This window comes from Callorhinus ursinus, unplaced genomic scaffold (assembly GCF_003265705.2).
Source record: "Callorhinus ursinus isolate GAN/ISIS: 27379988/994484 unplaced genomic scaffold, GSC_fseal_2.0 scaffold1, whole genome shotgun sequence".
In the NCBI taxonomy this organism is placed as follows: domain Eukaryota; kingdom Metazoa; phylum Chordata; class Mammalia; order Carnivora; family Otariidae; genus Callorhinus; species Callorhinus ursinus.
The window spans coordinates 139434797-139506394 of NW_027397063.1; the positions used below are offsets into that span (position 1 = coordinate 139434797).

A 71598-nucleotide genomic window follows, 5' to 3' on the forward strand; every position below is an offset into this window, starting at 1 on the left:
GTTTTATACAGAAGTATAGAATGAGGCCCATTCCAAAAATGGTCTTGAGGGCCTTGTAACACTCAGGTATCTGAGGTAAGACTTCGTGGTACTTGTCAGGGATGGTAATCTTCAAGACATCTATTTGAAGGACTGGCAAGAATATACCTTTGAAAGAAGTTGCAGTGTTATCCATTAAAACATCTCAGGATCTATTATTTTTCTGGGACTAACTTTACCTACTGAGGTAGAGTGCTATTTTATTATGAGAGAAGCTGTCTACATGATCATCTGCATAAATAATCCATTAGGGGTGCCTGGCTGGCTAGGTCAGTAGATCATGCAACTCTTGATCTCAGGGTTGTGAGTTCGAGTCCCACATTGGGCATAGAGATTACTTTTAAAAAAGTCAATAAAAATCCAAGAAAACCAACTAAAAAAAAATCTATTAGAACTAGTAAGGTCAGCAGTGTGGACACATAAAAAACTCATAGCCCTTTTATATCCACTAATGCCCAATTTAGAAAGGTTCTAGTTCAAAATTATGAGGAAAAACTGAGATATATACAAACTCTGAAAAGCATATAAGACCTGAGTAATTGGAGATATACCATGTTCTTGGATGGAAGTAAGTATTGCAAAGATGTGGCATGCCCCCACCCCCAACAGATCTATAAATGCAATGCAATCCTAAAATCACAATAGGACTTAAATAACTCGACAAGCAAATTCTAAAATTTATCTGAAAGTGAGGGGCATCTGGGTGGCTCAGTGGGTTGAGCTTCCAACTCTTGATTTCGGCTCAGGTCATGATCTCATGGGTCATGGAACCGAGCCCTGCAGTGGCTCTGCGCTCAACAGGGAGTCTGCTTGAGATTCTTTCCCTCTGCCCCTCACCCCACTTGCATGCACGCTCTCCCTCTCTCTCTAAAATGAATGGATAAATCTTTAAAAAAAAAAAAAAGATAAAATTTATCTGAAAGTGAAACTGAAAATGTGTAAGGTTACCAAAGGAAAAAAATTTAAGATAACTCTAAGAAAGGACCTGCCTTAATGGCTAAACATAATGTAAAGCTAGGATACTCAGTGTTATATTGGACCAGGAAAGTGCAAATTAAAATAACATACTACTTTTCTCACATTGGATTGGCAGAAATATAAGATATAAGGAGTTCATGACTGTGAGGCAGGAATGTCCTCATTCAATGCTGATAGAAGTAAATTGATAGAGCAAGGTTACTAGATTGGTAGAACCTACCAAAGGAGTGATTAAAAACACACGCAATCTTCAACCCAGCAAGTGCACTGACTGGTAATGTGCCTCAAATAAACAATGACTCGTACAGAAGGAGGAATGTGCAAGGATATTCAGAGAAGTAGTTTATGACAGACGAAAACTGGCACTATCCTTAAAGTCTATCAGTAGAGTTCAAACAAACCTCCACAATGAACTTCAGTAGGTCATTCGAACATTCACACTGGGATTATTATGCAGAAGATAATTAGGTAGATTGATAGGGGCTGACTAGATAAGATCTCCAGATGTATTAAAAGAAATAAGTTGCAGAATACACACAATGTAAGATTTGTGTTTAAAACAAGCAAACTCTATAATGTCTATTGTAAATGCAAGAAAAATGTCTGCAAGGACGTACACAGTGGTTTCCTTTGCAAGACACCATAACTGTAGTAGAGATTATCAAGGGGCCCTTTAATCCCAATTCCAGTATTTTATTACAATGTAGATGTATTCATGATTTATTCTGGATAAATAAAAATCAGCTAGCTGACAGACCTAGAGGTAACTTTAATAACTTAGGTACTAAAAGGTACCAACAGATGAGGGGTAAAGAAACGTGAAGTAGAGAAAATGGAATTCAAGACAAATTCTTGTGGGGTGTCACAGTTGGGAGATACTGATTACCTGGAAATTGGAGGCTGCTGGAGGGGCAAAGGCTCTCTGAAAAGCACACTATCCAACAGCCTACTTTTGCCTAGAGGACAAGTTTACCTCAACATAATCGAACCCAGAGTATCTAATGTGTGAAAAGAACTGTTAGGTGTCGGGGATATGGACTTTGTCCTCACTCTATCCCATTTGATCCTTGCCACAAGGTAAGGCACATCAGGGTCCCTGTTCTTTAGATGAGGCGTATGTTAAGTAGAAGAGGGAGCTAGAGCTGCATGACAGGATTGAAGTTGAGCTCTGACTCTGAAATCAATATGCTCTCCTATTTCCCCCACACTGGACAAGTGTGCAGTCCTCTATAATCAGAGTGGACTATTATGTGCCTTTGTATTTTGTTTTCTTGTACCTGTGTATTTTAACAACTTCCTGATCTCCTCTTCCATCCCCAGTCCAATCTAGACTATGCTGCCAGATGGATTTTCCTGAGGACTACAACCCAGCTCAAAAATCTTTATTCTCTGGCCCCACCCATTGTATTTCCTACTCCTTTTTCAAGGACCTCCTCTTTTCGGGTCACTTCCCTGCAGGTCCGCTAGACTGGGATTTCCAATTTCTGCTGTTTCATATTGCAGTACTGACTAGGTGCAGCGTAAAGGCAGCTTCCACGCTGAAGCTTTCTCATCCTCTGAGCAGACTGCACAGATTGGAGGTTAAGGGCCTTTCAGATCAGTGGCAATCTGACTGGCAGCACTCTCCCCTCTCCTCCATGAGCAATTTCAAACCTGCATTCTCTGCAACTCTACGTTCCCTCATCCCCCTTTCTCAGCATGTGACCTTGTTTTCTAACTGGAGAAATTCAGAGATCAGAGACCTCTGATACAAGAAGGCTGGTATGAAGGTTGGGAATGTGGTGGACTGGCTAGAGAGACACCAGAACAAGGCGGCAGGTTAGTGTTAAGATTCATGAGTGTAACAAGCCATTGAGTGATCTTCTGACAGCTCAACTACAAATTGAGCTTCTAAACCCACTTTTTTCCTCCTCATGCAAATGTTATCAATCCCTCTTCTCTAGGCTCCATTCTGTCCTTTCCTCAAAAACTGAATTCCTTTCCTCCAATTAGTTGCTTTTCCAGAAGCATCCAAATGTACCCATCACTCCTTTACAAAATTAAGACCTCCAAACTCCGTGTAACACTTCTTCCCTCACTGCCCTCTAACCCTCACACCTTGACAATAACCAACATACTTTCCGTGGCTTCCATGTCCACCTCCTGGTCTCCCCTCTGATCACTCCTTCCCAATCTTTGTCTCTGTCCCTGGGCAATCTTGAGTGACTGCTTACATACCATGAACCCCAAATCTGTCTTTAAGAGCTGTGTCACAACTATCCTGGATACTGCTATGAACCAGTCACTGGGCTGTCCAATCATGATTTACTTCCCTACTCCACAAAATTACACCACATAGGAGGAAACCAGGCTTGAAGATAGGAACATGCTTAAACCACACAGCATTTCAGCAGCAGAGCCAGCACCTGAATGCAGGTTGTCAGCACCTGTTATCTACCAGACTGGGAAGTCTGTGTGGTGCCTTAAAACTTGTATCCCTGGAGTAAACTTGCTCCAGCTCTCTTCTTCCACAATGAGCCCAAAGTACGAACCAGAAACTGTTAGCACATTTGGCTTTCTTACTTTCCTTCCAGCCCAAACCATGAAGGCCTACTTAACAGTGGCACTATTGCTTCTTGGTTTGGACCACTGTCAAGGTGAGGAATACTGCCAAACCTGTACCACCTTTGACCTTTCCTTAAGATTCAGTCCCAACAGTACGACCTAAATCTGAGGGATCACCATTTGGAAATGCTCAATGGCTCGTTACACTCATATATCTAACACTAACCTGACACCTTGTTCTGGGGTCTCTCTAGCCAAGCCCACCACATCCCCAACCTACATACCTGCCTTCTTGTAGCTTAAAACCCCCATTTACCTAGACAACTCCCCACCCTTCAGGAAAGGCTGGGTAACCCCAAACTGCCTGCATTTCCCCTATCCACACTGCATCACTTGCTTATTAGTATCACTAAGCAAAATGAGTTTTGTCCCCATGAATCCCAGTGAGGCTCAGAAGCCAGCTTTTGGTTAGCAATAATAGGGAATAGTAACAGAAAAACTTTATCATACCATAGTGTTATTTTGTTTACTTGTCTTGGTTTCCTAGAAAATTTACTAACCTCTTAAGCATCAAAAGCTGCTGGGACTTTATAGGAAATATATTTGTACAAGGGGAAAAACTCACCCAGTGCTATAAACGATCAATTTCCCACGAGCATGCTAGTTATGACTTTGTGATGGCTTTATACTGAATCTGGACAGACCTGGGCTAAAAAAAACAATTCTCTAACGGTAACATTAACAATCCTATCAATCTGCTCCATAATCCCAACCCTAGCAATAGACTTTACGCCACAGATCAAGTACACTTGCCAGCATGTCAAAAAGAACCTTTATTACTTGTTTTTAATAGCCTCTTATACTCTTTATGCTTTCTTGCCAGATGCCTTTGGAGCAGGTGCTTTCTGAGCTGGAGCTTTCGGACCCTTCTGAGCCTTTGGAGGTGCTGCCTTCTGGCCTGCAGCTTTCGGGGCAGGAACCTTCTGGGCTGGAGCCTTCTTGCCTGCAGCGGCCATCTTTTTAGCTGGAACCTTAGCAGCAGCTGCTGCAGCCGCACCCTTAGCAGCAGGTGCTTTTTTAGGAGACGCTTTCAGGAGAGCTGCTTTTTGTAGCTTCCTAACTTCAAGCTTGATTATTCTGTTCCTCTGAAAAATTTCAATATAAGTTATTTATCATGTATGCACAAAAAAACTATTTTGTTGTTCATCCTATATGTAGAGAATATACATGCAAGAAAACAAACCTTATGTCTAAAATCCCTATGAGTTCAACTTTGATCTACCAAGCTTGGGCAAGCAGAATTACAAGTTTAGGGTTAGACTATAAAAATCCTGTATTAATTTCAAAACTTACCATTTTCTTTGCCTTCATGACTTTATAACGATCAAAATCTGTCATCTTGGCTTTCTGTTAAAAAATAAATAATCACTTATGCCACCTATCACCCCTCCAAAAAAGAAAAGGTCACAATTCAAATGACCCTAAGCCATTACCCTTTCTCTGGCTTCAATCTTCTTGGCCCATCTTGTGGCTGCCCATTTTGTATTGATATCTGCCTTCTGCCAGGCTTGTCGGACATACTTCTGGCGGGCACTAGGGACGAACCAAGATCAGATTAAGACATCAGTTTTGAAGCCACACAGATCCAAGGAGAGCTTTGAGCCCTCTGAGAGCACAATTTATACTCCTTTAAGTTAAAAAGCGTAAGCAAATGATGTCAAAAGCACCTTTCTCATCCATGATACCTCCAGCCCTAGGTGACACCATATGCCACATACCACTTAGCACACTATGTCTTACCTGAATGTTGTTCACTAAACCAGGATGTCTTAAAATCTCAAACACATGATTTTATTTATTTTTAAAGTGAGCTCTAGGTCCAACATGGGGCTTAAACTCACAGCCCCAAGATCAAGAGTCACATGCTCTATGGACTAAGTCAGTCAGGAGCCCCTCAAACACACCATTTTAATAAAAAATGCAAACCAGCTCATTTTTTGTATTTAAAAATTACCTCTGATCTTGCATATAACATCACTCTACTGTAGTGGATGTACACAAAGCAATTTCCTTTTCATAAAGAATGAGGTAAAGCTAATCCTCAGGCCTTCTGTATAATAATGCTTAAAGAGATGTGGCCATGGCCAAACGCCACAAAATCTAATTATAACCATTTTGAAGTTTCTTTCAAATATTTCAAGTATCAACACCCTGCACGCTTAAGAAATAAATCAGTAGGACATGTTACAACACACGTTCCACTGCGACCGTCTGCGACGGTCCTGAGAGTAACCACCACGGCGTTTTAACTTCCATAATCTACATCACATCAAGAAAGAATCACTACTGACTTCCTCAATTGCCTATAAGGAGTCGGGAATAGAACTTCCTTAATAGCTATCAAAACAAGATGACGTACATCAAATACTTAATAACTGACACACACTAAAAGCTCAACTAACGACAACTAGTATTGTGAGAGAAAAGAATTAGTATTTTTGTTTTGAAGCTAAAGGTGACTAAAATATGTATGGGGGACCAGAATTCCTTAGGGAGATCTTTGTTGTGAAAATCCTGAAAGGGGGCAAGAAAAAGGACGGCAAATCTGGACAAAGACAAAGCCAGACAACTGACAGGGTGGAAAGATAATCACAGGACATTTAAAAAGTAAACAATGGCCACCTACTTTTATACTGAAAATCCCTCTTCTGAATTGCTCTTACTCTTCAACACTGTATACTACGTTCTCAAGAAACAAACAAGATAGCAAAACTTTTTTGAATTAATCTAAGCAAATTTTTTATATTTTTTTAACTTTTTTTTTTTTAAAGATTTTATTTATTTGAGAGAGAGAGAGAATGAGAGATAGAGAGCACGAGAGGGAAGAGGGTCAGAGGGAGAAGCAGACTCCCTGCTGAGCAGGGAGCCCGATGCGGGACTCGATCCCAGGACTCCAGGATCATGACCTGAGCCGAAGGCAGTCGCTTAACCAACTGAGCCACCCAGGCGCCCCAATCTAAGCAAATTTTTACCAGTATATAGGCAAAGCTGGGGGAGGGGTATTGGGTGTTGGGTAGTTACCTGTGAGGGAATTTGAGGATGAAGTCGGTGAGCTGCATGCACTTGAAAGGCATGGCCTGTCTCCTTACCTGAGTGCAAGGTCCATCAACCAAAGCCTAGAACAAGATAACAAATCTCAGTGCAGAACATAATAGCAACCCAAGCAGATTTTCTATATATATGTCTTTTCAGAATCACCAAATCTCTACCACTTAAATGCTTTTGAGAAAGATAAAACTACTATTAGTAGTGTACCCTATAACCTAACTACATGTAACTTACTGGACAAAAGTTTTTAAGTCTTTAATCCTTATGTTTCCAACAATCAACGTTATGTTCATTCACAATCTTTGGTCAATCCCTTAGTTTGTGGTCCTCAAATACCAACAATAGCATACAAGGGCATAGAATGCTATGTACCTGGCTTTGTTCTAAACACGCTTTACACAGAGTAACTCATTTAAACCTCACCAATGTTTCAACCCATAATTTGTTAAAAGGTCTGCCTTAAGTGACAGAGGTAATACTCAAACTCAGTAATATTGGCCAACCTCTCGTCTGTGCTTGAAATCCTCATTTCGCACTGCCTGTCTCAATGGTAAAATAAACCCACCACCCGCAATATTCCTACCTTAGAGGGCCGTTGGGAAAATTACCATCTATACTGCGTATCAGTCATAGCATGTGAAATTGACACTTTCCCTTACACTTACCCTGTTCTGATCAATAACATCTACAATTGCGACCAGCTTCCCAGCATGAGGCCCAAAGGAGACGTAGGCCACCCGGCCAACCTCCACGAAACGCCTGAACACCTAAAATCGAGGGGAAAGGAGAGAATGAGACTTATTAAAAATACTCGTTTGTTTATAAGGTTTTGCTGTTCAAAGGCAGCGTAACTAAGTATACCGAAAAAGAACGTTGGGGGAACACGCCCAAGTGCCACGGCACGACCTGATGGATGGACGAAATACGCAAAGCCGGCAGCGGCAAAAGCCGTGTTCCCGCTGGCCTCCAGGCGTATGGGGCCTCCAAAGCCCCAGTCCGGCTGGGCTCCGGTACGCCCCGGGCCGCTCCAGCTTTCTAGCTCTGGCGGCCACGGCGCGCACGCGAGGCCCAAGGCTTCCCGGGCCTGCACAGCCCTCCACGCGCTCGTCGGCCGCGCGCCCGGGAAGCTCCTAAACTCCGTGGTCCCCCCCGCCCAGGGACCCTCACCGCACGCTAACTAAGATCCGATGGGGGTCGTCCCAAGCTTTCGTTTTCCCTACCACGCGGAAGTGGAGCGGCATGAACACCCTACCAGGAGACCCACACACCAACACTCACCATGTTGGCGGCGCTCGGCGAGAAGAAAGAAAGCCCGCTCGGCCGTGCGCATGTGTAGAAGGCCGCCCCGCCCCTGCGATTAACGAGTCGTCGACGTGAGCACCGATTGGTTGGGGTCGTACGTGCATACGCGCACGCATGTTCACTGGGAAAACATGGCGGGAGCCTGTCGGAGGTTTGCTAGCTTTTTCGCCGTAGCAAGCAGTGAGGTTAGCGTTGGTGGCACGGCCTGTCTAGCAGAAGGCAGGTCATCTCTTAGGACTTTAGGGTGAAGAAGCGCACAGAAGCTATGCCTTTCATTATAACTGTATCCACATTTCATTTTACTTCTTGTAACGTTCTTCCGTTTTTCCTTCCATTACTCATAAGTATTTCAGATTTCGGTCTAAATGTTGTTACTCATGGCTTAGTACTAGATTTTTTTCTCTAAGTGATCCCAGCAATTCTGTTAACATTTTATTTTTTTTATTTCTTTTTTTTTTTTAAAGATTTTATTTATTTATTTGACAGAGCGAGAGAGCACAAGTAGAGGGAATGGGAGAGGGAGAGGGAGAAGCAGGCTCCGCGCCCAGCAGGGAGCCTGATGTGGGGCTCGATCCCAGGACCCTGGGATCATGACCTGAGCTGAAGGCAGACGCTTAACCATCTGAGCCACCCGGGTGCCCCAACATTTTATTTTAAAGTAGTTAAGACTTAAAAGAAAAGTTGCGAAACTAGTACAAATAATTCTCATAAATGCTTCTTAGATTCCCCAAATATATACATATTTATGTATGTGTATATGTATGTATTTATTGAAAGAGAGAGAGACGCAGAGGGAATTTATTTATTGAGAGAGACGCAGAGGGAGAAAGAGAATCCTAAGCAGGCTCCACACCCAATGCAGAGCCCGACCTGGGGCTTGATCTCACAGCCCTGAAATCATGAACTGAGCAGAAATCCAAGTCTGATGCTTAACGACTAAACCACCCAGGCACCTCTCCCCAGATGTTAACATTTTATGTTTGCTTTATTGTTCTATCATTTTTTAAAAAGATTTTTATTTATTTACTGAGAGAGAGAATGATAGAGAGCATGAGAGTGGGTAGGGTCAGAGGAAGAAGCTGACTACCTGCCGAGCAGGGAGCCCAATGCAGGACTCCATCCTGGGACTCCAGGATCATGACCTGAGCAGAAGGCAGTTGCTTAACCAACTGAGCCACCCAGGTGCCCCTGTTCTATCATTTTTTTTCTGAATCATTTGAGAGGATGTTAGACATAATGTTCCTTTATCTCTTAACAGCCATTTCCTAAAAAATGAGGACATTATCTTACATAATCAGTACAGTGATCAAAATCAGGAAAATTATACTACCATAATCTATCATTTATTCTGTAGTTTTATTCACATGTTATCAGTTGTCCCACTTATGTCCTTTAGTGCAAATAAAGAAAAATTTTGTTTCCTGGTTCATAATCTAATGGAGGGTTACAAGTTGGAAGCTGTCATGTCTAGTCTTAATATCTATAATAGTTCCTACATCTTTGTCTTTCATAATACTGACATTTTAAAATACAGGCAAATTGGCTTATAGACTTTTTTTTTAAACTTTTTTTTTAAGATTTATTTATTTATTTATTTGAGAGAACGAGAAAGAGAGAGAGAGAGTACATGAGAGGGGGGAGGGTCAGAGGGAGAAGCAGACTCCCTGCCGAGCAGGGAGCCCAATGTGGGACCCGATCCCAGGACTCCAGGATCATGACCTGAGCTGAAGGCAGTCGCTTAACCAACTGAGCCACACAGGCGCCCTAGACTTTTTTTTTTTAAAGATTTTTAAAATTTATTTATTTGACAGAGACAGCGAGAGCAGGAACACAAGCAGGGGCAGTGGGAGAGGGAGAAGCAGGCCTCCCGTTAAGCAGGGAGCCTGTCAAGCGGAGAGCCCAACGCGGTGCTCGATCCCAGGACCCTGGGATCAGGGCCCGAGCCGAAGGCTGATGCTTAACGACTGAGCCACCCAGGTGCCCCTATAGACTGTCTTTCAATATGGCCTTGTAGTTTCCCCCGTGATCAGATCCAGATTATGCATTTTTGGTAGAAATGCTGTGCCCTTGATGCAAAACATAAGAATACACCCATAGGATATCTCTTTGCCTAAATATACAGTGTTACCTTTCATCGCTGGATTAAGGAGATCGTTGTACTGGTAATTCCCAAATGTCTTTCAGTCCTTTCTTCTGAACTCTATGCCAGTATTTTCCAGGACTGTTCTACCAGCCTCTTAAATGACCTGCTTTCCCCACTGCTTCCCTTAATCTATTCTCTGCTCATCAGACATAGGGATCTTTAAAAAAAAAAATAAATCAGATAACATCACTTCATTGTTAAAACACTTCAGTGGTTTTCTACAGTATTTTCAAATAAAATCTGGGGGTGCTCAGATCATGATCCTGCAGTCGTGGGAAAGAGCCCCACGTTGGACTCCCTGCTAGGCAGGGGAGTCTGTCTCTCCCTCTGCCCCTCCTCCTGCTTGTGCTCTCTCTCTCTCAAATAAATAAAATCTTAAAAAAAAATAATAAAATCTAAACTTCTTACTCTAGCCTATAAGGCCCTGCATCATATGCTCCTATATTCAAACACACCTGTGCCATCTCTCCTTTCCCATTCTTATTGTGCCTCAGCTACATTGGTCTTGAACAGGCCAAGTTCTTTCCTTGTCTATGAGTTTTTCACATGGTGACTCGTCCTGCCAGGAATGCTCTCACCTCTGTTCATACTCAATGCATGGCAGTGCCAACCATCTCTTGTATTTTTTTCCAGATATCTCTTCTAAGAGACTTAACCTATCACATAAAAAAATAGGTTAGTCCCCTTCCTCCTGTCTTAGCTCAATTTCTTTATTTCCTCAGAGTTATTATCACAATTGCAATTGTTTGACTTATTTTTCTGTTCACAGATAATAGTTTTGTACCAGTTGGAATAAGTTCCATGAGGGCAGGACCTTGGCCATTTTTTTCCTTTGTACAGTAGCCTCAATAAGCAGGTAGTGAATGAATTATTATTTAGGCCTTGGGATCTTGCTTTATAATTTTCAAAGCAAAAAGCATGAATAAGAAAGTTCATAGCAGCACTTTTTTTCTGCTAATAGCCCCAAACTGGAAACTACTCAAAGGCCACTAGTAAAACAATGGATAAAAGTTGTTAGGAATGGAGTCAACAGCAACTATAAGGAACGATACTGATGAATTTACACATAACACCGAAATAAGCCAGATACAAAGAGTATATGCTGTATGATTTCATTTATATAAAATTCAAAACAGGCAATCTATGATTGTTAGAAGTAATGATCATGTTTAACCTTGGTGCAGGCAGCAGTGGCTGGGGAGTAAGAGGCTTCTGAGCTGTTGGTGATGTCTCAATCTAGGTGTTGGTTACACCAGTGTGTTCAGCTTGTGACAATTCAAATCTTTACTCTCAGATTTGCGCATAATCTGATTTGCAGGTCTAGGGAGGGGCAAGAATCTGCATTTAAAAACAAGCTCCCCAACTGGTTCACTTAAACACACTTGAAGAAATACCTTGGGATTCTCCAGTTACAGAATTATTTTTCTAAATTTCACTATCTGGGGCCGCCTGGGTGGCTCAGTTTTGAGTGTCTGCCTTCGGCTCAGGTCAGGGTCTCAGGGTCCTGGGATCGAGACCCGCATTGGGCTCCCTGCTCGGCGGGAGGCCTGCTTCTCCCTCTTCCACTCCCCCTGCTTATGTTCCCTCTCTCACTGTGTCTCTGTCAAATAAATAAAATCTTAAAAAATAAAAATAAATTTCACTATCTTATCATGTCACCCCTGTTTAAAGTTCTCCAAATGTTCATTTTTATCCCCTATTCTACAGGATAAAGTCCAAACTCCCTAGCTGGGCATTCAAGGACCCCCAAATCTCACCCCAACACCTTCCTAGGTACCCCCCCCCCCGGCAATTCTGCATCCCTCACTCCTAATCCCGTTGTAGCTGTAAGTCTCGCGGCTACTCATGCAGTTGTGTCCCCTCTTCCGAGGATATGATCCCCACTCTCCCTGAAGAATGACACCACGTCCATGAAGAAGCATCTAAAGACCCCTCCCCAAGCAACTCCAAGGAGGTTTTCAGATTTCTTCGAAGCTCCATTAAAATGGGTAGGTAAGTCCACCTAAAACTTATGTACCTCGCGAGGTGGCGGGCGTCCAGGAATGAGCAAGAAAACCTGCTCAGCGGGGAGTCTGCTTCTCCCTCTGACCCTCTTCCCTCTCGTGCTCTCTATCTCTCATTCTCTCTCTCTCAAATAAATAAATAAAAGAAAATAAAAAAAAGAAAATCACCAGCTACAGACTTCAGAAACCAGATGACCAGACCAAGCACCCAGCTCAGGTTGGCTGGGTACGCCCCTTCCGGGACCCCCAACGGGCTCGTCCAATCACCGGGAGGAAGGGCAACTTCAGGACCACGCCAGGACCCAAGATGGCGTCATGGACACGCCCAGTAATTTATCCGGCTCCTCCCTCCCTTCCCGCCCTACGCCGTCCCTGCTCGTCCAATCACCGAGAGGAAGGGCTAGCCGGGGTCCGTCCCTGTTAACAAACGTGGCAGCCTGCGGGCACTCTTAGGCTTGGATCCTTCGCTGGTCATTCGCGTGGGCTGTTTTGGAAGCTATGTCCGTCTGAACCTGGGTCCCCCTGCGCTTGCTTGTGGCAAGAGGTGGATGTGAGGGGCAAGGCGGGCGCCCCGCTTTGGTTTTCTGCCAGGGAGCACCGAGCAGAGAGGTAGCGCTGGTCCCGGGTCCCGGGTCCCGGCTGGGGGACGCGGAGGACGGCAGCAACACGCCCAGTTCCCCTTAGAGTCCCTGCGGGTGTCAGCGTGTCCAGAGTTGTACTCCTGTAATCAGCTGGATCCCAGAGTGCCTGTCAGCTTCAGCTGAGTAGGTGTGTCTCCTTTGTTTCTTTCAGTCACGGGGGATGGAAGCGTCAGTTTAGCAGACAAAATGTTTGTCGAGTTCCCAAAAGAGAAACCTAAGCCTGTTCAAGAAGTGAACCGAAAGCTACCTAGAACCCTGACTTCTTTCTTGTTTCTGTAACCTTTCCGAGATGTGAACACATCCCAGTAATGACCAAACTGGCATGGTAGTCATAAGCCTACCTGGCACGATATATTTAGAGTGGAAAAAAGTGCATGTTACATCTACTTTCAAAATTTTCATCTTAGGAGCCCCAAAGCCGAGCAAGACAGTGTCTCAGCCCAAGTAACATAAAGCCATCAGGAATAAACCTGTAGTCCTGCAAAATCAGGTGCGTTGATTCATTGTAATGAGGGAGACTGCACACCAGAGACACCATGGGTCATTTAACCAAACGAAGGAAAAGACTGAGCTACAGAATTGTGGACAGATGTAAAGTTTAGATGAAATTTAAATGAAACACTGTTTTGATAGGCTCGATGCAAAGCAGGACTGTGTAAAGGGGTCCACATCAGTCCTAGATAGCAAAATGGACCCATGGTCCTGTGTCTGAGAATTTTGTGTAGAAACCCCTTTTCTGAAGCTTTGCATCTGAGTGGTTAATTGAAACTGTTTCATTCTTGGGGCGTCTGGTGGCTCATTCGGTTATGCGGCTGCCTTCTGCTCAGATCATGATCTCAGGGTCCTGGGATGGAGCCCTGCATCTGGCTCCCTGCTCAGCAGGGAGTCTGTTTCTCCCTCTCCCTCTGCCCCTCCTCCCCCTCGTGCTCTCTCTCTCTCAAATAAAATCTTACAAAAAGAAACTGTTTCATTCTGAGAGTCCTTGATTTTATTTATTTTTTTTAAAGATTTTATGTATTTATTTGACAGAGAGAGACAGTGAGAGCAGGAACACAAGCAGGGGGAGTGGGAGAGGGAGAAGCAGGCCTCCCGCTGAGCAGGGAGCCTGATGCGGGACTCAATCCCAGGATCCTGGGATCATGACCTGAGCCGAAGGCAGACGCCCAACGATTGAGCCACCCAGGCGCCCTGAGAGTCCTTGATTTTAGAGAACAAAGAATAAGAAAGCAGTAGTGCTCAAAGAAGGTTATTATGACACTTTACAGATGTAGTATTGGTTGGCAGACATAATGTTTCTTTTTAACTTTATAATGGTCTTTATTTGTATCTTTTTTTTTCTGCCTGAAGGAAGAGCCATGCAGATTTTACTTTTCTCAGGGCTAATGTTTAGGTCACAGACATGCTGATGAGACATATAGAAGGAAAGAACTCTGAAGGTTTTATCAATGGCGAAGTTTTAGATCTTTTATGTTGTGGAGCAGGAGGTCAAGTCACAAACCACAGGTGATAGAATATTCTGTGATGAGAAAGATGCCCATCTTGAGGAAGACATTGGCCTATTAAATCATGGGGACCTTAGTAAGAGCAAATGAAGGGTTTTGTTGTTGTTGTTGTTGTTGTTGTTGTTGTTTTAGCAACACATTGCTTGCCTCATTTCCAGCTACCAGTTCCCAAAGAGGTGATGGACTCTGACATGGGTCAGGACTCCTGGGATGTAGCACCCAGCTCTTCAGCAGTACAAGTTTGTCCAGTACTCCAAATGCCTGGATGGGGTGTTTTGTGGTCTGTTTTTTGTGTTTAGCAACCAAAGAGGTAGTGTTGGGTTCTGTGCTTTCAAACGATTGGTCCAGTGTCAAGAAAATACTTGGGAAATATAGCAGATCTAAGGAACATGGTAAGGCCACAGCAAATGTGAAGGCTTCCGTTGCCTTTAAGTATAAGAAGGAGTTGACAGAAAGAAATCATCATGCCCTAAAATAAATCATTAAACTCCTTATTCTCCGTGGAAGATAGAATATTCCATTGCATGGAAAACTCACTAAGATTAGATATACATTCTCACATTATATTACAGAACTGGACCCACTGTTAAAAGAAAATGTTAGCTATGTGCTCTGGAAACAGCTGAACAATTGTAAAATGAGCCGGTCAAGCTAATGGGCCCCTCAATCCAGAACAAGCTCCAGGAACAGGTAAAAGCAGATACATTCTTTAGTGTAATCATAGGTAGGAGCACTGGTATCTCTCCCAAAGGAAGTTTCCCCATCTTTGTGTGCTGTTTTCACCAGAGTGCAGAAGGCAAGGTGGAACTTTGTTAAGATCTGATTGATTTTGTAGAGGCTGTTGACATGACTGAGAATCTCTTCCAGAGAACAGCAGCCTGGGGTTTACCAGAGGAGCTCCTGCAGGGTTTCATTTTTCCATCAATGACCAGCTGGCAGGGATTTCTGACAGCTTTCCCGAGGTCTTGTTCTTGACCTCTAAGATGTGGGAGATGGCTTCAGCTGTTATTTGGTCCTATGCAGTGGAGCCAGTTACCAAGCTTCTAGATACTGTGGGCAAAGTCATGGACTTCCAAAGGCACTCTCAGAGCACTTAACCACTCTGCTGGGTTTGCTGCCTGAATGAGGAGGGGAAATCCTGGGAGGAGGAAGAGGAGTGGGAGAAAAGCATCAGAGAAAAATGCCAGGTGGGGCAGACTCTCAGAGTCTGAGCGTTTTCACAGTGAAGTATACAATCACCATCAAAGTTTTCCAGGAAATAGGCACCTACAGGGGTGCTGAAAGGCCGTTTTTATTCTATCAGCAAGTTTGACTTTACGGTGATGACGCTGTGTGTTGAGTACATCTTCATGTACTAAATCCTTACCTCAGGCTGGATAGGCTGAGGCAGGCTGATACTGACTCCATTCACTTGTCTAACGAAGCCAATCTTGTCATCCAGAGGTTCCTGAAGATGAGGGGCAGGGGGACCCAGGCTTTGTGCCCAGGTGCAATGAAGTAAAGCACGAGAATTGAAGAATATCCTCACACTTTCACTTTCCCCATGATGTGTGGCCAGCAAGTTCCCCATAATGTCTTCATAGCCACAGGCCTCCAAGAGAACCACAGAAAGTCCTTGTTCATTCCCCCTTCTGAACCATGTCATTTCTGAGGTGCAGGAGCAGCTGTTGAAATGCTTGCTGGGATTCATTGCTCAGTACCTCATCCCACACCATCTGCATCTGCTGGAGAATGATGAGCCTGAGGTGGCGCTGTATGAGGCATTCAAGGGAAATAGTCCCTACCTGGACCGGGTGTAGAGCAGAGCTGTAGAGGTGGATGGCTGAATGGATGGATGTTCCTAGGCAGGGGCAGCCATATAATATCCTTGCTGCCATACACTTGAACTTCATTTCCTACCCCAGCATCAGTACAGCCACTATGCTGGCCAGTATGCCTATTCATGTCCAATCGGCAGCAGGAGAGAATCTGAATCTGATGAGGCACTCTGGAAGGACAAAAGTCTTGTCTGGCCTGGCCCTGACAGGAATTCTTCAGGACATCTGATAGGCATCAGGTCTTGGGTGACCTTGACCCAGAGTGGCTGGCAGGCTCTCGGGATTGCTGAGCTTATAGTTGGTACTTGGAACTTGCCCCAGGGCTCATGTGTCTGCTGAACTTATTTCTGAGTTTTGCTACTTGATTTATATGATTGTTTTAAAAAGGCTTTCCAGTGTAAATGGAGCTTGCTCTTTTCCTAGGGGAGGTAAATCTTGAGAACTTTTAATGCGGTCAGGTTGAAGGACAGTCGCATAAAAAGCAATCAGGGGTGCTCAATATATTTAAAATTCAGTCACCGTGGTTCAGTAAAGAAAATAAAATTACGTGTGGAGTTCTTAAATGCAAGTGGCCTTGTATGTTTTCTTTACCTACTGTTATTAGACTAAAATTTTGCAGAGAAACCCTGGGTAGAAACCCAAGCATAGTTTTTTTTTTTTAAAGCAACAATATTTAATCATTAGTACAGTCAAGGAATCCTTTTTTTTATGGGACCTGAGACAAGGGAGAGGGAAGAAAAAGGGGACCTTAGAGAGAAGGGAAGAGATAGAGAAAGATAGCAAAAAAAAAGACATGTACATAGTGAGGAGGCCATCTGGGTTCTGGCAGAGAGAAGCAGTGTGGTTTTGCTGGAAGAAACACAGGCTGTTGAATCAGCCCTGGGTTCACATCTTCCCTCTGTCCCTTTCTGGTTGTGTGATGTTGATTGAGTTACTTAACCTTTTAATGGCCTTTCCTCTCTGAAATTGAGGTTTGAGAGCTCTCTGTATTTCCCTAAACATTGCTGGAAGGGTGCACTGGGGTAGAAGATGTGAAAAATACTTTGTAGATTATAAGTTTGTAGATGTGGTTAACTATCCTGGTGCTAAGAGATTTGTTGTGAGACCATCAGTCATTGATTCATTTATTTAGCAAACTCATATGCACACATAATGATTATAGCTCTCATTTGTTGCTTACAAGTGCCAAGCCCTGCCCTAAATAAGGCCCTGTGGTCAATAAGACAGCCTCCGCCCTCAAAGAGCTCTAGTTGTGGAATAGGTCTTCTCTGAGAAGACTGCTCTATAGCTCAGCGCTGCAGCCTGGGATGAATTCACCTGATAGGAGGGGGCTCCATAGCCTGGGCAGCCTCTCCCTCAGAAGCGTTGGATTTGGTTTATTCTCACCTTTGTGCTCATTTGAGCCTGGGAACAGGGGAGGGCTTTTCCTCCGGCCTCGAGGGCTGGCAGAGCTCTGGAAGTGTGGGACAGGCACACCCTCTGTGATGGCTGTGTTGGAACTCAGTGATATTCCCTATTCAACTGTAGAATGAGTTTATCTCAGAAAGGTCAGGCTGTCTGCTTGGGGAAAGGGTGGCAGAGATGTAGGAGGTTTGTGGGGAGAGCTGGAGGCTTGGTTGGGATCCTACGGTGAGGCTGGTACTCTTGCTCCAATGGACAGAGTCATTTCTGAAAAAGTAAAGAGATAGAGACTCATAGAATGGCCGTTAGCTCCAGGAAAAGTACTTATGATGTCTTAGCTGGCTTGACACTTCAATACTTTGGATTTCTTTGACCTACGGTATCTCCTCATTGAGGGTCCTGGAAGGTGGGGAAATGACTGTGATGGGAGACCATATGCTATTGTCAACAGACACTTTGATGATGTTACCAATATTTCTATGACTCTGAGCAAGTTACATGCTTTCTCTCAACCTCAGCTTCCTTCGTGATAAAACAAGGATGACAGATGTCAACCTCAAGGGCTATTAGGACTAAATGAGACCATCTGTATCAGGGCTCTACAAACACTTCTTGCAGAGGGCCTAATAGTGGATATTTTAGTCATTACTGGCCATACAGTCTCAGCCACAGCTATTCAACTCTGCTGTTTTAGTGCAAAAGCAGCCAGAGATACTATGACGGTGTGATGGAGCCCATTTCACACCAGAAGTGTATTTTTATCCCTGACCGTGGTTCTGAAATGCAGAGAAAGGCAATGAGACTCCCCCTACTGAGAGGTCAAGTTCTAAGATGATTCAGAAGTGAGTTTTAGATAGACAAGAGCAAAGCAACAAAATCAGAGCCTCTTGGAACACCACTATTTTTTAGGAAGGAAGAGGGCAGGTGGCAAAAGGTAGGGGAGGTAAGAAAACAACATGCAGACAGACTCTTGGTAAAGGTGTCTGATAAAGAATACAAATATCTAGTTGCATTCCTTCTTTTTTTTTTTTAATTTTTTTATTGTTATGTTAATCACCATATATTACATCATTAGTTTTTGATGCAGTGTTCCATGATTCATTGTTTGTTCATAACACCCAGTGCACCATGCAAAACGTGCCCTCCTCAATACCCATCCCCAGGCTAACCCATCCCCCCACCCCCCTACCCTCTAGAACCCTCAGTTTTTCAGAGTCCATCATCTCTCATGGTTCGTCTCCCCCTCTGACATACTCCCCTTTTCTTCCTCTCCTGTTATCTTCTTCTTTTCCTTTTTTCTTAAAATATGTTGCGTTATTTGTTTCAGAAGTACAGATCTGTGATTCAACAGTCTTGCACAATTCACAGCGCTCACCGTAGCACATACCCTCCCCAATGTCTATCACCCAGCCACCCCATCCCTCCCACCCCCCACCACTCCAGCAACACTGTTTGTTTCCTGAGATTAAGAATTCCTCGTATCAGTGAGGTCATGTGATACATGTCTTTCTCTGATAGTTGCATTCCTTCTTAACACTCCACTGTAAAACTGTGATGAGACTCCTTAGACACTGGGCAATCCTTGTTTATCTTCTCATATTTAAGGTAGGGGATGAAGTAAAAATGGAGGTTGTCAGTAGTTGACTCAAGCTTCACTATAGGATAATTTTCCTGGGGAACTCCAAATGCCAACAACACTTTTTTTTTTAAGAGAGTGGGGGAGGGACAGAGGGAGAGAGAGAGAGAGAGAGAGAGAGAGAGAGAGAGAATCTTAAGCAGGTTTCATGCCCAGCATGAGCCCGACATGGGGCTCAATCTCAGAACCTTGAGATCATGACCTGAGCTGAAAACAAGAGTCGGATGCTTAACCTTCTGAGCCACCCAGGCACCCCACCAGCAACACATTTTGTCCTTCATGGGCTGCTTGGATTCCCCATAAAAGAAGGCTTTTCCAAAGTTCTGCCTGGAGAGCAGGGGTAGCCTAGAGCCCCCAGGGTTAATGGGGGTAGAGGGCTTGAAGTCTAAACACTAAATACACCCCAGTTCCCTTAATCCTGCTGTTTGGGGGTATGATGCCTCCACCCTCAACTGATTTGTGGCTTTCAGTTCCTCTGCCTGCGCTAGGGCAAGGTAGTCTCTCATCAGCAAAGAGCAGGAGAAGGGATCCAGGGAGCTCCTACTTCTCAAACAGCTTTAAACTAATCATGTTTATTTTATGCCCACCAACCCAACTTCCAGCCGTACCTAATCCACAAATTCCTGAGATTTTTGAGGATGCTACTATTTAATTGGTTGATTCTTAATTTCCTCATTGATTTAGGTTAGGATTTCTTGGGTCTGCTAAGTCAATTACCCCTGGCTGGTCAGCATTTCAGGTGCAAAATGTTGTTGCTGCCTTCTTTTCTCCTGTTCTCCCCATGCATGTGGATTTGTGCTGGTATGGACAGCCTTCTTCAAAAGCAGTCTGGATCCTAATCTTCTCCCTACTAAACCCCTTTCCTCTGCTGTTTTCAAATCTGTTAATGGCCACCCTGTACTTTCAGTTGTTGAGGCAAAATTTTAGAATAATTCTCAAATCCTTCTGTCTCTCACTCCACATACACCAGCAAATCTTGTGGGCTTTATTTTCAAATATATGCAGGATCTGGACATTGCTTACAGCCTCCACTGCTACCACTCGGTCCAAGCTACCAGCACCTCTCATCTGGATGATTCTAATTGCCTACCAATTGATTTTCCTGTTTTTGCCCTTGTACCCTTCACTTTATTTTTCTCACTGCAGCTAGAGAGTAGACCCTTTAAAACAGAAGCCAGGTGCCCTTCCTTTGTCCAGACCCTCCAGTGGTTTCCTCTTGTCCTGTCTACTTCCTGTTAACTCTTTGACTTTATTTCCTACATCTTCTAGTTCCTTCTGCTCCAACCACACTGGCCTCCTCTCTGTATCTTGAACATGTTCCTACCCCAGGGCCTTTGCACATACTGTGTCCTTTGCTTAGAATGCTCTTCCACCAGATATTCAAACAGCTGATTCCTTCACTTTCTTCAAGTGTCATCTCATCAGAAAGGACTTTCCTGGCCTATTTACATGAAGTAGCAAACCCCATCTCCTGCTTCTGGCACTCTTTATCCCCCATACCCTGCTTTATTTTTCTCTGGATTAGTTACAAACCCCTGTACATTATGTACTTAGTTTCTTAGTATCTGTTTCCCCCACTAGAATGTCAGCTCCGTAAAGGCAAGGATTTTGTCTGCTTTGTTCATTGGTATAGCCACAGCACCTAGAACAGGATCTGACTTCAGAGGACACACTCCATTAATATGAATGAATGAATGAATTGAATAATTCTATTAAAAGAAACTGAGTCACAGGGAGCCTAGGAAGTTTAGATCAAGGTCACTCAGCAATGAACAGCAGAACTGGGATTTGAACCAGGTTTGTGTGGTGCCAGAGCTTGAGTTCCTAATAATTTTGATATTTGGGAAGAATTTTTAATGAGGTGTGAAGGTGCTAATGGTGTAACACTGAAAGAGGTAAGATATAGTAACTCCCGCATGATATTAGCTATGTAAGAATGTGTGGAGAAAAAGATCCAGAAAGAAAAATATCAAATATAAAGCAGTGAGTTTCTGAGTGTTTTTAAAAGTATATTTAAAACATTTTTATTGTAGATGATTGTGAAGTACAGGCAGACAGAAGTACAAAGCAGATAGAATAGTATAATGAACCTCCCCTGTACCTATCACCCCAGGCTCAAGCACTATCAAACCATGTGCCAGCCCTGTTCCATTTACTCACAGATGCGATGGTCAATTTTATGTGTGAACTTGGCTAGACTACAGACCCTAGTTATTCATTAATCTAGGTGTTGCTGTGAAGGTTTGTAGATGTGATTAAAACCCATCATTAGATGTTTTTAAGTAAAGGAGATTATTCTAGATAATCTTGGTGAACCTGACTAAATCAGTTGAAAGACCCTAGGAGCAGAGCCAAGGCTTCCCTGAGCAAGAATAATTCCACGTGTAGTCTTTGCACATACTGTGTCGGTTGCTTAGAATGCTCTCCCAGCAGGTGTTCAAATGGCCGACTTCTTCACTTGTGGACGGAAGCGTTAGCTCAAGCCCTTCCTGACAGCCTGCCCTGTGGTTTTCAGACTTGCCTTCAGCCCCCATGATCACATGAATCAATTTCTTGCAAAACCAGTACCTTCACATATATCTCCTACTGGTTCTCTTTCTCTGGCTAAACCCTGACTGATACACCAGATACATCATTTCATCTGGAAATAGTTTAGCAAGTATCTAAATGGTAAGGATTCTTGAAAAACAAACAAAAAACAACCCACAATTCCATCATTCCCCCTAAACAAAAATTAAAAGCAGTTCCTTGATATCATCAAATGTTCAGGCCTCCAGTTATCACATTATTTTATAATACTAAAAATATTTCTCAGCTACTGATTTTTTTTTAGCATCTTTAGTGAGGGGGAGAAAAAGAAATCGCAGTGGGGGAAGGAATTTCTCCTTGGCGCCAGCAGAGGGCCTCACGTCTCCTGCGTTTTCAGAGGAAAGACGTTTGTCTGGTTTCTCCTATAACCTCAGTCCCTCAGCCCAGCGTTTAGCACATAGTAGACTTCTGGAAAATGTATGGTGAGTGAATGAATGAATAAGTAAATGGGTGAAATACTTTTTAACTTGTATTCGTAGGCTATACTCTGTGTCAGACACTGGCTATGTGCTATGTTTTCTCTTTTCTTATAACCATCCCATGAGGTAGGTATTATCCTTATTTTATTTATGAGGAAATCAGGGCTCAAAGAAATTGAAAGGCTTTCTGAAGATCATAGAGGTAGAAAATCTTTGAGTTAACCTAGATCTATGATTTTATTTTTTACTTTATTTTATTATTTATTTTTTTATAAAGATTTTATTTATTTATTTGACAGAGAGAGACACAGCGAGAGAGGAAACACAAGCAGGGGGAGTGAGAGAGGGAGAAGCAGGCTTCCTGCTGAGCAGGGAGCCCGATGTGGGGCTCGATCCCAGGACCCCGGGATCATGAGCTGAGCCGAAGGCAGACGCTTAATGACTGAGCCACCCAGGCACCCCTATTTTTTATTTTATTAAAAAATGTTTTTTAAAGATTTTATTTATTTATTTGAGAGAGTGAGTGAGAAAGCATGAGCAGGATCAGAGGGAGAGGGAGAAGAAGATTCCCCACTGAGCAGGGAGCCCGACGTGGGGCTCAGTCCTAGGACTCTGGGATCGTGACCTGAGTTGAAGGCAGATGCTTAACTGATGGAGCCACCCAGGCGCCCCTATAATTTTATTTTTTAAATGTCATACAAGACATATACAAAGTGTATACATGGTTGGAAAAAGGGAACACCTGTGACTGCTGGCTAGTTATAGAACATTCCTGTCACCCCGGAAGCCCTGTTGTTGGGGACCAAATGTTTGTATCCCCCAGTATTCATATATTCAAGCCCTAACCCTCACTGTGATGGTATTTGGAAATGGGTCTTTAGGAGGTAATTAGGGTGAGATGAGGCCATGAGGGTCAGACCCTCCTGATGGGATTGGTGCCCTTAGGAGATACCAGAGAGCTCACTGTCTTTCTCCCCACACAAGCACAGAAGAAAGGCCAAGGGGAACCTCAGTAAGAAGGCGGGCTGTCTACAAGCCAGAAAGAAGCCTCTCACCAGGAACTGAATTGGCTGGCACCTTGGTCTCAGGCTTCCTGGCTTCTAGAACTATGAGAAAATGAATGTGTGTTGTTTAAGCCAGCTGGTCTATGGTACTTTGTCATGGCAGCCCTTTTACACTAAGACATTCATGTATCTGTTTCCAAACACTACCTCCATCTTCCCTCAAATTTAAGAGTAATAATTTCCTTGCTTTCTTTGAGAGTTGACTTTCTGTATTTAGTTTTACCTGTTTTTGAACTTCATATAAATGGAATTATATATATATATGGCTTTTTTTTGGTGACTTGCTTTTTATCCTCAATGTCACCTTGGTAAGATCTACCCATTTGAGCACAGATTTGCAGTTCTTTTGTTTTCATACTGTATGGTGCTTTCTAGTACAGATATATCACTATATACCCTTCCATTTTATGGGATAGGCATCTTGGCTGCTGGTAAAAACATTCTTAGGCATGTAGCCTGTTGTGCATTTGAACATGTATGTCTAAGGTATATACCTCCGACTGGAATTTTTGAGTCATTTGGTATGCATATCTTCAACTTTATTAGATAATATCAGTTTCCCAGAATGGTTACATTAAATTACATCCCCACCACAGTGCATGAGAGTTCTAGTTTTTCCGCACTCACCAACATTTAGTGTTGTCAGAGTTTTTAATTTTGTCAAGCAATGGGTGTGTTATGTTAACTCATCGTAGTTTTAATATGCATTGCCCCCATCCATGAATGAGGTTGAGCACCTTTTCATATTTATTGGACAGTTTGATTTCTTTTTGTAAAACGGCTCTTCACAGCTTTTGCCCACTTAGGAAAATTATATCATTTGCCTTTTTTCTCACTGATTTGTAGGAAATCTCTGTATAATCTAGAAACCAGTCCTTTATCAGTTATATATATTGCAAATACCTTCTTCCACTCTGTGGCTTGTCTTTTCACTCTTATAATGGTGTCTTTTGAGGAACAGATGTTCTTAATTTTAATGTAATAGAATGTATCACATATTCTCTTATTGTTAATGCATTTTGTGTAATGCTTAAGAAACCCTTCCCTTACTCAAGATCTTAAAAATTTTCTCTTTTCTGTTCCAAAACCTTTGTACACTTATCTTTCACACTTAGGTCTTTGACCTGCAAGTAATTTTTGAAAATGGTGTGAGGAAGCGGTCGAATTTCCTTTTCTTCCATATGGAAATCCAGTGGTCCCACATCTATTTTGCTGCTCTGACATGACACCTCTGTCATAAATCAAGTGTCTGTATGTGAATGAGTATGTTGGTCTACCACATTCTAAAGCCAAACTCCTATCTGCCATGTGATACTGCCTTTTTCTGTGAAGGAAATGTGACAGACATAATGGGCTTTAGATTCAACCAGAGCAGAATCTCAACTCACAGTCTCCACCTCCAAAAATGCTTACTAGCTGGGTGGTGTTGGCAAGTTATTTTATCTCTGAGCCTATGCCTTTCCTGCATGGTCATTGTAAGGAATAGACACAACTTGTGATACCTAATTACCTTTATCTTTACTCATATTTCAAAGGTAAGCACTTGTTTTGGTTGGAGTCTTGGGGCCTGGGTTCTGTAGTATTAATTTTCTATTGCTGTATAACAAATTGCCATAAACTTAGTGGCCTCAAACCACACCCATGTATTACGTTCCAGTTCTATAGGTCAGAAGTCTGGGTGGGCTCAACTGGGTTCTCTGCTTAGGGTCTCAAAAGGCTGAAATCGATGTGCTAAATCTGGTGGAGCTCTTAACTGGAAGTTTATGCAAGTTTATTTTAAGTTTATGCAAGCTTCTGTAAGTTGCTGGCAGAACATAGTTGCTTGCAGTTGTAGGACTGAGGCCCCTGCTTTCTTGCAGGCTGTCAGCCAAGGGTTGCTCTTAGTTCCTAGAGGATGCTCTTGGGTTCTTTCATGCCTGGCCTCCTCCATCTTCAAGTTAGCAACAGCACATCAAACCCATCTCATGCTTTGAATCTCTCTGACTTCTTGAGCAAACACTCTGCCTTTAAAGAGTTCACGTGAGGAGAAAAAGCCTACCTGGATAATCTCTCCCTTTTAAGGTCAACTGATTGGTGATTACATCGGCAAATCCCTTTTGCCATCTAACAACGTAATCTCCCAAGTAACAGTAGGGGGCAAGGCGATGGGGACCATGTTAGACTCCTGCTTACCATAGTCTTACTAGATATGTTACTTGGACTGCAGATTTCATGATGGTCCATTTGGTAAGAATTTTTTGATATATGTTAGAAAACCCAAAATACTTCATCAGCTTATTCCAAGTTCCTGAATCAGCTAGAAACGTTGACTATGACCTGCCTTCATGGAATGTTGGCCCTCTTCCCTGCAGACATATCTGTTTTTTCATGCAAACTCTTGGTGATTTGGATGCTATTTTTATCTGATATCTCCATACTTTATTGCCCACCCTTCTGTCCTTTATGGCAATAACATCAATCAACAAATATGTTGAGTATATTACATTCATAGCATTTATCCAAATCCAAGATCACACCTGATAAGGTGTTAGGCCTGTAGTAGGTATTTCTTAGAATTTTGTTGAATGAATGAGTGATGAATGGGATTCAAAAGGGATTTGCCCTTAAGTAGACTACTGTCTATTTTAGAAATAAGCCATATACACACACAAGATAAATAATATAAGAATTTACCTAACTAGTATGTATGTCTGTATGTATGTATTCCCAACTAGTTTTTAAAAAGTGGTCCAGTAGATCATTTTGTGTGTGTGTGTGTAAGGAAAGCTTTGTGGAGGAAGCAGAGCCAAATTAGGCCTTGAGAAATATGCATTGTTTGGATGTTTGGGAGGATGACCCACAGGCGGGGTAGGGAGAATTGTGTGAGCAAAGGTGCATTTTGGGAAGGGAGCAACCATTCTGGGTGGGAATCAAGATCTGAGTGGCAGGTTGTAGTCTCACAGAAGTTTTGAATGTCAAATAAGATAGAGAAGTGTTTGACTCAGTTATCTCAAGGAGCCAAAGGTTTATCAAAGTAAAGTACTTCTACTTCTCTGGAATAAAGGTGATATTAATGCATAATTTTCTTAGTATACTAGGAAAGATTTCCTAAGGAATTTTTCCTCATTTTAAGAACTTCCTCTCATAAATACCACCTTGGGTCCTTAGGAGGAAAAGTACTGTTTGCAAGGTAACAAACACACACATTTCAAGTCAAAACAAAATAAGAGTCCTTTATTCCATATTCAGCTAACCAACAACAATCTGAACTAATGTTGATTTTTAGTTCGTCACCATTAGACTTGCTGGAGTTCTTTCTCATCCTTTGTAGGAAAGTGGTAAGCAAGGCTATCTGAGGACAGCATCAAGTACACTTGTGGGAACAGTGGGTGAAACACACACACCACACTGTCAGTGGAGAAACAGCCCTAAGCAAACGCCTAGCAAAGGCAAAAAGATCTGTTACGTGGTAGCCTCACTAGGAGTCAATGTTTTATGAGAAGACCCAACCATGGGAAGGACAGGTGAGAATGAAGACATACACACAGGCTGCACTTGACTGACCAGTGCCCTGAGCGGGAATCCCACTCTGGAAATGGACTGCAGTTTCCAGGGAGATTTTCTGTGTGTCTCTGTCCTTCAAGTTCTGCCGTATGACAGAGCCTGGCCATAGCCACTGTCCTTGGGGTAAAGGAGCTTTCTCCCCCAGATACTCTATTCTACTAGTCTGAGGCAGCTCAATGTTTATGGGATTGCCAAATCTTAGTTAAGAATCAATGGGAGGAAGCCACAATGCAACATATTTAACTATGTTAAATGCTTCATGGGCGCCTGCCAGCTTCCAAACTTGCCAGGAGGTGTTTCTGAGGAAGGAAAAATGCAAACTGAGCCCCAAGGTCAATTCTTCAACATCAAACTGTCATATTCTCAACTTACTCTTCCTCTAGGGCACTTGGATTAAAGAGCCTGACCTTGATGGCCTGTCTCTCCTCAGTTCCCCAATAGGTCAGTGAGTGGGTGGTAGGGTTTTTGGAGGAACAACGTATCCAGAACAGTTGGGGGACTCCCCAAGAGGTGCTTTGGTGTAAATCAGTCTTGGAGAGGCACATGATCTAGGTATTTGACTTTAGGTGCACTTCCTGAAGATGGACATTTCGCTTGCATTGTCTGGTGCTACCCAGGCTGGTTCCGGGCAGCCCTCAGGCTCCAGGAGCTGCTTCACAAGGCTCACTCAAAATCCACTGTGTGGTCGAAGGCATGCTGGGAGCGCCTCTGCTTCCTGGACGAAGCATACAGGTACGCCAGAAACACCAGACACAGCAAGGCCACTGCTGTGAAGAAGGCAAGGATGCCCATAAAGGCAGGTGGGTCCATGGGCAGATGGATCAGGGGGCTTTCGGCTGGGATCTGGTTGGTCAGGCTGAGCATGTAGCCCAAAGACCAGGCTATGCTGCTGTTCCCCACCTGTATGGTAGAAAGATGGATTAGTTATCAGGGTAGGGCTCGAGGTGGGAATTACACACATACACCACTGTCATCCTTATGAAACACGCACCAGAAACTGTGGCCTAATCTCAAAGGACTTGCCCAAGTTCAGACACTGCAGAGACTGGGCTAGAATCTAGGTCACTGAGACCCTACCCTCAGCACTGTGGAGAAATCGTCAGAGTCCTCACAACCTCGTCACAGCCAAGTGGGATGATGGCTCAGTTAATAACAGTGGGAGTTTCTCTACTGTCCGGTACAGAAGTGTCTGTGGCTAAAGAAAGAGGGTAATGAGCAGTTTACTGAAGCCAGGACCAGTTTCTAAGCACAGGGGGTCAGTCTAAATAGGAAAGAGACTTTGTCAATTTCTTATGTTAGTTCCATCAGTTTTTGTTTCTGTGTTTTTATTAGGCTGTTTTACTAGATGCAAAAAAGTTTCAAATTTGCAATCTTTAGAAGGAACTCTATATCACTATGTTGTATTCCTTTGTATCTTGAATGATCCTCCTTATTTTAAAGATTATTTGGTCAGCTATTAAATAGCTATACTGAAATTTTTAAAAATTAGCTATACTGTTTTCTTTTGGGTAGCGTGTTTGCCTGATAGTTAAATTTTTTTTATTTTTTAATTTTTAATTTTAATTTTATTTTACTTTTAGATTTTATTTATTTATTTGACAGAGAAAGAGACAGTGAGAGAGGGAACACAAGCAGGGGAGTGGGAGAGGGAGACGCAGGCTTCCCGCTGAGCAGGGAGCCCGATGCGGGGCTCGATCCCAGGACCCTGGGATCATGACCCCAGCAGAAGGCAGACGTTTAACGACTGAGCCACCCAGGTGCCCCTAAATTTTTTTTTTAAATTTTCAAACTTCCATGGCCTTTTGCTTAACACCTAAGGGTTTCTCTTACAAACAATATATACTTGATTTTTAACAATCTAATCTGACAATATCTGTCTTCTAACTGGTAGGCTTAGTCCATTTATGATTATTGTGATTATTGATATATTTGGACTACTTCTTTCTAATATCTTAGTTTTAAATTTTCAATTAGTGCTATTTTCCTTTTTCTATATTTTTTTCCTTTCTTGCCTTAAAAATGATATATAAATAAAGTCCACCTTTACAGGATGAGCATTTTAGGCCACTCTTGTGACCCTTTACCCTGCTCCCTTCACACTGGATATTAGCTATGTTTGGATTTTGGGTTGTCATGAATGGACTCTTTTCCTTTTCTTTGGTGTAAGTTTTCTTTTTTCTTTTTTTAAATATACAGTTTAAGCCACCACATCATTTATTCTTCCTGCCTATATTTTTATAACATTTCCTGGATTTATTTCTCTTCTTATTTGTTTTTTTTCCTCCAAAAATATTTTTGACGTCTCTGTGTGGCAAATCTTCTAAATCTTTTTATGCCTTCACGTTTGAATACTAATTTGGCTGTATATAAACTTCTTTTATTTTTTAAGATTTTATTTATTTGACAAAGAGAGACGCAGTGAGAGAGGGAACACAAGCAGGGGGAGTGGGAGAAGCAGGCTTCCCGCTGAGCAGGGAGCCCGATGCGGGGCTTGATCCCAGGACCCTGGGACCATGACCAGAGCCAAAAGCAGATGCTTAACGACTGAGCCACCCAGGCGCCCCTGTATATAAACTTCTTTACGAATAAAAGAAAGGGATTTGAAGGCTGGAATTCTGTATCCATCCAAACTGGTATCCGAGGGGACATCACTCTCCGTTCTCAGAATGTACTTTCCTGCTAATTAGATTCATTAGAAGCAAAGCGTAGAGAGTGCATGCCACCAAGAGTCCTTATATGTCTCCAGACAGTCTTATCTTTTCGTAGATGACTCAATTTTATTTATGTAAAAGTAGACAGTCACAGGCCTAATGCTGGCTATTGATTGGTTTAATCTAATTATTGCTAAAGCTAATATCAAACAGACTGACTCCAAGCTTTAGATCGGCTATTTCTGAAATGAGAAAATTCTCCCAAATCCCGGGAACATAGGCTGGGTGAACATATCAGCAAGGTTGAGTCCTGCCTGGAAACAAGGCCTGAAGGGTGACAGGTCAAACAGTCACCAGTAAATACAGTGACCTCAGGCACATGCCAAGAGAAGTTCTTACTTCATGCTGCTGTAAATCCCTAATACTCTCTGTTACCCTGACATCGGTGTAAAATGGAGAGCAGTTACTAGCCTCTTAAAGAATCACTGCCCTATTTAAAGCTTCTTATCCAGCTGAAAAGTCTGATCCTTAAGATATTTATATATACGCTCAACAAACATTTAGTAAACACCTTCTAGGTTTTCGCTCCTGTGCTGAAGATAATGAAACAGGTCCTGCGCTCGAGGAGCTCAGGGTCTGTGAGCTCTTGGCCTCTGATCCCTCACCCATGTGGAAGGGTCTCCAGTGACACCTCCTCTGGATTCTCCACCATCTCTTCTGGAAAACTCACAAGGGATTGAAGTCTCTTCAGTTTCCCCTCAGCAAACTGAAATCACCCTCTTAACTTCTACATTTCTTCCGCACCTATATACACAAGTCTTTCGAGAGGAAGAGGAGAAAACAACCTGTGCCTTGACTTACTTCTTTTTTAAAATGTATTTTGGGCCAGGTCTCCTCGGTGAATCTGTATCCATTCACGAGCAAGTGGTAGATATAGTGGGCTGAGAAGCAGTAGGAGCGGGCGTATACCTCGTCAAACCTGGGGAGCAGCAGCGGGAGCTGAAGAGGAGGTCCCAAACACATGAGGCAGGCACATTGAAAATGCAAGTTTCAGAACACATTTTAAAGACTCTCATCCCCTAGAATTTCATAATACCATCACCATAAAATCATCCAATTGTATCAGATCATAATGAAAACACCCCGATGCAGTATGGGTACACCACAGGCTGTTGTAACCATTGTGCCTATGGTCAGGACATTCATCCACAATGTGGGTATGAGGTAGTTTCCCTTATTATCCCATTTTGTGGGTGTGGTGAAAGCAGAACGGCATAAAGTCCCAACTCGGAACAAGTGCACACATGCACACAAATGGAATATACTTGGCTCCGCTCACTGTGTTGTACGGATGCTGCCCCTTTCCCTTTAAATACTGACCTGACTCCAGCTCTCTGAGCAGAAATCCCAGGTGCTTGAGTTGAAGGCTTTCAGGGAAAAGCTCCCCGAAAGATTGAAAGCACTGACTGTGTAGTAGAATCCTGCAAAAGCCTGGAAGGGGGTCGCACAGAAGGAAGTCAGTTCTCAGAACGCGGTATGTTATGGAGCTTTCAGTGTGGGGAATAAAAAAGTGGGAAAACAGGGCAGCAGAAGAGAAACAAAGGGGAGAGCTAAATCTTCAATGGGGGAAAAAAGGAATCTTTTGGTGGTTTTTGCTCTTACCACAAATGCCCCTTTAACTTTTGGCTGATAAACCCCATCAAAAGAACAGGCTTCTTGGTCATGGCAAGCTTTGAAGTCAAACAGGAAAGCCACCTTTTCCCTACACAGTGATGGGTCTCCGCTTCCTTCAAAAGTGATGATGTCATCAGGGTCATAATTTACAGGCCTCAAGTCTGCTGTGCACAGGCTGTCAAATATGTAGCCCCCAGTGAGGGTGGTGACATAATTCCGAGGGTAACAGGGGTTGATGATACTGGTTTTGGTGGGAGAATCCTGTAGGTACAAGAAGGAGGTGTCAGAAACCACTCTTTTGTGGAGGGCCAAAGTGTTTCCCTCTTGCAACTCCTCAGTATTGCACCCTCCCATGCCAAGAGAGAAATGGATGGAAAACACGCCATTTTGTGTCAGTGTGCACTTGAAGGCAACTCCCAGGTTGTCTTGAGAACTCCAGTGGGGGTGGGTGAACCTGCACCAGGCACAATGCCAGGCTCTCGCTCATATTATCTGACCCACTCCTTAAGACAGTCCTGGGAAGCAGGTTTTATGAAATCCATTTGTATGGGAAAACAAGATATGTTTAGATTAATTGATCATTTTGAATAGAATATCACCTATCCCCCTAACAAAATAATCCAAAAGGTTACAAATAAGTATATTATGAAAATTAAGGTTCCCTCCCAACCACTTCTAGCCACCAGATCCCCTCCCTAGAAGGAACCACTATTGCCCATTTTTGTGATTTCCTGCCAGAGATCATTCTTGTATGCATATGCAAATATCTTTTCTTCTCCTCCCTCTTCCTTTTTCTAAAAACAATAAATCGTAGTACTCTATACACAGTTATTCCCCTTGCTTTTCCTACTTAAAAATATACCTTTCACATCTTTCCCACCACGCATGTAGAATGACCTCTTCTTTTTAGTAACTGCATAGCACTCCACTGTACAAATAAACTATAGAGGAGATTCCTTAGATAGGGAATATGAATATGAATATTTAGATGGTTTCCAATCATTCTGCATTATAAGCAAGGCTGCAATAAATATCCTTGTTACATATAAATCTTTGATCCATTTGTAATTTATTCGGTGTAAAGATTGTAATAGGGAACCTGACTTTACTTTTTTCAAATGACTATCCAATATTTTATCTACTGGTGAAAAATATTCTTCTTATCTTATACTAAATTCCAAAGTGTGTTTGGTTCTATTTATGGACTCCCTTTTCTAAGGAATTGAATTTGAACTCTGTCCAATTTCAAAGCCACTTAAGCATCTCCTGCCATAAAGTCTTGACTCAGACAATATTTATTCCAACTCTTTCAATTAACTGATGTAGGAAATTGAGATACACAACAAAGTAATGCAATCATTTAACAAAGGCCAGTGACAGGACTCCACACATAAGCGTCCAGAAGACCAGCACTCATCCAATGTGACTCTAATGAGCATCCTCCAGAAGATCTTAATATGACTGAGTCTGTGGTGGTAGCAAACAGGCTCCTTTCTGCTTCAATGGTATGAAAAAAATTCATGATTTTCAAAAATTGGTATGTCTAATTTGTAACATGTCACACCAGGGTCACCCTATGGCTGAAATATTGGTTTAAAGGGGGGAAAAAAAGAAATCAGTCAACTGGTTATTTAATTTCCCCCTCCAAATCTGACATACTTTTTAAGTAGTTAAAATGAAATAAATTATTTCTGGCTTGGCCTGCGGAAGAAGCAAGATATTATCAATTTCTGGCTTGGAACATAGAAGAAGCTCAGGAAAGATTATTTCTTTTTTTTTTATCTTAAGATTTTATTTATTTATTTGAGAGCGAGCGAGCACGCGGATGAGCATGAAGTGGGGAGGGGCAAAGGGAGAAGCAAACTCCCTGCAGAGCAGAGAGCCAGATGTGGGGCTCCGATCCCAGGAGCCTGGGATCATGACCTGAGCTGAAGGCAGATACCTAACTGACTGAGCCACCCAGGTGTCCCTAAAGATTACTTCTATGCTCTTTTTGGAGTTTGAATGATTTGTGATGGCGTTCTTTAAATATAATTTGCCAATGGTCCAAGTTGCTCAGGCCCTCAACATTCAACAAATCTCCCCTGAACTTAGTATTTGTACGGCACTGGAACTAAAGGGTCAACCATTAGGCTTGAGAGCCAAGAAGTCCACTGGAAAACTGCAGCATAACTTGGACTTGAGTAAATCCCATCAAAAGTGGAAAAGTGGAGATAGGAACTATCTTCAATAGTGATGGAAACTATTAAAAGAACACACCAGGAAACTAATTTAAAAGGAAGGCACAGGACCAATAATGAAAACTATGTTTTATTGAAGGATACAAACCAAGAACTAAATAATTGGAAGGATATTTTATAATTCTATAGGGGAATTCATAATATTATCGATTAGCCAATTTTTTACCAAATTAATTTTCAGTCAATGCAACTGCAATCATAATTTCAATGAAAAAAGTTCTCCTTTCTGTTACTGCTTAAAATGATTTTGAAGTTCAGAATAAATGTCTGAGACTAGAAAAACAAACTACTGCAACTAGAATAATTGGCTCAAGAATGGAAAAATGGATGAATAGAACGGGAAATCCAGAAACAGATCTTCCTTATCCAAGGACTTATTACTAGAATATCCCAGAATCCTTGAAATTATCGGATTGCAAAGAGTCATCACAACTTTGTTGGTGGGAATTTGGATGGTTTTTAATTTTGTTGGAAGATTGCCTATTTATCCACTTATATAAAAGATATACCTACCCTTCGATTCTATCCTACAGAAGCAAAATCACTATTTCATAAGGTTATATGCACAAGAAGCGTTACTGGATTATTATTGCTGCAGCAAAACAGGACATAGCCTGGTGTCCATCAGGATAGGAATGGTTGACAAATTGTGAAATACTAGAGGGTAAAGAAAATAAGTTAGATATCGATCTGGAAAGTCTTTAGAAAAGACTGTGAACAACGTATCAAGCTGTGAACAGTGAAGACATTTGGTGAATAGGGTTGGAAAGAGATTTCTTTCATTGTTACTTTAATATGTTTTTTGCATAGTTTGACTTTTTACAATAAAAATGTACTTTCTTTTATAACAAAATGACCAATACAATTTTTCTTTTTAAATAATGGTACTTGGAATATTATGTGTCTATAAAAATAATAATTTCAAAGGATATTGAACAACACAGGAAACTGCTCATGGTATATTGTTAGGTAAAAGAAAAAGCTGGATATAGGGGCGCCAGGGTGGCTCAGTCATTAAGCATCTGCCTCAGCTTAGGTCATGATCCCAGGGTCCTGGGATCAAGCCCCACATCAGGCTCCCTGCTCAGCGGGAAGCCTGCTTCTCCCTCTCCCACTCCCCCTGCTTGTGTTCCCTCTCTCGCTCTCTCTCTCTGTCAAAATAAATAAATAAAATCTTTAAAAAAAGCTGGATATAAAGCTATATATGCCATATGAAGCCAAATTTGTAAATACACATATTCGTGCATAAAAAAAAATAACTGGAAGAAAATGCAACAGTATGTTTAAGGTGGTTAATTCTAGGGTTTTTTGTTTTGTTTTATTATTTATATTTTTTGTGTCTGCTTTTCTAAATTTTTTCATTCAATGTGTCTTATTTTAAATGCAAAAGAAAGAACTTTCTTAAATAGAGGGGAAGAAGGACCATGAATGCACATCCCTAGCGTCTAACAGGCTGTCAGAGACTCCAGCCCTGGGGCAACTGGAGGCTTGTTCATACAAAAACAGTTTGCAAGGCTTATATTCAGGTATCATTCTCACCACACTGTGAGAGATGAGGAAACCAGACCCAGACTGGTGGAATTTACTCAGCCAGTGTTCATGATGTAGTCATCTTGGTGAACCTTCTAAGTCGGGGCTTGGTAACATGTATTTGGCACACAAAAGTACTGGTCAGGCAGGTCTGGACATGCATTTGTGGGTGATTCTCAGCACACCTGGATCCTTCCCGTCACCTGAGTCAGAAGGCTTTGAGGGCAGAGCCATCCTCTCAGGCATCCAGAGGTTACCAAGCAAGTTGGAGGGCTGCCGCCGTCCCTGTGAGCTGACTGGCCACAGTAGAGCCTGGGGTCTCCCACACTCTGTCCCTAGGCCTGGGCTCACACCTTGAGACCTACGTTCTCAAGCCCAAATGAAACCTCAGACAGGTGGAGTATTTGCTTCTCCACCGTAGATTCTTGGATAGTCATTCTTTAATAAACATTATAAAAATAAAAACCACACACACAAACATTCCTCAGGGCCAGCCAAATTTAAGAGGTTAGCTTCTCTGAGCTTCACTCACCCTGGGAAAAGGATGATTCCACCTGCCCCCTTTCTCCTGTTCCAAGTTCAGAGGAGACCCTGCCCTCCACCCTTGTCAAGACTAGAGCTGGAGGGAGGGGCTTTAAGCATTGCTAGAAATGAAAGGAGATGGGGAAAAGAGGTGTTTCCAGAACTTCTGTCTTGGAAAGAAGCATCTTGGCTGACGTACGTTAGTAAGCAAGTGGGAGGAGTGTTGGTTATGGAGACCTTGCTAGGGAGGACTGATAGGGTTCCCTTTGGGGTTTGGCTTGGCCAAGTGGGTGTGATGTGAGTCTAGGGTGGGCACTGGGTCTCTTGAGCCCCAAGAGCTGCCTGCAGGATCCCCCACTCTGTCCTTCCCAGGCAGTGCTCAGCCTCTCCCAACAATGCCTGCCACATGCATGTGTACTGAGGCTCCAACCTTTCCTGTGAGGCTCAAAGAGAAGCTCTGGGGAGCAGGCCAGATCTAGAGAGTGAATTCTCACACACACCCCTGCATGACTACTCGGTAAATGCAGGGGTCTGAAGATGTCAGTTTTGCTGATGGCACTTTGGTTAGCCAGACCATTTTTCCCTGCAGGCTAGTGGCTGGGGGAATACTGCTTCCTTCCTTAATTGCCGAAGTAGGTGGGAGGGGTGGGGGTTAACCTATGGTGCTGTGTCCACTATATTCATAGGCCAACCCAGCCCTTGTCCCCTGTCCCTGGGTCTCACCAGAAGCCAGGATCTGTGGCCTCTGGTTGGCCTCATGCCCCTCTAGGTGGTCAAAGTCAAAGTCCCTTTCCTTCGTCTTCATCTTCCCTTCTTAGCCATGCATGGCTGAGATGGATGTCCCCTGAGCACTGGAGTTTGGGGTCTAGGGTCTCATCCACGGAGCTTGTGCTTGCTGACACACACCACACTAACACTAGTTTACCTCAGTGACAGCCTTCCAGCTGATGCCTGAAGTAGCCATCTGTGCCATGGAACAGTTACTGTGTGAATTACTGACCAATGTGATGGAGTTCTGTTACTCCAACATCCCACCATATAAAGGGCATCAAACCTGCCTAATATAGGCCCATCTAAAAGGAGGCTGAGCCCAGGGAAGGCTCAGTTGTCTCCCCTGTCAGCAAGTATATTTCTCTTGGTACCACTTTTATTATTTTGTCTGTACTCAGGGGAGTCGCAAAATTCCCAGGCTTATTTAGCTATTGGTTTAAAACAGTTTGTGTCCATAAAGGGATCCCAGGTCTTGAATCATTTACAAAACATTTGGTGCCCTGGAATTTCCCTAGACTTCTGACTCAAATTCACTGGAAGTGGTCAATACAACAGAGAGAGAGAGAGAGAGAGAGAGAGAGAGAGAGAGAGAGAGAGAGCTTGGACCCCCATGAGTAAACTGGAACATGCTCTCATTTCTATCCACGTTCTAATTGGAGTGGAAAGGACAGACCCCAGAAGCCAAGGCCCCCTCCCCTCAAGACCCCCAGGGAACACCTGCTGTCCCCCCTACCTCCCCCGCCCCGGCTCAGGTACCTGAACGAGTATTGCCAGAAACCTCTTCTCAGCCTCGTTCCGGCCGTAGCACTGGAAGCTATGGGTGTAGAGCGTGTACACATAGCCATACAGGGACACTTTCATGATGTTGCTGGTGTTCAGCCCTACCCTCTCTCCAGCCGCAAAGGATATTTGGGTGGAGGCACCACCTAAATCCAGGGCACCTGTGGTCTCCACTCCATTTGGATGCACCCACATATGCCACAGGTTCTTCTGCACAGTGGGAAAAGAAGCAAGAGAAAAGTCGAGAGGCACCATCTCTGTTTACCCACGGCTCTCCACCCAAGACCCATCTCTTATTGCTAAGAAGTATGACATGGGGAACATTCAGGGGCCAACTCTCTCCTTTATTTCAAGGGTGGTGAACTCAAATGCTTTCAGAGGCTGGGCAGGCAACATAAGTGAGTGAAGCAGATTAGGTGTTGACAATAGGGAATGGTGGGGACTGTGGCAAACTGGGGACCACATGAGCTACACTCTACTCCAGTTAGTTGTTGTTATGTGGAATGTGAGTTCATTGTGACCAGTGTTTCCAATTTTGGGGGTGGGGGTGGGGGTCCGGACAAGCTATAAATGTGGATTTTTATGTGAAATTTCCAAAATATTAATTGTTGGCAATTAATTAAAATTTAAGAATATATTTGAGGGGGAACAACACAGGTGTTGGGCTGGATATGGTTTATGCCCTCTGTAACATGGTGATTATCTCTTGGAGTTGGCTTTCCTTTGAACAAGGGGCAGGGCATATGGGGACTGCAATATAAGGGACCCGGGGACACAGGATGGGTTGGGAAGCCTGAGGGCTCCAGAAATTTCAGGGGGCTGTGGAGCTTTGGGAAGGGTCATTCTCCAGCTACCCTTCAAAAGACCCATAGGCTTTAGATTTAGGTCCCCCCCCCACCTCCAATTTCTTATTAGTTAGTTAAGTGATAATATTCCCTCTCCTCTGTGCATTTGGTCCTGCTTATGATACAATGTTTTTGCCCCAGCTATATGTGTCTTTTCTTGGCTATTGTTTCATAGGTGTTTCCTTAATGCATTATATGATAAGGATGACACAGAACAGATGCCCCTGTCAACATGCACCTCTGCTTTAAGTGGCCACCCACAGGGGATGGGATAAATAGCAAGATTAAAAACCATGCACTTGTTTTCACACACCTCCAGGAAATTTCCCATTAAATAGTTGGCTGTAATCCATCCATATATCCCTTCCTCTTGCCCAGAAATGATTTGAGCACCCCTAAAATCAAAGGGCTGGGACTTGAAGTAGTTTTGGATGCTTGCAAGGACTTCATTAGCTGCTGTTTCATTTTGTAACCTATGCAAGGCACAGAACACAAAAGGCTGAGTGCCTGGACAAGAGAGTCTTAAAATAATCTCACTCAGGTTAAAAGGTAAACCTCTCACCCCTCTGCTGACAGGGACAATTTTCCAGATGTGTACAAAAATGGCAACCCTTTTTGCAAGTTGAAGCCTCCTAGGCAACCGTGAAGGCAGATGCACTTGTTACCTGTCAAACTGCCAATCAAAAAAATAGCTTCAAGTAAAAATACCCTTCATCCTCTCCTCCCTTACCTGTTCCCATCCCATTCTCTAGCAACCAGTTAACCAAAAGAGCTTCCTGCTTAATCACCATTGCTCTGTCTCAGATCAGCACAGGAAAAGGGATTGGTGAAGCCATAGGGGTGGCATAAGTAATCTTCTGGGGGCACCACATAAAGGAGCCCTCATCAGGCCAGAAGGAAGGGGGATCTGAGGAGGAGGGGGGAAAGGAAGAAGGTTGAGTTTTCAACAGTCCCTGCTTTGCTTTTGGGAAGGGCTTTATCATGAGGGGATATGATGGCTATCATGGCCATCATTGGATTGAAATCCATCAGTGTGCTGACCCACAGAAGAGTGGCAACACAGCATTCCTATATCACCCAATGATATGGCATTGTAATATTCATTTGCTGCCATTTTACCTTATGGAAAAAGATTCGCTTGGGAGATTATTTTCCCTTTCATCAGTGGGTTAAGAAAGCCAGGGGCACCAGCTCATTCTTGGCTCAAGAAGAAAGAGCCATGTTACCAGCTGAAGGTCATGCTAATTCAGCAGCAAATTATCACTGCTCAGAAAATAATTCAAGAGTTTTTCTAGTTTTATCAGTTCCCATCCCAGAGGATTCACTATTGCTTTTTTTTATATTTGACTTTTCTGGCAATTAAAATGTCAGCTAGTTCCTTAGAAGGAATGGATCACCATCAGAAAGTTTTACAAGGAGGAGTTAATATTTAATTTATTCAAATGGGACATTCACTGTGTTCCCAAGTGGTGCACTTCCTATTCCAGGGTTTTTGTCATGGACTATAAATCACAGAGTCTATTAATTATTCCTCACCGGGAGGACTGTGAGAAAAAGCAATTGAGAAAAAGTTGGGTGCTTTGTTTCCATAAGAAAGAAAAGGCAGAAGGAAGGAATTTCTATATCATTTCTCTTTTAAGGAAACACAATAATTTTGAAACACACTTCAGATTCCAAGAGGGAGCAAAGAAATCCAATTTTCTCCCACGTTTTACTTGGTCAACCAGGACTTAGGAATAGAAACAAGGAGAGAAAACCCACAAGGAAAAGGCCCACTTCAACTGAGGGTGCTTCCTGATTTCTTTTAATGATCATGTTGAAGTGACTCTGTTTGTTTGTTCCTGTGTATCTTCTTCATGCCCACACATATAATTTTATGTTACTGGCACCACAGACAAAGTGGCTTTGAAGCAGGATAAATGTCATCTTTGGGGTTAAAACCTTATTTTCAAAGTTTGGAGCAGCCTCTACCCTGAGTAGATTTAAGTTTGATGTTTTAAAAACTATTTTTCTTTTATTTCAAGGTCAAGGAAATAAAATAAAGGAAAAAAAAAAAAACCAGAGAAAGGGCTCTCAAAGACAGTGCAACTGGGCTCAAAGTCATGGCTACAAATTTAGAAGGATCCTTAATTGAGTGAAATGAGCCGTTTGTTTCCTAATAGCTCCAAAGACTTTGACTGGGGTGAAGTGCAGAAATTCCACTATTTTCCAGCAGATTCCTGTGGCATTGTGTACATGGGTAGAAGCCACATAAATATGGGCTGCAGTCAGTGGACCTGGTTGTGCACAGGTATCAAAAGACCAGGCATCAAAAACAATTTTTACTTTTCTAAAGAATTAGAGGTACACCTCATGAGATTTCATGTTACCTTCCTTTCTTCTAGAGTTCTCAGGAAAATCACCAATGGGGAGGGAATCCATTTTAGAACGATTTCTTTCTGGGTATTAAAATAAAGCCTGAAATTTTCCCAGCTTTTGGAGCCTCAATTTATGCAGAATATGGGCTTCTTTCTTTCAGATTTGTTCCCAGAAATAGAGTTACATTCTTGGCAGGGTTCAACACATTCTTGGCTATTTTGATCATATGGGCTCCTTGGGGCCATTCCAGCCCTTACCTCAGCAAGCGCATCCCAGCTGTGGCCCCCAGGTAAATGTGGGTGGATCCATGGAGGTGGGCTGGAATCTGTCCCTTGACTTTTTCCATGCAATCCTCAAAGGCTTTGGGGACATCTTGGGGGTTTTTCCCATAGCTGGAGATCCCAGAGCCTGAAGAGCAAGCAGTCAGCATTTCTTAGCATTCCCATGAACCAACAAGAGCAGTATAACTTCTGAATAAAAAACAAATCAGCTTTGAAAATTAATGGGTTTGAGTAGGGGTTGAAAACAGGTGGATGTGGTCACACTGATGAGTCAACATCCAAAATATGGAAGAGAGGAATTACAAAAGTGAAAAAAATGAGCCAGGATCTGCTTAAGAAAAAGTCTCATTATGGAAATTTCAAATATAAATAAAAGTAGGGAGAGTAGTATAATGAACCCCAATGCACCCATCTCCCAGCTTCCACAATGATCAACTCTTATTTCATCTGCTCTTTCTCCCTACAGAGCAAACTGCAGATATGGTATCATTTCATTCTCTAAATACTTCAGTATGTTTCACTAAAAGACAAAAATTCTCTTTTTTTTTGTTCAGAAATAATCAATCTTATTGGCCTTTTGCTTCTCTAGTCTCCTTTCATACTACTTGCCTTTGGTAAGTTCACTTGTTTTTTGTTTTGTTTTTTAAAGATTTTATTTTTAAGGAATCTCTACCCACAATGTGGGGCTTGAACCTACAAGCCTCAGATCAAGAGTCACACACTCCTCCAATTGAATCAGCCAGGTGCTCCGGGAAGTTCATTGCTTGACAGAACTTCCACCAAATAGGTTTAGAGACATAGTGAAAGGAGGAACAGGAAAAATGAAACAAAAATTCAAATCTATGTCCCATGTGTTCAAACACAGAGGGAAAAAAAGAATCTTGCCATGGTTTATCTTCAGGAAACATTTTGGTATAACTATATATAATTTAACAAGACATCATCCTAAACAGTAAATATAAAATAATACCGAAAAGTCCGCATTTATAAATTTCAAGAAGTAACATACCTAGAGAGACAAATAGCGCAAACAAACCCGTGACAGAGTTCCTCAGTTTGGTCAGAAATCTCCGTGAGCTGAAATGTACCATCACAGACAGAACTAAAAGTAGAGTTAGGCAAGAATTCTTTTAAATAAGCATAACCACTGCCCTATTATTATGTCCATAAAAATTAAAAATAATCCCTTAATAGAACCAAATTCTAGCCAAGGTGCACATTTCCTCCATATTCATATATTCCCCCCCCATCCTTCCGCCTGCATCCTCTTTCTCTCTAGCCAGTTTGTTTGAATTAGAGTCCAAATAAATTACATCCATTGCAGTTGGCTGGTATGTCTGTTAAGTCTCTTTTACCCATAAGTTCTGTCCTCCCTTTCTATTTTTCCCTTGAGATTAAAAAAAATTGCTTTGCAATTTCATTTGTCTTATAGAGTTTCCTACAGCCTAAGATTTGCTGACTGCATCCCTATGACTCACGTAACATGCTGTTGAGTCCTGGCTTTTCCCATAAATTGGTAACTGAATGCAGAAGCTCAGTCAGATTCAGGTTTGGACTTTTTCAGAAGAAATAATTTATAGGGCTTAATGTGAACTTCCAGTGCAAATCACGCATATCTGCTATTTCTCTTTGTGCTTGAGCAGGCATCAGAGATCATTGCTTAGGCCCATTAGCCCACTAGGATTTATGAAGTGGTGATGTTTCATTTCCATCTTTCCTGCTTCACTTATAACCTAAATGCTTTCATAAGAGGAAAACTTCTCTCTCATTAACTATTTGGTTACCCTACAATACAGTTTGTACAGGGAAAGCAGGGTAAGTGCTGGATTTTTCCCCTTCATCAGCTTAAGAAATAGAGATTGCATGTCTTGTATCCTCCTAATTTATCCAGTGAGGGATTTTATTGGTTTGTTGTGTATCTTAAGAACATATGAATTTGAAGATATATTGGATGTGTTTTGATTCATTGCAGTTATTATTCTTATTGATGGTCCCGGGGTTGGCCAGTGGAGCTCTCTTCAACAGGACCCCTGAGTCCTTTAGATGTGATCTCAGAACTTTTGAGAGCTTCTTTGCTCTCTGATATTAGATGTGTGATCTTATGCACTTCTTGCCCCCAGCTCTGGAATCAGCCACTTCTCCAAGGAGTACTGGCTTCTTTTTTTTGAGTATGATATTTGGTGTCTGAAATTTGGAAGCCTTTGCAAGGCTTTTCAGAGGACAGACTTAGGAAAACTTTGTTTCAAGAGAAAATGCATCATGAATTCTTATTGGAACTTCTACTTCAAAACTACAGGTTTTTACTTAAGTTGATCTTGACCTTCTTTTTCCTATGCTAAAAATCCCGCTTCCCAGCTATTCCAGCTGAATAGCTCGCTTGCTTTATTTCACAATCCACCCACAAAGGTCTTAGGATGGCAATACCAGCACTATCACCAACTATATGGTTATTGAAAACAGTTTAAGATTTTTTTTTTAAAGTTCTTTTTGTCCTAGGGTATATCCCATTAGGCATTATGGACCCTATGTACAGCATCCATGAATGAAATTTTCTTGAAACACATATATGTACGTGCTCATTTGTCTGCACATTGTCTGGGCTGCTTTTGTGCTAAAGTGACAGAGCTGAATGGTTACAGCAGAGACCATATGGCCAACAAGTAACAAATATTTATCATTTAGCTCTCTACAGAAAAAAATTTGCTGTTCCCGGAGTTAGATGATTTATGGGCATCTCCAGCTTAATCTGTCCAAAACCAAATTCCTCAATCCCTGCCGTGCTCCCAATTGACCCACCCCCAGGGCTCCCCTCTCAAGAAGTGGTACCATCACACACGCAGTTGCTCAGGTCAGAACTGGTGCTCAGGCACCACCAACTTAGACATCTCACATCGAATCTTTCATAAAATCTTATTGGCTCTACTTTCAAAATACCTCTCAAATCTGAGCACTCTTTCTCCCCTTCCCCCAGAACCATTCTAGATCAGAGTTTTTCAATCTTGGTACCACTGACATTTGGGGCCAGATAATTCTTTGTTGTGGGGCCATCCTGTGCACTGTACAATGTTTAGCAGCATCCTTGGTCTCTATCACTAGATGCCAGCAGAACCACCAACCCCAATGGTGACAATCAAAAATGTCCCCAGACATTGTTAAATGTTCCCGGGGGAGCCAAGTTGCCCCACACTGACAAGCACAGTCTCAGCCAGATCACCACCACATCATAACTTTATGACATCATTACGTGCACTGTTCTAAAAGCCCTGGATTCCCCGCTTCTGATCTCAGCCTCTGACTACGTGTTCTACATCCAGAGTGCTCTGTTAAAAGTATAAGTCATATCCATGTTAGTTCCTGGTCAGAATCTCCTAGTGGCTTCCCAGTATACTCTGAAGAAAATGCATCTGAGTTCAAGTCAAACCTCTCACTGCTCTCAAGGCCCTCTGAGCTGGCCCTGACCACGGCTCTGGCCTCACTACTCACCTTTCTTCCTCTTACTTATTCTGCTCCAGCCACACTGGTCCCTTTGCTTTTCCTAGAAAATGCTGAGAAGCTTCCACCCCCGGCCTCTCTGCTTGCCAGGCCTTCTGCTCAGCACGTTCTTCCCTCAAAAATGTGTGTGGCTCACACTCTCCTTTCACTTTTGCCTCTGCTTAACTATCCCCTCCAAACAGAGCATGATCATTCTCTGTCCACCTACCTCACTTGATTTTTCTTCACAGCACTTCTCCCTGACATGTTATATACCCTTTTATGATCTATCTCCTTGATTCGAATGTAAGTTCCACAATAGCAGAGACTTTGCATATTTCACTTTAGAATCCCCAGTGTCAAGAACAGTAACTGGCAGACAGTTGATACCCAATACGTATTTATTAAATAAATGAATAAATGAATCAGTCAATGAGATTTTCAAACCTGTGTGCAACTCTATACTAAGGGGATCATGTAGTCCAATCTGATCAGTTAGAGCTGGTCTCTGGAAAGGGACCTGTTAGGAGCCTTGTTGGAACGTCAAAACTTGGGATATCTGAGCATGTCACCTGAGACCTATTTGCATAAGGTCCTATAAGCTTCCTAAAGGAAAGACAAGATTGGGCTCACAGGCTCACGGGATCCTGGGATTCACAACTCCAAGAAAGGAGGGTTGAAATCACTATTCCAATCTGGAGAAAGATGGTTGGACAGATGACACAAAACTTACTCGAGGTGGGACAGAAGCAGAAGATATGTACCCAAGAAAAGGATGCTTTCAACACCATAATGGCCTGGTCCCCAACACAACTTTTTAAGGTATTTCAATGGAGGAGATGGTTACCCTTAAGCTCCAGTGGAGTTTAAAGAACTTTAACCACTGCTTTAAAGGGAACACATGAATGTCCTTTGTGGGAGGAGGCAGCCGCAGTCATGAGCACCACACACCGTGAAAGAGATGAGGGTGGTGTAGGGGCCCAGTGCCCTCCAGGGAATGGCTTTATAACATGCAGCTCAGAGCTTTGGACACCGGCATGGGGACCAGCAGCTAAGGCAGCACCCAGTGAACTCAGGAAAATAGCAGTAACTGAGGACTGATGATACTCACCGAGGCCCCTCCACCCCCGCCAAGAAAGAAATTTCTAAGAGCCTGGGTATCTGGGAGACCCGGCTGGGCAAGCAAGCATTCATCACCCCCTCAGACTGGCCAAGGCAGGGGAGTCCTGGGAAATTTGCAACTGGGAAACCAGAAACCCAAATCATCCCTGGAGAAGCCGCATGTCTTCAAGGGGACAGCACTCACCAAACTTTAACTCTGTATTTTGAGCTTTAGTTCGTGGTCTTCTGGTCATCTGGAGTATATATATGGGTCCCTGAGGCTACTGCGATCAAAGGGAAGACCCATTTATGGATACGGTGTGGGCTCCATGACACTGCCCTTCCCCTAAACCACATCCAGGGTGGCCGAGGGCCCCGTCCCCCAGGAGACTGCCTGTGTCCCTCCATGAAGGTCACATCTCCCCCTATAGTCAGAAGACCATCAGGACTGACTTGGCTGAACTGTTCTCTGGGTCTAAAGACAGATCTGGGACAGACTAACTTCTTGGCAAGAATATCCACCAGGAGCTCTAAAGTGTGCTGCTCTATGAATAATAATAGCTAACACTTAATTGAGTGCTTATTGTATGCCACGCATTTGCCACCTGCTTTACATATATTATATCATTGAATCGTCAAATGATTCCTATGGGATGGGTGCTACTATTATTATGCTTATTTTATAGATGAAGAGGTCAAGATACAGAGAGGTTAGAAACTTCCCACAGCTCACACAGGAGGGATGAGGTGAAGTCTTAATCATTATCCTACATTATCCTCTCTTTTCTTGAAGTGGCTAGTCTCATCTTTCTAAATAAGCATGCTGCTTGAAGGTAAGCAAATGACTCAGAAGTTAGGACAACAGAGATGGGATCTCTGGCTGAGCTTCGAGCAAGGTTGCAGCCACCTATGTCTTGTGGATACCAATGCAAGCGGTACTCAATAAACATCTAAGTCCCCTGTTATGTGGAGCCTGGAGAGATGCCAAGGAGATACAGCTTCAAATAAAGACTTAGTGTCTCAGCTGTCAGCTCCTGCATGGTTTTCTTCTGCGGCAGAGAGCTGCCTTGCTCAGTGTCTTGCTCTTCCCAGAATGGCAACATCCAACAATTGATGGCAACAGGGGTATCCTAGTCTAGCCAATTGAGGCCATGCAGGATAACTCTGATTGGCTGAAGCTTGGTCAGGCTCATGTGGTTGTTTGACTTCTCCTTCTGACCAATCCTCCTTCTTCTTCCTTTCTTCTACAGGTGTGGATCTCTAATAATTATCTTGCATCCTAAACTCTAGCTCAAAATCAGCTTCTTGACAACCTAACCTGGGACACTTATGTACTAAGTGAGCTCCTAGCTGCCCTCCATGGAAGGACAGATGATCAGAACACTCTGTTATTCAAAGAAGTCTGTTAGTCTCCCTACGGGAAAGGCTAATTCTGCCCCCCTCCCATCTTTTTCAATGTCATGACCCTCCCAAAAGTTATTATATTTGGGAAGCTCATTGAGGTAAATGAAGGAAGCTGCTTGGGGCTGGGGGGATGAGTCCAGAGTCTCTAACCTGTTGTCCTGTGGGCCAAAGGTATACCTGTTAACACATTCAGGATGCACTGGTCAGGAAGCTCCAGGCCAAGTCAAAGATCATGATGCTCTAAAGAGGCTCCTTTTAAAAAGGAGCACACATACACATGCTCACTAACTGGGGTTTGTTATGAGTACAAAAGTCTTAATTGTAAAAGGCAAAATTACAAAACTTTGATTGAAGAATATCTTTATGACCTCAGGCTAAGAAAGATTTCTTGAATACAAAAGAGCAAATCATAACAAGAAGACTGATAACTGTTCCTACATAAAAAATAAGAACTGTTCATCAAAAGACATAATGAAGAGACTTAGAAAGGCGAACCACAAGCTGTAAGGAGATAGGAGAACAACATAATAATACTAACAAAGCACTCATATTTACAATATATATATAAAAAACTCTAATGAATCAATGAGAAAAAGTCAAGCATTCAGTAGGAAAGTGAGCAAAAGACATGAACAGGCACTTCACAAAAACAGAAATGGCCATAAGTATATGAAATATACATATAAAATATGTGAATATATTTATAATTTGTAATTTTGTAAATAAATAAAAATATAAATATACTCAACCTTATTCACATCCATCCTTTCCATAACCATGGACATACAAGTGTCCAACAGGGAAAAATGAATGAGCTTCTGCTACTCCTGTCAATGTAGATGAATCTTAAACACCCAATGTTAGTGAACAAAGCAAATTACAGAAGAATAAATGTTTGATTCCATTTATATAAATACATGTTTGATTCCATTTTTAAGAACAGGAAAAACTAAATGCATAAGGACAAAACTAGAAAGGAGAACAAGGAAACAGTGAATATAAAATTCAGGCTATGTTGTGGAGATGCCGAGAATGTTCTGTTTCAGTGGTTGGCATCTCACAGGCCAAATCTGGTTCATCATCTTTTTTTTGTACAGCCTGTGAGCTAAGATAGTTTTTACATTTTTAAATAACAAGGAAAAATGAAAACAACATGTTGTGACAGTTGAGAATTATATGAATTTCAAAATTTCAGGGTCCATAAACCAAGCTTTATTGGAATAGAGCGACATCCATTTGTTTATGTATTGTCCATCCTTGTCCATCTCTTCCTACCACCCTCCCCCACAACATACACAACCAATTAGAATACAATTCCCCTACTGGAATACAATTTTCCATGACTTGCTCATGTTTCTGCATGTCTTATGAGCAGAGGCCCTGACTGCCTTTGTTCTGGATTGTATTTTCAAGGATGTTTGCATAACAAGCAGGCTTAGAAGACAGAGACAGTGTTCTCCCCCAGACCAAAAGGCAGGCATTGTAAGTGTTTCAGATTCCCTAACCTTGGGGTTCGTCTTCTGTAATACAACCCACTGTGTGAGCAGATACTCTCTGGCCCTCTTTACATCATCTTGTGCAAAGTGAGGCTCAGAGAACCATCTCAAGAAAATGCTGACACTCTGCCTACTGCTATTACTGTGAGCAATAAACCATCCTTGGTTCTGACCCAGGAGAATTGTGTCTTCCACCAGCCTTCATTCATGCATGTGTGGCAGGGTAAAATCTCACACCATGCACCGCCATGTTTCAGACATGAGAAAACTGAAGCCCAGAGAAGGGAAGTGAGTGGCCCGAGATCACTGTATGGATGAGGATCAGCGATAGCACAGGATTGCATATGTTCCTGATGCCCAGTCCAGTATTCATATCCTGCCTCTGGGCAGCTTCTTGGGATCCCTCCAGGCCTCCAAAGGCCCTTAGGACTCTCCCTTGCTTCCCTGTGGTCCTCCTGCACACACTCTGGGCCTTACCTTTCACACTACACTTGAAGGTTTGACTGACCACTCCAGTATTATTCTCCTTCTCCGCTGGCCACTGATATATGTAGACGGTGGTTCTGGAAGACCCGGCATCAAGCACGATCCCGTACTGAACAAAAGGGGAAAGGGAGAGTCAGAAATGGGCTGGGCTTCTCTGAGGGCTCCTTTCCAGTGGGCCACTGAGAACCCGGAATACTCTCGAGAGCTTAATCCACACTGCATCATTTAGGTAGGGGCTGACCAAGGGGAAAAAAAATGATTTCCTCCAAACCAACTTTGTCTCCTTGGACTATGGGGGAATGGAATGGGGTGAGGTGGGTCAGGTATTCTGGGGCATGGTTCTCAGCTTTGGCCACACATTAGAATCACTTGGGGAGTTTCCCAGTTCCAAGGCCACATCCCAGACCCATTAAATCAGAATCTCTGGGAGTGGACGCAGGCATGGGCAGTTTCTAAAGCTCTCCTGGTGACCCCAGTATGCAGCCAAGGTTGAAAATTAGCACTCCAAGGATCTTGCCTATCCCCGGTTTCTTCCTCATCCAGACCTCTGAGGTGGGGGAAAGAAGCCACCTAGGTCTCAGGAGGGAAATGGATAGTCAGTCCCCTTGCACCCTCTATTCTCTAAACTTCCAGGCCCATCAGCCTAGAAATAAACATAGGAAGTTCTCACAAGGGAGAAACACATCAATACCTGCATTAGCCTTCAGAAGGAAAGTATTCATAATTAAGGAGAAAAACCCCAAAATACCAGCTAATGTTGACATACTGTCCCGCTTTGGTAACATGGTACATGAACACACAGACAAGAGGGTGTTACCAGGGCAGTGCCAGGACTAGCTGTGCCCAGGATTGCCGGCTAGGAGTCCTGGACCATCTCCCCAGCTAGAGGCAGGCACCAGGGAGCTTCCCCTGAGGGTCTTGCGCACCCAGGCCCTGGACCAAGCTTGAGCAGGAAAGAGCATGCATTAGCAGCCTCTGGGGATTGGAATGAGTAAAGCTGACTGAGGTCAGTATATGCTTGAACCTGGAGTCAGCCCAGGGCAGCAGAGGCTTCTGGGTCACAGCTCTTCCCCAATTCCACTGCTGTTGGATTAGGCTGCTCATCTCAGTGAGGAAGATGAATTTGGGTTCTGGAGGCAGGGCGACTCAGGTGGATGCTTGCCTTACGACCCTGGGTAAAAGGCCTAAGCTCTCTGGGTTTTCTTATCTTCAGACAATTTAACCTTGAGAAGTAAATAGGAGACCATATGCCTGATACTCAATGGCTGCTCAATAAATACAGGCTATATAGGAAGATCAATAAAGCAAAATAAACAAAATTACAAAGCAAGGAAAAGAGGACAGAAAAGTAAATAACACCCCTAAAATCCCACTATTGTTTTAACACCTTGCTATATATCTTTTCTAATGGACTTCTCTGTATACAGCTACATATATGAATATGTGGTTAGGCATATGTTTTCAATTCAGTACAGGATTACACTGTACATAGTCTTTTCCAATGCTCTTTTCTTATTCAATAAGCGTATCATGCACCTCTCTCCCTGCCAGTAAAAATATGGATATCATCATTTTCAATACATTCCCCACACCTGTGAGATGTACCATAATTTATTTAGCCAATTCCCTGATTCTAGACATTTGGGAGGGTTCCAACTTTCCACTATTAACAAGTGATTGTTTTGTTTGAAATGGGACCAAATAAAAACATGTTGCTCCAGCTCCTCAATCACAGCTTCTCCATTATATCGAGACAGAACATCCTGTGTCCATTTGTATTTGAACTCGGACAGCCTCTCAATCCCAGCCTTCAATGTGATTAATGCCGACGGGGATCCTGACATGACACCCCCTGCAAACAAGGGAGGCACTGTTCACAGCCTGCTCTGGGCAGAGGCTCACTAAGGAAATTAGCGCACAGGTGGAGCTGAAGGAAACAAGGCACTCAAGAGATCTGAGCCTCCCTAACAGTCTGCTTTCTCCCCTCCCACCTGCTGCTGACCCCTTAGGACCCCTCCCCAGCCCCTCCACGCCTGGTGCTGACTAGAGGAGGGAGCGCACATACACGAGAGCAACCACTCTATGGGGTCCCCACCCTTCCCGCATCTTCTGGATCCCAGCTCTTCACAAACAGTGCATTTTCCCTTTGAAGGAAACTTGGGGCTGCTGGGCCAAGATCACGAAGGAGGAAGAAGAGCCGTTCTCATTCTCATCCTCATCCCGGCTGGGATCCAGTTTTCATCAGGGTGGGAGCAGGCCGAGACGTTCCACAGTGAGCCCGGAGAAGTGGCTGCCCTTCAGGCACCTGCTGATGTGCTGACAGGGACCAGCCTCGAGCCCAGTGCTACTTCTGAGTAACCACCGTCATTCCCTGACATTTTCAAAAATGGAAAAATTGGTATTTAGCCAATTTTCAGAGCTCATTTGCCTAGATCAGTGGCACTCAATGTGGTTTGATGGAGGACATGGGGTGGGGACTGGATTTCATTCAGTTCAGCTAGGTGGAAAGCAATAAGTAACCCTTCTGTCTAATGCAGTGTCAGGGAAAAAACATGGCTAGAATGTGGAACCGAAGGCACACTCAGTGGGTTAACCAAAGGGAAACAGCCTCCCATATGAACCGCATGATCCAAAACTTAAGGACTGTGTGAGCTTCTAACAAAGCGAAAGCAAAGATCATAAGATCAGCTTTCTTAGATTTATTTATTAGTATCATCACCACCACCACCATCATCATCATCACTATTAGCATAATAATAGGAATAGTAGTAATAAACATTTGCTGAGTACTTATAATATGCCAGGCACGACACAAAGTGCTTTACTGTTGCATTCAGAAGGCAGGTGTTGTCATCATTCCCACCTGACAGATGGGGAAACTGAGGCTCACAGAGGTAAATAATTGCCCACAGTCCCAGACTTGGGCTCAAGCCTGGGTCTAACTGACCATCAACCCTATACACAGAGCCCCCATGCTTCCACTGAGTTCCAAGGAAACCAGGTCTCCCAGGGTTGAATGCTTCATAATAAGGTGTGCTATTGCAGACTTTCTTTGTTCAGACAAAAAGTCCCTCAAAAGCAAACTCGTAGTTAAGTAGTGTGCAGATCTGGCTGGAGAGGAGGTGGACCAAAGTGATGAAGGAGTTGTGTCTTTCTGGAAAGGAGGAAACCAATTATCTAATTCTCACTCTCCGAGGGGTAAACCAGGAAGGGCCACAGGGCACCAGAGCCCCAGGCTGATGACTGAGAACCAATGAGGGTTAAAAATGAATGGTTTTAGCACAGCCTGGTCCTGTGGTTGTGCTTTGGAGAGTTAATGGCCAAGCTAGGGAGTGTGACTCAACATGGGGAGCTAATGTGACCCGAGAGGGACTATGTAGACCTCTCTTCAACAGTGACGTCATGTGTCCATAAGGGGCAATGGCAATGTGATACTGATCATATCGGACTGGGAAGCCACAGGGCTTCTAGACAGTTGTGAGTGGGGGTGGGGAGGACAAGGTCTCAAAAGGAAGATACTAGACTTAATGATAATAAAGCAAGGGGGGGCCTGAGTGAAAAAGAAAAGTGATACCATCATATTTACTCTTCAGGCTGGTAGAGCAGGTCAGACCAGTAACAATGAAAATGGAACTAGGGACATTTTGAGCCTTGACTAAGTTTTAATAGTTCTGCTATTCAACTCAGATAAACCAAGGTTAGGTAAGCCAAGGCTGGATTTAACAGCCAGCTATCCTGATTGGGGTCTTAAGGAACATTCCAGGTCCCCCCAGATAGGCCATTGTGGAGCTGGCCCCTCATAACCAAATATCAGCTGCACACAAAGGCAAAACAAACTTCAAGGTATGAAAACAGAACAATTTAAAAGCCCTTGAATGATCAGCTTCACTTCCACAACTGCCTTTCCCATCCTTAGCACACACTGCAAAACAAAAGAAAGAGGCTTGTCCTCACTCTGAAAAGAGCTGCATGTGCAATGTTCTTTCAAGTGGCCATTCTGCTCTTGGTTCCACCGGCTCAGAACATCTGTCTTTTCTCACATTTAATCCATCCAATTAAGCAGAATGGGTCTCCTGAGTCAGTATTCCAACATTCTACAACTTCCTCTCCCCTACAACTGTGACGGGGGCCTGACGACAAGATTTGAGGAGATTAAAAATCCCCTTTGAACTGTGTGCTAATGGGTGAGGGCGTGTCTTCTTTCCAGTCCTTCTAAACCCTTGTTTAAGGCCAACATTCTCTGTTCTCTTTTGTTTCTTCTGCACCACGTCTGCTATTTCCAGTCTGTGTAACTCTGAGAAGCTATCTGCCCTTTCTGTTCCTCTACTTTTTCATCTGCAAAATGAGGATAACAATAACCATATCTACGTGGAACAGTCGCTGAGGGTTCCCTGCCAACATCCCTCAGGCCTTACCATGGTGATGCCCAGCCATGCACTTTCCACCTGCCTAAAGGCTTTCTGCAGTGGCCTGAGCCCACCTGAGCATACACTGTGCCAGAAACGTTAGGGAGTGGATGTCTTCCAAGGAGCAGCCGCTCAACCAATGACTAGCAGAAGTTGGTGTCTAAGTATGTCCTTGAGTGGGATACCTGTGAGACAGGTGTTCAAGATGCCCTTTGGTAGAGGACAACCCTGGGATGGGTTCTATACTGGCTCCCAGAGCTCCTCTGCAGGACCCTGGCTTCTGGAGTCCCAGGCATCACAGCTTGTTCTAGGAGGGGAAGCATGGCTCTGGGTTAGCACATTCCTTTGTGCCGTGGAGACAGATAACCCTGGAATACAACTAGAGCTGGTTCTTCTGAAATATGGGGTGTAGGAGTGGTTCCTGGGGTCTAAGAGGGCTATTAGCTTTCCCCCCATTTGGGGGATACTTCCATTTCCCAGTTCAGCAAAACTTCCTGCATCTGCACCCACCCTCCCCACCTTCCGTCCTGTGCAAAGGAGGGTAAGTTCTCCTATTAGAGGCAGTACCTTCTCCTGGGGCTCCCTTTCTGAATGTAGGATCAGGGAGAAGAGGGAGGTGAGTGAAGAAAACCCTGGCCTTGGGAACAGGAGGTACAAGGTTTCAGTTCTAGTATGCCATTCACTGGCCAAACCTATGATTTCTCACTTGCAAGATGGTGGTGACAATGCTTGCTTTGTCTCCCTGCTATAGCTGCCACAAGAGAAAAGAGAAAATTCAGGGAAAAGTGTTCACTAAACTGAAGAGCAGTTTACAAAGTTTAAGGAGATGGTATTACTCCCAGTTGCAATCCTAATTTTCTATAGTCTATAGAAGAAGGCAGGGCCTAGAGCTTGGAAAAATGGCTCCTCTAGGCCTTGGCTAATGTCTTTGGACAACCAGATAATTTGTTTTCCATCATCACTGGACAGTTGTATTAAGGTTTCTTTTTTTTTTCTTTTTTATTCCTGTTTTTCATGGGGGAGTGTTGAGATTCTTAAGTAAAATGTCCTATAAAAGAGCCAAATGCCATTATCTAAAGGAGATTTTACTTTAATCTTTCAGAAGAGCAGCCTCAGAATGGTAGGTCAAACTCACCCACAAAGCTGAGGCAATATTCGTTTCTTTTTTATCTTTTAAAAACTTTAAAAACTTCTATTTAAAATATAGCCTTTGAACAGTCACTAAGAGCAGGAAGATGTAGAAAGGACTCATGAGGTCAAGGGTAAAGGCTAAATGAGATTCAGATAACAGTTGAATTTCTTGGCTCCTATGGCCTACTAGCTAAGAAGTGTTTTTACATTTTTAAAGAATCATAAGAAGACAAAAAAAAAAAAGATATGTGACCGAGACTATAAATGACCTTCAAAGCCTAAAATACGTACTATTTAGTTCTTTACAGAAAAACTTTGCCAAACTCTACCCAAATGACTGAAGGATTCCTTTCCCTTTCATTTGACAAGTCCCTCATGGGATCACCTCCCCTCAGCCTTACAGCCAAGGCTGGTGGGATACATATTGTTCTCAGACTGTCAGACAACATCTGAGAGGCCATATGGGGACAGACTTATCAAGGGCTAAGAGTAGCTTCTGAAAGTGAGCATAAGACCCTGAGTAATTTTTCAAGGGGAAGAGTTAGAGAGATCATGGCACACTTCTAGACTCAAGAGAGGCAGCACAAATACAGCTCAAGGAGACCTTTTCAAGTCCTTGATGTTTTGTTTACCAGGTTAGGCCAGAAGAGGAGGCTGGGTCTCCTGGTCTCCACTCATGATCAGGGTTGTGTGGTCTTGGGGGAATGCACAAGCTGGTAGATCTTTGGTAGCCATCTGCAATTCTTGGCTACAAAGTCTAGCTTTGGTTCCAAGAGTCAGGAGTGAAAGCAAGGCCACACAGTCCTTAGAGAAGGTGTTACCATTAACATTCTCTAGTGTCAAACATCACAAAACCAGTATGTCCAGAGCTCCTCCCTTGGGTCCTACACCAAAGACCCTTAGGTTCTCCCTTGGGTCTTCCCCAAGGGAGGTGGGGAAAAGGGTTTTCTTCTAACTCATTGCATTAGAGTAATTGATGTCATAGCCCATCCCTTCAGTGCCAATCCCTTTATACTTACCTTCAGTCCTGGAAGGAGGACCTCTTTGTGGTGAAACTGGATGAGTGTGATGACCACAAGCACCACAACACTCAAAAGCAAGACCACCAAGGCGATGATGGCTGGGGTTCGGGAGAGGGCCTTGAGGCCTAAAATGGGAAGACCCAGAAGACACATGAGGGGAAAGTAGGAACAAGGCACTGGCTTTCTTTGTAGAATCCACAGACTGGATGCATAACTGTGTGCATACGTCACTTCCTCTGGCTTTGGTGAGACCCACACTTTTAAGGTGGAGCAGTGATTGGGCTCCAGTACCCATTTATCTTTCCTCCAAAGAGTGGACTGAGACAACATTTGCAGAGAGGGTGCGCATAGTTTAGTTTCCTGGTATCTCCCCAGATGTGTTATGCATACTACTGGTTGTCCCCGAGATGATTTACAGTAACATTTATTTCAATGTAGATTAAAAAAATATGGGTTTTCTATTAAAGCAGGCGATACAATATTTCATTTAAAAATAATATCAGATAAAAGAAATTAATTCTATACTTCAGATATAATCAACGATTATAAAGTTCAGTACACAGTGGCATAATGTTATGCAAATAGTAACATGTACGAGTTTCTAAAATATTTGGGTTGCCAGTAAGAAGTCAACCTCAGGCAATTTTTCTGTGTCTACATTGAAGGCATATAGGGTCTCCTACATCTTCACAAAGCACAGCTAGACCTCAAGCCACATGTTCCTCCCAAAGGGGTCATATCATCTCTGGCCTTTGTATTTTAATCATAACATGTAAACTATACCCATTTAAAAGCAAAATAATAATAATAACGAAGCCTATGAATAATCTTCAACTAAATACACAGATAATTATATCTGTATTGTATAAAAGTATATAATTACCATAATGGACTATGTCTATGTATTAAAGTTAAACTAATACTGCTTAACTAGATGATTTTGAACAAATATTTACTTGGGTCTTACCAAACCAGTGTGGGCTAATGGAAATTTTATAAAGTAGCAAATACATTTTTTTAAAAGAGAAACAAACAAATACTGTTCTATACTGAAATGACTTCATTCATGTGAAGTTCTAAAACAGACAGGTGACAGAAATCAGAACAGTGACTGCCCAGGGGGTTGGGAGCAGGGACTCACGGGGAAGGAACACAGGGGCACTTTCTGGGGTCACAGAAATGCTCTATATCTTCCTAGAATTATGGGGTATATGGATGTGATTTGTCAAAATTCATCAAACCTTTCAAAGTCCTTTGAGGAAAACCTGAAAATCCAAGTAAACTAGCTCCTTAGGTACAATTTCCTTTTACAAAAGAAGATTTGTAGAAATTGCCCCTACCATCCTAAAATTATATCTTCTTAGAAGACAAGAATGCCCAGTTTGGGGGCAGGACTAAAGATCATCTGTCCAGGGTCAGGAAGGGGGTTATATGTAAGCACTCTCCTGATCACAGTTGTGCGGCTGCCCATCCTCTGCGCTTCAGCACTTTTCAGGTAAATAGCTATGATTACCTTCAGCAAACCCTGGCCCCAGCAGAAAAGCCTCTCGCAAAACAAAAGGGACTAGACCAGGTCTCATTCATTTAGGGAATGCAGCCCAGAGCTGTGCTGTCATTAGGAGTGAACAAACACTGTAATTACAAGGTGTCTACCTGAGAGTGGAGAGGCCAGACCATTCTGGGCTTCCACATGAGCAACTGCAAAACGTGCTCCAGAGGCAGGCAGGGCAAGCTTGGCAGTGTGTGTGTGTGTGTGTGTGTGTGAATTCTACGCATGTGCCTCCGCTAGCAAGGGTAAGAACGCTGACCTAGGGTGGGGGTGGGGAGTGGGGGACACTGTAGGTCCTGTGCCAGCAACAACACTGGGATGCAAGTAGAGGACAGATCTAAGTACTTTATAATTCATTACAAAATCCACAATATTCTCGAGCAAACCTCACACACAGGGAAACCACAAACGGCCAAATTAATGGATTATGCAAACAGGAAAAACCATTTAAGCGAAACATGCATGTTAGTCCTTGTTTTGTGTAGCTTTGATCAAAAGCATTACTTCTACCTGAGGAATGTTGGTGGTGAAAGCCTGGTAAGCAACTGAGCCTCAAACCACAGACGTTAAAACTATTCGCAGGGACCACGCATGAAGAACTGTGGGCTGAAGTCGGGACTGTGACTTGAGAATATCACACTGGCTGCCGGCTGCGGGATACTAACCTGCTTGCTCACAAGGTTGGCGGGTCAGCACCGTGAACATCTTTCCTCCCAAACTGTAGGCAAGAGAACACACAATGACAGTGTATCGCTGGCCCCCTGACTTCAGTTCCAGAACCTTGCGGTATTAAGCCTAATTTGGGGGCACGACTAAAGAACATCTGTCCGGGGTGAGAGGGGGGTGATTACGTAAGCAATCCACGCGGCTGCCTCTTGGTCCTCAGTTTTCAGGTAAAAAGCTAATGACTACCATAAGCAAACTCTTGCCCCAGCAGAAAAGCCTATCACCAAGCAAAACCCGCTTTCAATCCACTTCTTCCAAATCGAAACCTTTTGGGCGACAGATAAACCGAGCCCTTCGGATATAAACCCAAAGCTGGGTTTAAATTCTGGTGTCAACTCCCTAGATGTAAGAAAAAGAAGAACAGGTTTGCTGAAATTTTAAACTGAAAATTTTCAAAAAATAAGTCAATCATTTCTTGCAGATTTTTTCCACCTGTACACACCGACCGGGGCAGAAGAAATCTTCCACCTCTTAGTAACAACATTCACAGGGCTGAGGCAGGGCTTTTCTTCAAATCACAGCAGCAAGGGAGGTTTCGGTGGGTGTTGGCGACCCACGAGCCCGGAGTCGCCCCTGAAAGACCTAGGAGGGGTATTTTTAGCTGCTGGCTGGAAACGATTGCAAGAGGATGTCGGGCCCCCGGGATACAACGCCCCAGGTTCTGGGAGGCCCTGCTCTGGAACTGCGTCTCCACACAGCCAGGATATCTAAGCGCCAGCGCATCTCCGGAGCCGCAGATGCGCTCGGTGAAGACGCGTCCACCTCTCCCGGCTTGGTAAGGACCACCTCCCCGCCGACCAGGATTGGGACGCGCGCCCCTCGGTCCCTCCCTACGGCCGACTACGGAATCCGATTTTGTTTCCTTCCCTCCCAGCTCCCAGCCCCACGAAGCTTCCCGCTCGTTCCTCAGCGGCTCGGGCGCAGGGGTCCCCGGTCCTCACCTGCGCGCAGACGGTCAGAGGAGGGCGAGCGGCTCTGCCGCAGTGGCAGCCGGCGGCCAGCTCGCGGGAGGCTCTGCGGAGGCAAGGGAGGCGGGGCGGCTCCGGGGCGGGGCGGGGCGGGGCGGGGGCGGGACAGCCGTTGCCGGGGTCCATCCCCTCGGCCGGGTCAAGGCCCAGCACCTATGCTTCACCTTCCCTCTTCCAGTCTTTTCCACCCCAATCCCTCCCGGGGTCTACCTGGGCAAGGCCAGGAGGGTGTCCACTGCCTGACTCCCTCTTCCATCGATGCCAAGACCAAGGACCCTTTGATCTCTCTTTTGGTTTCCTCCATCCTCCCCACGAGCCTACGTGGAGGGGGAGTGGGGGCAGGGCAGTGTAGAACCTGGGTACTTCGTGGGTATGCACAGGTGGGCCCTGTGCCCCATCTTTCCGTGGAGTGGAGGCCGATAAACACCTTATGTTGGGCATGAGGCTAGCAGGCACACTGGTCCCTGAATCACCTGAGCCAGGAGAGCAAAGTAATACAGAGATGTTCCCTGTCGTATAGTTTAGACCAACTGCCTTAGCCACGGCCCAGGACTGCTCACTGGTTACTCAGCAGTGTCCTCCCCTACCCCATTTTATGTGGGTATCATTAGGCTAAGATTCAGGACAAGCTCTTCCTGGAAGAGCCAAATAGGACAAAAATGTAGCAACTCAAATGCTCGAGTCTTGTTTTTAATGCATCAGCAGGTGGCTCTTTTGGCTCCTTTGAGTGACCTCAAGGACTCTTGGAATGATCCACCAAGAGGCCTAAGTAGGGTTCTGTTGGACCACCCCTCCTTGTGGGTCCTGAATAGCTGGAAGGAAGAACTAAGGTCTGGGCTATGTCCTGGGCCTTCCCGTTCTCCTGGAGAGCTAGACCCTATATACCACTAGTCTCCTGTCCTGTGCAGATAGGGCCAAACCCACTAAGAGTTCGGGGGGCTTTCAGAGAAGAATGCTCCTGATTTGAGACCTCTGAGCCCAGAGACAAGGGCTCCAAGCTGTGTGTGTGTGTGTGTGTGTGTGTGTGTGCGAGCACCACTCACCCTGAGTTATTTGAAATGGACCCTTGCTGGGAGATTTGTACAGGGTCTGCGATGGGGATGTGTAACAGTCAGTGAATGCTTGCTGAATTACAAGACTTACTTTCTTTGAAAGCTTTGGGTCAATGAAAGGTAAGGCAACTGACCGAAAGCTGACGGATCTCTGCACCCAGGGGGCCATAAGCCCACAAGCAGCTGCTGATGCTCTACCTACACCAGAGGTCAGTGACTTTGGTTCTAAGAAGTGAACGGCTGACTTTAACATCCTCAGTGATTCCCCAGGAGCTGACAGAAGGTTCCTGGGCTTAAGAGGCCTTAAAATGCAGTTGGTGCTAGTTCTAAAAATAACAGAGATCAGTCCATGTTACCAGCTTTCTTCTTTGCTTCCTTTAATTTAGAGGCTTTGTAAGTGTGAGCACCAGCCTCCTTTGAGAGATCTATGGTCTCCTTTATTTTTCCAAACTTCCCTGGGGACTCTCTGCTCCAGGTACTGTCTCAAACTCCTTTGCAGGTCCCAAACTACTCCTAGTCTTTCAAAGGCACTTCTCCATCCACTCTCCATGCGTGAGAACACACACTCACACACACACACACACACACACACACACACATTTCCCCATCAATCCTCCACACCTAGAAGCAAACACATACACATGTATGTGTATGCAAACCTTTATGGTTTTTCTTGATTATGAAATGATACAGATGTGTCTTACCAGATATCAAACCGTACTATAAAGTTACAGTAATTAAAACAGCCTGGTTTGGGCACAGGAATATACCAAGAGATCTAAAGAGACAGAAAAGAGATAGGCCAATATTTGAGTAATGGATATGGGATTTAGTTTAACATAAAGAGGAGATTGAAAGAACACATTTCTCAACTGAATTGAGAAAAAAATCCCAATCACTCGTCAGTCACAGAAATAGATTTTAGATAGATAAAAAGTTTAAATGTAAAAAGAGGATTTAATATCCTAAGAAAATATAAGAGGACATTTTTATGATCTTTGGGAAGGAACAGCCTCTTCCAGCATGAAATCAAAGCAGGAAGACAAAGTCAACAACAATCTCGCAGGAAAAAAAAAAAAAGTAAAACAGCTGCATGGAAAAAGACATCTTCAAAAAAAAAAGATAAATTGTGGGGAAGTATGTAAGAATGTGATAGCAAAGAGTGAAAAATCATAATGTATAGTGAGGTCATACCAATCTAGAAAAATAGGAATATCTAGAATAGGAAAATGGACAAATAACACAAGAAATATAAAAGGCCAGGAAACATGGCAAAGATGCTTAATCTCATTACTTACCCCCAAATTGCCAATGAAAACTTTGACATCTTTAAACAGGACTTTTCTTGACTGATCAGTTTAGCAAAGCTTGAAAAAGATCTGTGGTGCTCTGTGTTGGAGAAGGTGTGGGGGAAACAGTCCCCACTTGAGGCTTCTGGGAGGTGACATGCCCTGATTTTCTTCCCACCTCTCCGGATGCCCCCTACATGCTTTTTGCTGGTTTGTGCTCCTCTCCCAAGAGTTTCTTAAGATTCTGTCCTGGGCCCTCTTTCTTCCTCACTCTGTACCCCCTTTCTCGGTAATCTCATTCCTGTCCCTGTCTTCGGTTCTACTCACGGAAGCCTTTTGAATGCATGTGTCCTGCTCGGGCTTTTCCTCTTGAGCTGTAGACCTAGTGAATGGTCTGATTTCTTTTGGGTGTCTTAGAGGCATCTCAGTTTCATAGGTCTCCAGCTGAGCTCCTCATCCTCCTCCAGCAAACCATCAACTTCTCCAGAGTTTCTTGTTTCAGTGGATGGCACCCTCACTCATTCAAGTGAGCAAGTCAGAAAACCGAGGGTTCTCTTTGCTAATCGTTCCCTTGTCCCTCATCATCAATCAGTCACTACGGACTGCTGGCTTTACCCTCCTAATTATCTCTCCAATGTGTCCCGCATCTCCGCCACCACCACAGCCTGAGCCAGGGTTTGTTGATCTAGGTACTATTTCTATTTCAGGCCGGGGGCGGGGGGGCTCTTTGTGTGTCTTGTAGGATGTTTATTTAGTGGCATTCCTGACCTTAATTTGCTAAATGCCAGTAACATCCCCACACACTGTGTGACTCTCAAAAGTGTTCCCAAAGATTGTCAAAGGTCTTCCGAGGGGTGAAATTTCCCTGGTTGAGAACCACCGGCCTAAACTACCGCTCTCCTTCTCCTGGATGTTGGCAATGGTCTCACTTAGCTTTTGGTATCTACTTTCTCCCTTTCACATCCATCTTTTCCACTGCCACCAGCCTCATCTCTTTAAAACACAAATCCCACCCTGTCAACCTCTCCTTAAGAAACTTCTGTGCTGTCCATTCCTCAGTGGATGCAGATTCAAATCCTCAAGGTGACCTAGAAAGCCCTGCACTGTCTGGTCCCTGCTTCCCTCTTGGGGCTTATTTGAGCCACATCCTGCTCCTCGCTTTATGCCCTGAGGGCATACCAGCCTTCCTTCAGTTTTTCAAATATGCCACAGGGCCTTTGCACAGAACTTCCTTGGCCCATGGTGTCTGTCCCTTCTTCCATCCTTCGCTAATTAGCTCGTGTTTATTCTTTCATTCTCAGCTCAGAACTTCATGGATAGCTCCCGACACTCCTCAGTCCAGGTCGCACATCCAACATGAGTCAGGCCCTCAGTGGTGTGCTTCCTCCACAGGCATTCCTTTCCTTCAGCTGGTGTTTTATTATGATAATTGTCGGGCGAGTGGCACCTGTTGCCTCCCACCAGGAGCAGCAGTCCCAGAATGTCAAGCCCCTGCATAGTTTGCAGGTGTTGGGGTTGCTGGGAGAGACATGACTCACACAGGCTCTGGGGGAACAGCACTTTACTCACATAGAGAAGAGACAGAGCAAGATTTGCTTCAATAGTCGGTGTCTGTCTCCTCCGCTCAGCGGGTCTTCCCGCCCGGCCAACACAGGGAGACGGTCTGCACGCACATCCCCTTTGCACTCCAGGCCAAGGACCCCATGTCCTCCCCCACAGGGTCTGAAAAACAGAAAGCTGAGGTCACGCCCGAGGGCCTTTGACCCACGCTGAAGCAGAACAAAGAACGACACCTGTTCAAACGTGGGACAGGAAAACACTCCAGGGCGGAGAGCCATACCCAGCACAGGTCTGAAGGGCTCTTGATCTCTTTGTAAGGGAACGCTGCCCTCCTGTGTGGGAAGCTAGGGGCTGCGCATGACTGCCTTTCCCAGTGGTAATTTCAGATTTAGTTTGTTTGTGCCCACTAGACGGTAAACTCCGTGCAAGGAGAAACCGTACTATTCTTATTTGCCATTGTATTCTCACTGCCCAGCACACTGCACCTGGTGAGCACTCAATGAACATGTGTTGAATAAACACTCTTTTACAAATTAAGAATATTAACCCCTTGACTCTCTTGTATGACAAATACTTTCCCCTAGTTGTCCATTTAAGACAACATTTTTACAAGCGTATGTTGAGGCTTGTAGTGTCTGAGTTGAACAGAGGATATCTAATTGAAGATAGTTTGTAGCTCACTAGGATATGGACCAGACAGGAAACCAGGTTATCCAAGTGAGTGCGAGAGTGGTGTTTAGGAAACCTGGCTTCTCGTCTCAATTCTGCTAATTACCAGCACATACATGACTCTGCGCACATCTCTAGGTTTCTTAGATGCTCAGTTTTATAATCTGTGATATGAAGGCGCTGGGTGAAATCAGACAGACTGCCTGTGATGAGTCCATTATTTTGGAAAGCTCAAGGCTAGGGATGAACATCATTAGCACAGTGGGAATGGCAGGAGTTTAGAGACTAGAGGTGACCAAGGGTACAGCTCTAAGAGTGGGGCTTCAGGGTAGAAGTCAAATTGCCAGAGGTCGTGAAGAGTGCACAAGAAGGACGTGGAGCAGGTGTGTGTGTGTGTGTGTGTGTGTGTGTGTACACGTGCCCCAGACAACCCTAATTCCTGCTCTCCTCCAAAACAGTCCTCACCTCTACCATTTCAGCTAAACTTAAGTTCTGTTGAAATTCATTACCTCGTTTTTCCTGATGTTCTTTTGTTGATTTAGCAAATTTAATAAGGCACAAGGAGCAATTTATCTCTGAATTTATGATGTTTGTAACAGTTGTTTTGTAACATTTTCATTAGTGAAGGGTTATAGGCAAAGATCATTTCCATTGGTCTGGGTTCACCAGAGAAACAGAATCAAGAGGGGACAGATAGATTGATAGATCAATCGATTGATCAATTGTGGTTATGAAAGCTGAGAAGTCCCTGGATCTGCAGCTGACAAGCTGGAAACCCAGGAAAGCCAGTGGTGTGATTCTAGTCTGAGTCAAAGTTCTGAGAACCAGGAGAGCTGATGGTGTAGGTTTCAGTTTGAGTCCAAGTCTGAAGACAGGAAAAGACTGATGTCCTGGCTCGAAGACAGTCAGGCGGAAGGGGTTCGCCTTACTCTGCCACTATCTGTTTAACCAGGTATCTGGGCATGTGATGAGACAGTCAAGGTGACACATAAAATTAACTCGTATGAAATCCAGTTGCCTTTTCTTTAATTCTGATGCTGGCCCCAGATCCAGGGCTTGCCTGGGCGGTGTCATATAGGCAAGCCATCCTTTGCAAAGGAAGTTCTGGGCTGGGAAAAGCCTTGTCCCAACCTGCTTCTGTGGAGACATGCAGGAAGACTGACAAATGTGCTTTGTGGCAATGGCTCAAGCGTCCCATGTAAAAAGGAGAAAAGGCAAATTTGGAACAAGATCAGTGAAATTAAAAACTAAGACCGTTGTGTGCTTCTGGGCTATCCTTTCCCGTCGGTGGACTCACTGTGAGTCTCCATCCTTCTACCTGCTCCAGTGGACATCCAGACCCCACTGGAACACAGCTGGGTTAGATGTAACAGCTTCTATCCCCCTTGATCCTTCCTTCTTTCTAACCTCAGAAACCCACTCGCGGGACCAGCCCATTATATCCTCCTTCACAACGGCTTCCCACGCCCGTTACATTTTCCGGTCATGTAACAAATTTGACTTGGTGGCCTCTATGTTCCAGGCACTGTGCTAGGTGCCGGGGCAGGGCAGGAAATGAGTCCGTCTGAGCTGTAGGACTGAGCATGCCCTGTGTCCTTCACACCCTTCCCCCGGCCCTGCAATCCCCGGATCAGACTGCTGTAGCAGCCTTCACGCATCTGCTCTCCCCTTCCCACTCTTGGCCATCTGACTTTCCACACTTGTTTGGTGCCATGGACCTTTTTGCCAGTCTGGTGAAGCTTATGCACTGTCCCAGAATTGTTTTTGAAAATGTACAAAATGAAACACAGGATTACCAAGGAAACCCTTATGTTGAAATGCATTTTCGAAATGTTCTAAAAATCAAATTTAGGAGGATGCCTGGGTGGCACAGTCAGTTAAGCGACCGACTCTTGATTTTGGCTCAGGTCATGATCTCAGGGTTGTGAGATCGAGACCCACGTCTTTCTCTGCACTGGGCATGGAGCCTGCTTGAGATTCTTTCTCTCCTTCTGCCTCTGCCCCCATCCCTTGATTGTGTTCTCTCTCTCTCTCTTTCAAAAAAAAAAAATCAAATTTGGGAGGTAATATATATGTTTCTTTATCAACTTATTAAGCAATGAGATCCAGCAGTAGATCTAAAGCCTACTCTAATTTCTTTTTCTTTCTTTCTTTCTTTCTTTCTTTCAAGATTTTATATACTTATTTGACAGAGAGAGAGAGCACAAGCAGGGGGAGCAGCAGAGGGAGAGGGAGAAGCAGGCCTCCTGCTGAGTGCAGAGCCTGATGAGGGGCTCAATCCCAGGACCCTGAAATCATGATCTGAGCTGAAGTTAGACACTTAACCAACTGAGCCACCCAGGCACCCCAAAGTCTACTCTAATTTCTTTTTTTTTTAAGATTTTATTTATTTATTTGAGAGAGAGAGAATGAGAGATAGAGAGCATGAGAGGGAAGAGGGTCAGAGGGAGAAGCAGGCTCCCTGCCGAGCAGGGAGCCCGATGTGGGACTCGATCCCGGGACTCCAGGATCATGACCTGAGCCGAAGGCAGTCGCTTAACCAACTGAGCCACCCAGGCGCCCTCTACTCTAATTTCAAAGTGTGATGAGCTAAAGGATATTTAAAGACATCCACTACAACTATACTGTGATATGAAAATATCCATGATTTTTGTTGGTGACAAAGTCACAGGTCCTGCCAATAGCATTGTGCTTTGTCTACTACACTTAAATGTTCCATTTCCTAAAAATAAAGATTTTTTTTTCCCGTGCAAGGACACAAGCACCCTGCATTCTGTCTGTGCACCCCAGGTTAAGAAACTGCCAGACTGATCTTATAGCAGAGGTGTGGGTTTCCTGCTCAAAATCTTTTAATGATTCTCTCATTCAACAATGAGCTCTCACTGCTTGCTAAAGTAAGTCTAAAGTCAGCCTGGCCTTCAAAAATTTGCTTCTACGAATTAATTCTTTTTCTACCTTAAAAAAATTACATAAATGAAAAAATTTACGTAAATGGTATCGTATCTTCTGTTCTTTTGCCACTTGCCTTTTCCATTAAAGTTTTTTTTCCCCAAGATTTATGTGTATTGTTAACTATAGTTAGCTAGAAATAAGGTGTATAGTATTTCATTGAATAAATGAAGCTCGGTTCACTCATGATTTTCCATATTTGTGGATATTTGGGTTGTTCTCATTTTACATTGTTTGTAAACGATGTTGTATTGAATTTATTATTGTTATTTTTAAGTGAATAAAGTATTTTTAAATTCCAAATATATTAAATATTGGTAAGTAAAACCCATGAAAATAAAAGCGCCTTGGTGTCCTGAGAACTGTCCTAGGCCAATTCTACCTGAGCCACAGATCAGCACATACTAAGCCCTTTCTCAGGACGGGGCCCTGTCTATGCCAGGATCCGTGGGCATGGCAGGCCCGACCAAGCCGTTCAGGTGGGTTGAGATTTATAAACAAGTGCTTCCCCTGGGCACTAATTTTCATTGTAATCTCTCTCTATTATTTATTTATTTATTTATTTTTAAAGATTTTATTTATTTGTTAGAGAGAGAGAGCGTGGGAGAGAGAGTGAGCGAGGGTACAAGCAGGGGGAGCTGCAGGCAGAGGGAGAAGCAGGCTCCCCGCTGAGCAAGGAGCCTGATGCGGGACTCCATCCCAGGACCCTGAGATCATGACCTGAGCCGAAGGCAGACGCTCAACCGACTGAGCCACCCAGGCGCCCCTCTCTCTCTATTTTTTTTAATCACTTGATTTCAGGGGATGAACTTCTGCACTCTTCGCTGGGATATGCCTAATTTCCTTTTCCACGTGACCAGCTTCAACTTATCTTTTTTTCTGCCTGATTGGATTCTGCATTCTTTCCATAGTTATCTTGTGTGGCTGGCAGCCACAGTCCTATTGTCATTTTATTACCAGTCCTCTCTACAGTGTGCCTTGTTTGCAATTACAGTGAGTTTTGTTCTCATGTGTATCATTTCCTTCTTTACACTTTTTAAATTGTCACTGTCCATTTTCTAACTTCTTGAACAAAATGGTTACTTATTATTAAAACAACAACAAACAACAACTCTTGTCTTCTCTGACTCAGCTCTTTACTCCAAGTGCCACTTTGGCTACGTGCCACACATTTTCATGTTTAACATTTCTGTCATTATTCAGCTTGAAATAGTTTGTGGTTTCCATCATGATATTCTTTGACTGATTTTTTTTTTTTTAAATGCATTTTCTTAGTTTCCACAACTGTGACATTTGGGAACTAAATTTTTACAACTGACTTAGAGTTTTATTGCACTATAGTTAGAAGATCTGGTGTGTATAATACTGATCTTTCATGGTTGTGGTCAATTATGTGGCTATTTGATTGAGCTTGAATAGACTATGTTTTTTAAAATTTAATTTAAAAGCTTGTTTGTATGCAATAACATTCCTGGTTTGGGTGGACAGTTCTGTGAGTTTTGCTTGAGCCATGTCGGCTCTATCACCCTCCAGAGCGGTCCACCCCTCCCCCACCCTCAGCTCCGGGCCATCATTAATCTGTTTTCTGCACCACGTAGGTACGTGACTTTTTTAGTCTGGCTTCTTTTATTCAGCATAGTGTGTTTGAAATTCATCCATGTTGTTACACGTATCAGTAATTATTTCTTTTTGTTGCTGAATAGTCTTCTATTATATGGATATACTGCAGTTTGTTTATCCATCCACCAACTGAAAGACATTTGTATGGTTTTCAGGAACACTGTTTGTTTTAAATGATTGGGAGTAGAATGCTCTACATATCCCTTATATGAAGCTTATTGTCTTGTTTAAATTTTCTGTAGACTTAGAAAATTCTTGTGCTTTGGATCCATCACTTTCTGGGAGAGGTATGTTAACCTTCCACTATGATAGTATATTTGTTGTTGTCGCCGTATAACCTCTGTGGTATTTTCTTTATATACTGCGAAGCCGATGTTGTTAGATTCATATAGCTACAGGTTTGTTATATCTTCTAGACAAATTGTTTTATCATTATGCAAACCCCCTTTCCCTGCCTTACAGTGTCTTGCGTCTTAAAGTTTTTTTTATCGGGCACGAATACTGCCATGCCCTTTGCCCACCTGCTCTCTTCTCTCCTCTGCTGGCCCACAAACTGTACCATGCCGGCTGTCTTGCTAACTGCCCGTGGTTAGGCTGCCAAGGGGAGGCAGGAGACATAAGAGTGGAGAAGAGAGGTCAAGTATTTCTTGCTTCTTCCCCCTCACACTAAACTGCATTATCTGGCAGGTGCTATGTTTTGCCATGACTGTAGGGCTATGGAGACCCTTCCTCCCAGGCTCTGGCATCCTTTGAGGTCTGGCAAAACTGTCTTCCCCTTGTCATGTCTAGGCTGAGAGTATCAACAGCTTCTTCTTCTTCTTTTTAATTTTATTTATTTATTTGAGAGAGAGAGAGAGAGACAGAACAAATGGGAGGGGCAGGAGAGGGAGAAGCAGACTCCTTGCTGAGCAGGGAGCCCAATCCGAGACTCGATCCCAGGACCCAGGGATCATGACCTGAGCCAAAGGCGTCTGCCTTTGAGACCAACTGAGCCATCCAGGTGCCCTGAGTACCAACAGCTTCTCCCTGCTTGTCATCCCTGTTTTATTTCCTGAATCTACCTCTACCTCCCTCTGTGGGTCGTCCCTAAAGTCTCTTGAACCATTTGATTTGGATTCTACTGGGACCCAGATTGATCTGCATGGTAGATTTTTTCCATCCTTTACTTCAACCTTGCTGTATCACTAGATTTTACATGACTCTTAAAGCCTTTCATTTTTAAGGTGAATTTGTGATTACTGATGTATTTTCATTCATTTTTCTACCATCTTATTTGGTGATCTTCATTTATTGTGCTTTTTTCTCTGTCTTCGATCCCCCCCGCCCCTTCCTGCCTTCCATTGGTTATATGGAGCTTTCTTTATTTCCTAGTTTTCCATCCACCAGTTTTGACTGTATACATCCTATTTTATTTTTTCATTGCTTACTGTGACATAATAAGTATATATTTGGTTTCTACCCCTGGTTTGTGACAGAGCTCCCAAAAGGCTTGGAATTTCTTAGGTGATAGAAACATATTTTGTTCTAATGAGACAACTTTTGGCAGGCTCCTCAATGGGGGCTGGTCACCAGAAAGACCAAGCATTACTAGAAGCTTGAAATTTTTAGCCACAACCCACATCCTTCTAAGAGGGGAGAGGGGCTGGAGATTGAGTTAATAATCAATCATGCTTATGTGATGAAACCTCTATAAAAATCCCTAAACTATGGGGTTCAGAGAGCTTCTGGGTGAACATAGCCATGTGCCAGGAGGGTGACTTATCCCAAGTTCACTACACATGGAACACTTCCACCCTATGTATCTCTGCATCTGTATCCTTTATTATCTCCTTTATAATGAATCAATAAATTGTTCCCCTGAGTTCTATGAGCAGTTATAGCAAATTATTGAACTTGAGGAGGGGGTTGTGGGAACCTCCAATTTGTAGCCAAGTTGTCAGAAGTACGGGAGACATCCTGAGACCTGTCACTGACACCAGAAGTGGGGGCAGACTTGTAGGACCAAGCCCTTAACCTGCGGGGTCTGCACTCACTCCAGGTAGTTAATGTCATAGTTGGATTCTAGGACACCCAACTGGTGTCTGGAGACTTGGAAAGTTAGCGTGGGGAAAACTCACACATTTGGTGTCAGAAGTGTGGAGAGTAGAGGAAAATAGGTGTTATTTTTCCCTTTTAGTTACTCTTTAACATGTATGAAGATATAAATTGTATGCCTGATGAAGGTAATCAGTAACTTTATTTCAGTCCCAAACAATGCACAGTCTATAGAGTGCAATCACTGTGTTCCTGTCTCCCGTCTGCCACTCCTGTCACCATGCATCCATTGTATTAGGCAGCTCGGACCGCCATGACAAAACACCACAGACTGGGTGGCTTAAACACCAGGAGTTTATTTTCTCACAATTCTGGAAGCCAGAGGTCCCAGGTCAAGGGGCTATCAGGGTGAGTTTCTGGTGAAATCTCTCTCTTCCTGGCTTGTAGACAGTCACCTTTTCACTGTGTCGTCACATGGCCTTTCCTCTGTGTGCATGGGGAGGGACGGAGAGAGACAGAGAGAGAGAGAGAGAGAGAGAGAGAGAGAGAGATCTGTTCTCTTCTTCTTATAAGGACATCAGTCCCATTGGGTTAGGGCCTCACCCTTAGGACCTCATTTAACCTTAATTATCTCCCTAAAGCCCTATCTCCAAATATAGTCACAGTTAGGGATAGAACCTCAACATACAAATTTGGAGGGATACAATTCAGTCCATAACAACTACATATGCATCTCTCTTTTTCTCTGTCCTGTGGCTCTGTCTCTTTCTCAGGCACTATAGAAACTAAGTATGCCTGATATTCACCCCCAGTGATTTTGATTTAAATGACCTGGAGTCAGTTTTGCTATTACATTATCTTTACATTTGTATCTTTCACTTCCTCAGAACTAGTCATTTTTTTTAAATGGGGTTTTTATTTTAGAACGGTTTTAGTTTTACAGAAAAGTTGCCAGAATATCACAGACTTTCTGTATTCCCCATACCCAGTTTTCCCTATTGTTAATACAATGCTACACTGATCATGACTAATACATTGATTTTGATCCATTATTATGAATTCAAGCCCATACTTATTCAGATTTACAGTTTTTACCTAACATCCTTTTTTTGTCCTAGAATCCCATCCAGGATGCCACATTACATGTAGTCATCATGTCTCTTTAGACTATTCTAGACTGTGATCGTTTCTCAGATTTTCCTTATTTTTGATGACCTTGATAAGTTTGAGAAACACTATGCAAGTGTTTTGTAGAATGTCCTTCAGTTTGTGTTTGTCTGATGTTCTCACGGTTGGACAGGAATTATGGGTTTGGGAGAGGAAGACCACAGATGTGAAGTGCCCTTCTCATCACATCATATCAGGGGTACCTGCTGTCAGCACGACTTGTCACTGATGATGTTGACCTTGAACACCTGGCCGGAGCATGTTCATTAGTTCTATCCAAAGTTACTCTTCTTTTCTTTTTTTCCATTGTGTACTTCTTAGAAGGAAGTCACCATGAGCATCCCATATTTAAGGGGTGGGAAGCTATGTTCCACCTCCTTGAGGGCAGAGTATCTACATAAATTATTTAGGATTCTTCTGTACAGGAGATTTAGTTACTTATTTTTTCATTCAATTGTTATGTTCACCAGTTTCTTTGTTCTCCATTGCTTCTTCTTCTTCTTCTTTTTTTTTTTTGATAGAGAGAGAGAGAGAGACGGGAGGAGGGGCGGAGGGGGAGAAGGAGAGAAAGAATCTTAAGCAGGCTCCATGCCCAGCGTGGAGCCTGATGCAGGGCTCAATCTCACGACCCTGAGATCATGAACTGAACTGAAATCAAGAGTCAGTTGCTTAATAGAGGGAGCTACCCAGACGCTTCTCCATTGCTTGTTTTTAAACATTTTTTATTATGGAAATTTTAACCATACACAAATATGAAGAAAATAGTGCTATGAACTCTTAAAATCTAGTTTCAATAATTAACACTTTGTTGCTTCCATATGCCCCTGGCCAACACTTTTTTTCTGCAAATATTTTAAAGCAAATATCAGACATTATCATTTCACTCGTAAACTGATAGGGACATTAAAAGCTCCTGTTCCCTTCCCCATAATAAAATAATGGTAAAAGTATCATGTAATAGATGTCTTTTATAGTTGGTTTATTTGAGTCAGAATCTAAACCACGTCCATATATTGCATTTGGTAGTTATATTTCTTAAGTACTTTTTATTCTGTTATAGCCCACATTCATCCTTTTTCCTCCCCAATGTCATTGATAGACTGGTTCACCTGCTCTC

General features: G+C 43.4%; 2 protein-coding genes across 5 annotated transcripts; both read right to left on the reverse strand.

The window, feature by feature from the left end:
• Positions 1–4374: 4374 nt before the first annotated feature.
• On the reverse strand, positions 4375–7925 carry RPL14 (ribosomal protein L14). Its single transcript, XM_025883842.2, has 6 exons — positions 7890–7925; positions 7335–7436; positions 6643–6737; positions 5055–5154; positions 4915–4968; positions 4375–4706 (listed from the first exon to the last, which is right to left on the reverse strand). Exons 1-6 carry the CDS (start codon positions 7908–7910, stop codon positions 4428–4430), a joined length of 651 nt encoding a protein of 216 aa, XP_025739627.1. The 5' UTR covers positions 7911–7925; the 3' UTR covers positions 4375–4427.
• Positions 7926–26371: 18446 nt separating this feature from the next.
• Positions 26372–58205, reverse strand: ENTPD3 (ectonucleoside triphosphate diphosphohydrolase 3). 4 transcript variants are annotated; one of them, XM_025883881.2, is made up of 12 exons: positions 58115–58180; positions 57616–57755; positions 57113–57165; positions 54896–55023; positions 48331–48448; positions 40358–40508; positions 38056–38215; positions 36874–37107; positions 31043–31315; positions 30761–30871; positions 30242–30379; positions 26372–27629 (listed from the first exon to the last, which is right to left on the reverse strand). In XM_025883881.2, exons 3-12 carry the CDS (start codon positions 57150–57152, stop codon positions 27393–27395), a joined length of 1590 nt encoding a protein of 529 aa, XP_025739666.1. In that variant the 5' UTR covers positions 57153–57165; positions 57616–57755; positions 58115–58180; the 3' UTR covers positions 26372–27392. The 4 variants fall into 4 exon arrangements, with proteins under 4 accessions (XP_025739666.1, XP_025739676.1, XP_025739649.1 ...); XM_025883891.2 differs by having other exon boundaries at positions 57606–57755; XM_025883864.2 differs by lacking the exon at positions 57616–57755 and having other exon boundaries at positions 58115–58205.
• Between the last annotated feature and the right edge of the window lie 13393 nt (positions 58206–71598).

Bases quoted from the DNA above. Each gene is read 5' to 3' on its own strand.
- ENTPD3 (XM_025883864.2), bottom strand. From the start codon at position 57,152: ATGTTCACGGTGCTGACCCGCCAACCTTGTGAGCAAGCAG. The intron at 55,024-57,112 runs GTTAGTATCCCG...TTCCCATTTTAG, and splicing joins CCAACCTTGTGAGCAAGCAG to GCCTCAAGGCCCTCTCCCGA. The intron at 30,380-30,760 runs GTCAGTATTTAA...CCTCCTCTTCAG, and splicing joins GCTCAGAGAGCTGGAGTCAG to CTCCCGCTGCTGCTCCCCAG.
- RPL14 (XM_025883842.2), bottom strand. From the start codon at position 7,910: ATGCCGCTCCACTTCCGCGTG. The intron at 7,437-7,889 runs GTAGGGAAAACG...CCTCGATTTTAG, and splicing joins TGCCGCTCCACTTCCGCGTG to GTGTTCAGGCGTTTCGTGGA. The intron at 6,738-7,334 runs GTAAGTGTAAGG...ATCTTGTTCTAG, and splicing joins ATGTTATTGATCAGAACAGG to GCTTTGGTTGATGGACCTTG.